The sequence below is a fragment of the Sceloporus undulatus genome, chromosome 2, assembly GCF_019175285.1.
Source record: "Sceloporus undulatus isolate JIND9_A2432 ecotype Alabama chromosome 2, SceUnd_v1.1, whole genome shotgun sequence".
In the NCBI taxonomy this organism is placed as follows: Eukaryota; Metazoa; Chordata; class Lepidosauria; order Squamata; family Phrynosomatidae; genus Sceloporus; species Sceloporus undulatus.
The window spans coordinates 83347788-83419453 of NC_056523.1; the positions used below are offsets into that span (position 1 = coordinate 83347788).

Consider the following 71666-nt stretch of genomic DNA (forward strand, 5'->3'; position numbering starts at 1 on the left):
TTTTGAAAAAAAAAAACATTTTGGAGGATTTTCACCACATATATCCCTGGTGTAAATGTTTCCTGATTTCACAAGGCCAGGCAAGCTTGTAAGGAGCCTAACAAAGACATTGTTTCTGTTTGGTTTAGAAGAAACATTAAATATTCATTTGGTTCAAATGCACAATACTTTCCACAATCCATTTCTACAACTCTTTTGGTACCTTAAATGTACAAAATGTAAATAATCTTCCCTGTTTCTCCTTGTGTGTGCTATAGATGTTGCTGCTCAACATGGGAGAGAGGTTAGTGCAGTTGTTTCTATTTACTCCTGACAAACTGTTGGCAAAAGTTGCACTGGTCAGCAAGCTAGTTCTACTGAAAAGTCATTTTGAAGAGGGTGGGTGGAGTATCTGGTTGCCTTCCCCCCTGGAAAGAATTTTTGTCTGTGATTACGGCAATGAATTGTTAAATGTAGAGGCTTGGTTGGCAATAGCCATGAGTAAGATGGTTGCAATGCAATTAAATTAATTCATGATGTTTGCATAAAGCCAAATGCTTTCAAATACCATTTGCTGTAATGCAAAGGTGAGGAACATGTGGCCTTCCAGAAGTTGTAGGATTCCCACTCACATCATTCACTGTAGAGTGTGATGTCTTGGGATCATGGTGTTTGTGGGGATAGATTTAGGTTCCTGATCTATTTGAGGGACATGAAAGAGGAGGTTGGAGCCTCCTGTAGCCCAGAGGACACACATTACCTATCTCTGGACTAATTCAGCATTGATTTTCTTATACAAAGTCCCAGTTCTCATTCAGGTGGTTAAATTGTTACATTAGTAACCTACCTTTCAATTGCCCAATTTGGCAAGGATAGACTGAAATCATCCTGTTATCCCACTTGTTTAGCTGTTTGTAAAATGTCCAAATTTCTCCCTCCTCCTCCTGGTTTCCCCCTTTATTTTAGGATTATTTCCATTGATGCAAACTAACTGAAAAGTACAAAAGTAGTTTGCACTCACTTAATGCAGCAAGAGGGAGGGAAGACAAGACGGATTCCTTTCAAACTGCTGCAGCTCCCAGTTTGCGTGTTCTTCCTCACTAATAAATTTTGCCATTTTGACATATTCTGCTGTTGCTTGTTGACACATGACCTGGTTTTCATCTGTGAAATGTTGGAGAGTATGGTATGTGCACATGTACACACACACACACACACACACAAAATCAGTGGCCACCTTGCTCAGCAGATTCTGAAAGGTGTAACCCCTAAAAACTAACTTTTCCAGTCTCTGGCCCAGACAGATATTTCTTCAGTACGAACCAGACAATAATTGCAATGGTGTGCAGAATGTCCAGTGTTTCCACTGTTAATGAAAAATGGAAGGGCTAACAGAACTATTCTGTAGTAGAGAGCTATAAAGAAAAGTGTGTCTTCAAATTTATTTTTTATTTATTTTAGTCCACTTACTGCAGTGAGTACCTGAACAACGCAGTATACTGCACCAGGGAATCTGCCCCTCACTGTGGTACAAATGGACATACTTATGGAAACAAATGTGCCTTTTGCATGGCAGTTGGGTAAGTATACAGTCTCCTATGGAGGGAAAAGCGATAAAAATATAATTGCTGTATAGTTTTCTGGTCAGGTAGATAGATGTATTTCTTGGTTTTTCACATCTTCCCACTCCCTCCAGGAATCTGTTTCAGTCAAAACTGGGCAGGGCTGTTTTCCCAGTAAAAAGTACTCACTTGAAAAAGGGTTGAACTACAGATTCATTTTGAATTCTTTCCACATTGTTGCTGCCAGGTTTCCCTAAGATTATGAAACATCCAGAGCTACATCTTGGATCTGATGTAAATTTCTGGCCCTTGAATGGAGAGCCAATACTGAGAGGAACTGGAAGGGGTTGTGGGTTCAAAAAGCATTCTAGTCACTATGGGAATAGGAATTATTGCTTCCCTGAAGAACTCTTTGTGGACACCAGGATTGGTAGAGGAGAAAAATAAATACTAAATTAACAAAGAATACACATTTCTAATGCAATAAGCATTCCTGTGAGTTGGAGAGTAACTGAGTGTATTTTAGACAGAAAATATGCATAGTTTTGGTATAGAATATACATGTGAAAGAAGCACCTTTCATGTTGTTGGGTTGCTTCATCTGTGTTCCTCAAAATGTTGCTGCCTTTAACTATTGCTTGGACTGCTTGCACCAATGGGCCTAGGCTCCCTTATTGGTAGTTAAGGGAATCTGCTACTTCAGCTAGTAAGACTGTATTTCTATATGCCTTCCACTTTGACTGCATAGTTGCAGGGGCTGGTATTTCAGATTTTTAGCCAGAGAGTATTAGTGCCTCACCAAACTACAAATCTCATTATATTAGTATTAGTATTAGTATTAGTATTAGTATTTATTTATTTATTTATTTGTATTCTGCCCTTTCCCCAAAACTGGGACTCAGAGCAACTTACAAGATTAAAAAAAGTACAATTAAAAATACTAGGATTCCAGAATGATGGTGCTATAACTGTGCATCATGAAAGGGTCCTAAACCACATTTAATGCAGTGAGGCTTATTTTTCAGTAGACATGTATAGGATTGTCCTGTCACTTTTGCCCACTGCTGTTCCCCATTGGACTTACAAATGAAAGATAACAAAGCTGTTCACATCCTAACAGCCCAAACAGATAAAAGGGGAAAAATCATACAAGTGGATAATTTTCCCATTAAAATATCTGAAATTGGCCTTATTTAAGAAGATTAGTGTGTCATTATTCAGCAGTTCCTGGTATATGCACATGTATGTAATCCTACTTCCACAATTCAAGCACGAATAGTTTTAATTAGGCATGCAAACTCCTCTTTTTTTCCTAGGAGAAGTAATCGGAGACTTGGTCTTCAACACATTGGGAGATGCTGATGAAGTCTCTGCAGCTGAAACTGAGAGCTACATTTCTTTGTTCCGTTCCCATGGAAAGCTTGGCAATTCCCAGTGTTAAGATGAAACCTATGACCAATGTTTGTTTCCTTTCCACTGTCATGGTCTCCTGGTGGTACTACAGTCTCCACTGTATATCTTCAATAAAGTAGAACTGACTTCTGTTTGCTCAGTGTCAGTCTTCTAAATGCAGCAGATATACATTACCCTTAAGATGTGCTAGGCCGGTCCATTGTCTTCCTTCTGTGGGTGATGTTGTTGCCGGCTGGAGATTCCCATGCTTTCCTATCATTTCTCATCAATAACATGTTGCTTGTTATAAAACAATAAGGCAAAGGCTTTCCTTTGGAACAAAAAACTTTTCAAAAGACTATTTTTGTATGCAAATAGTCAGTTTAATGATACAATTAAGATTTGCAACATATATATATGCGCCTATACACACATACACTGCAAATCATATGTATATGTATATTAAATCTCTTATAAATCTCTCAGAGATTCTGTCCTGAAAAAGCAATCCCTTGCTCAGAAGTATGGAGGTTAAGTAGGAATGATGCTTGTTGTCCTTGCTTCCTGTCAGCTCCAACAAACTTCAAATCCCAGGATTCTATAGGATAGATCCATAACAGTTAAAGCAGTGTCAAACTGCATTAATTCTGTAGCGTAGCAGCAGTCCAGATCAGGGCTGTTGACCAATTTTGCCTGAAGTAGAATGACAAATGGTACTGTATCACCATTTCTACCACCAACTAGGATGGAATTGATTTTAAAGGAAGCCACATCAGATTAATAATCAGAGGAAACACATTCCACTGTGCCACATTCCTCATCTTCCCATAAAGCCAAAAATATAGATTCCCCACAACCTAAAGTACCATGTTGGGATCAAGGATAATATTTCCTATAAAGTCTCCTTTATTATAAATTCTGAAATCCAAAACCATCTGTTGAGATAGGCCCAGAAGAGATGATCCAGAAGGAGTACCCTGAGGCCACTGCAGTCCCAGGCCAGTGCCACCAGGAGTTGAAATTAATCTACTCCTTTTTATCGGGTCTGAAGGACCAGATAGCAATGCTGGGGTGGTGTCTGACCACTTTGGGGGCATGTGTTGTTTGAACACCACATCTCCAAAGCAGCCAGAAGCCGCCTTATTTAGCCTGTGCATTTCGGGCCATAGTGACACATTTGCTTTCTGATAATTCAGAGAGCACAAACTTTGTTTCAGGCACAAAATTAATAAAAAATATTGTATATAAAATTATCTTCAGGGTATATCTATAAAATGTATATGAAGCAAAAATGAATTTCATGTTTAGATTTGAGTACCATCTCCAAGATATCTCATTATATATATACAATTATTAAAAAGTAAAAAAACCAGCAAAATCCAAAATACCTCTGGCCCCAAGCATTTCAGATAAGGGGAACACAGCCTGCACCATCTATCCCAAAATCCATTGCTTGATGTAGGGCCAATCTTGGACAAGAGCAAAGGTCTCACTGACAAAACTAAACACTGCGGTATTTTGCTTCGTATTGGTCACACTGAAAGTGAAGTCTAATATTCCACCTAATGTTCAGATAAAAAGAAAGTTCACCACAAGGTTAGGTATTTGAAGTTCAGGTCCCAGGAAGACAGCAAAAATGACTAAAACACAATAGCCCCTTCTCTGACTTCCCCTTGTTTCACTGCTCTAGACAGCTCTCTTGTTTGTCATTTTTCCTTGCCAGCTTCAGGCAATGCTGGTGACATTATTGGAATTACAAGGGCTTTCAAAAGACAGTTTGGTGCTATATAGGGCATACTATTCACTAATTCTTCTTGCTCTTCTGGTAATGGAAGTAAAGTTAAAAGTTTTTTTAAAAAACATTTTAAGCAATGTGATTAAAACTTTTTTTGAAAAATATTTTCTCTTTAATACTGGGGTCACAGTGGTGTAATAGAACTGAATCACAGCATGCCTAATGTGATCAGTTTTTTAAAAAAAAACAACAAACAAAAACAATGTGGATTTAGATGTACAAGAATGGAAAGACAGAGAGAATGTTCATTTTAGTTTTAAACCTATTTGTAAATGTTATTGTACACAGTGTATAACATTGTTAAGTGTTGTTTTCCTAGGGCAAGAATGGGCTCTTGGGATGTGGTTGCACTCAGAGGAAATAAAGAGGCAGACACCAGTGGATGAGGTGAAACACAGCATTTTTGTAATAATGAGTTTTAAAATGCTATCCAAATGCTACCCTAAGGTGTGATGGTGAATTCTGCCACATTTTCAGGGAGAGAGATGGGTTGTCTTAGGCACAGGAGAAGCCTCTGTTAAACAGGAAATGATATGAAACTTGACTTTGGGGACCACTTTTCCATTTAAAAAAGCCTAGGCTGAAAAAGTGGTGAAAATGCCCTCCACGCCATTAGGGAACATGAGAGGTATTTAGGCCTAAAAACTATTGTAAACATTTTTCAAGAAGGGCAGCAGTTAGGTAATTCTCTGGGGTAGACCAATGTGGCCCCTCATCTCCTGTCATTTTCTCATCCCTTTATTAGAGGGACATGAGATAACAAGTTATCTGTTAAGACCACTGCAAACAGACTCCTTGGAGACATCTGGCTACAGTTGACATTTGTCCTGGAAAACCTGGAAAATCCCTGATTGAAGAGATTAAAAAATGTCCCAGCTGGCTGGGTGAGTTGAATAATAATAATAATAATAATAATAATAATTTTTATTTATATCCCGCCTTTCCTTATGGATCAAGGCAGGTTACAAAAAGTGAATCACATATTTCTCCTTTGTCACAGTGCAATGGGTAGGTCAAAATGTGACTAGTGGTGATGAAGTAGGAAGCCATGCAAGAAGTCTGTTACTGGTGGGAGTCTCACCCTGCCCTGCAGGCTATGGTTGCTAATGCATAGGTGTAACATTATCAACTTATTCTTCCATCCCCTCCCCTCTTCCTCCAACAGTTCGGGAAGGCAGGAAAGGAAAAGAGGCAAGCAGAAATGACCTTGTGTTGTGTGGTGATTGTGTCAGTGGTTTGAGCCTAGGGCTAGCCAGCACGGTAGAACTTCACTTCCAAATAGCCTCAAGAGAGTTAATGAAGTCCCTTTACTCTCCGGGGCTGCTTGGAAGCCTCACTTTCTTCACACTAGCTAGGGGAAAAAAGAAGGAAAAAACAGCTCTTAACTGAGTACTGATACTGAGGTTGAAACATAATGGTAGAAAAAGTGCAACGATTAATGTGTCGAATTTGCATAACCAGAATGCAAATTAATAATATGCATAATTATAACAATCTGCTTAATACCCAAATTATATGCCTGGATTTGAGGGACTGGAATATGACAACCCTGTTACCTTTGTAGGACATCCAAAAATGGGGATACTCTCCTGAACTCAGTGATGGGGGAAAGGTACAAATCGTTTGCAGTGCTCAATCTTTATGTAAGTATAAAAACAACAAACAAGTAGCACAAAACAGTATAAGCCCACAGTGTCTCATTCCAAGAAATGGAAATCCTCACTGCACTGTTAGAATTCTCATCATCCATCACATGAATAATTATGGAGTGAAGGAGTAACATCACTTAAGGGAAGAAGCAATATAAAAACAACTTTGGGTGTGATGGAATGCACAGAGAAGCCTTTTCTTAAAGGAGATGATTCAGTGGAGACACTTGCTCTCTTGTTATTGGGAAAGCTGTCAGGTTTAATAGTGGGGTATTGAAATAGCTGTGTGTGTAGCCACTTATTGAACTGCAGATGGTTCTAATAAAAACTGTTCCCCAAAAGAAGAAGAAATCCATTCATCAAGGAGAAAAAGAAGGTGTGTTCTTCAGTTTAATGTTAATAATGAGTTCTAGTTCTCAAACACATTTTAAGAAATTAATTGTTGAGAATGAGTACTGAAGAATGTGACTATATAGTAAAAGATGAGGAAACAACCCTTAACACACTTATACTGCTTTCAAGCTACACAGTTATAGCAGTATGATCCCATTTTAACAGCATCTGATAAAATCCTGCAGTTTTTGAGCTATTTCAGATTCTCTGTCAGAGAACTGTAATATCTGACCAAACTAAAAATCCCAGGATTCAATCAGATGACGCTGTGGTAGTTAAAGTGGAACAGCAGTGCTATAGGCCCTTTACAGACCGCCTGAAAAGGGCGGTCTGTCGGCGCCTCCACTTGCTCTGCGAGATAGCCGCAGTTTCCATACTACGGGGCTCCCTTGCGAAGCAAAAAGAAGCCACTAAAAGCGGCTTCTTTTTGCACCACAGAAATGACGCTGCAAGGCACAAATGGTGCACTCACGGCGTCATTTCCGCCATGTGACGTGTGGACGCTAGGCATCCACGAAGTCAAAATGGCGGCGCCCGTGTTGCACGGGCGCCGCTATTTTGTATGCGCTCGGCGTGTACTAGGGTTAGGGGCGTCTGGAAAGGACGCCCCTTTCTAACCCTAGTATGTGCCAAGCATGTACTAGGGTGCCCGTCTGTAATGGGCCATAATTGAGAAAGTAAGCTTCAACTGACTTGTAAGTTAACATCATAGACCTGTGCTTCAGATGCTCAGAAAAGGCAAAACCCATGTAGAAATCTACCTCTACATTCACAGGTGATGTGATTTAACTCTTCCACACATAAGTATTTTGCCAGAGTTCTCCTTTCTGAAGTCATCCTTCAATGAGTATAAAGTATGAAGCCATTCATACTTTCAGTATGCCACTTTAATTTTGAACGCATACAGTAAAAGTTGTTTTGTGTGATTTTTGTTAGAATCATAGAGTTGGAAGAGACCACAAGGGCCCTCCAGTCCAACTCCCTGCCATGAAGGAAATCACAATCAAAGCATCACCAACAGATGGCCATCCAGCCTCTACTTAAAGACCTCCAAAGAAGGAGGCTCCATCACACTCTGAGGGAGTGCATTCCACTATCTAATGGTTCTTACTGTCAGGAAGTTCCTCCTAATGTTGAGGTTGAATCTCTTTTCCTGAAGCTTACATCCATTGTTCCGTGTTCTAGTTTCTGGAGCAGCAGAAAACAAGTTTGCTCCCTCCTCAATGTGACACCCCTTCAAATATTTAAACAGGGCTATCATATCACTTTTTAACCATCTCTTTTTCAGGCTAAACATACCCAGCTCCGTAAGTCTTTCCTCATAAGGCATGTTTTCCAGGCCCTTCACCATTTTGGTGACCCTCCTTTGGACATGCTCCAGCTTGTCAACCTCCTTTTTGAATTATTGTGCCCAGTACTGGACACAGTATTTCAGGTGTTGTTTGCAATCTCTGTCAGCCCCCTCCATTCGCTATGCTGGCTAGAATTGATGGGTTTTGCAATCAAATAACATCTGGATAGCCACAGGTGCCGTTAAACATGTAAAAGAACAATGGCCTTCTTCAAGCCCATTTGGTTTCATCTGAACAAAAGCCCAGCTCTTCATAACTTCCACAAGTCTCTTGCCTTCTTTGAGACTCTGGGTTGGATTCATTTAGAGTAGACCTATTGAAAACAGTAAGATTTAACCATAGATTTTTAAATGGATCTATGGCGCCAAGGTGGTCTTCCGGTGCCCATTTTTGTTCCTCAGGGATGGTGCAGCCCCCAAATGGTGCTCTGCCACTGCGGAGCAAGAAGAACCCAGAATTTCCGGGCTCTTTGTGTGATGTCACAGTGACATTGCGAGTGCGCCATTGGCGCACTCAAGATGTAAGTGATGGGCAGCGCCGTCTTACATCACAATGGCAGCCCCAGTGTACACGGGGTGCCGCCATTCTTACGCTGCCACCACGTAGTAGGGTTGCGGGGCTTGCAGTCACTCCGTCCCCAGGCAACCCTATTATGTGTCCAGACCTACCTCAGATGGCTTGCATGTCAGTGGGGAAGCAAAACTTTAAAAGAGCTGTCCAAGGTGCTGACTGTAGTTTGGGAATAGAGTTGAATGCCTTGGATAGTGCATTTAAGATCTGGACAAGCCAGGGAGAGTTCATCATTCTACTAGTATGGAATCTGTCATCTGCCATTGCAATACCATTGCATGTTCCTAAAAAAAGAAAGAAGAGGGCAGCTTTTTAAAACAAGCTTTAAGGTGTATGATCTTTAGCCAGATAAATTTCAACAAGGAGGACAGAGAACTTGAGATGAAGGAGGTATTCAGGTGAGATGAAATTATCTTGCCTTTGCATAACTACGAACTACTTCTTTTGCAGCCATCTCTCTTTCCTTGATTGCTTTCTGGCACAACATTTCTATGCAGTCATCCCCCCACAGATTCTTTTTCCATGGATTCAAGCATCCACAGCTTGAAAATATATTTTAAAAAATCAATTCCAAAAAGCAAACTCTGATTTCTCCATTTTATAGAAGGGACACAATTTAACTATGCCATTGAATTTAATGAGACTTGAGCATCCTTGGATTTTGGTATCCATTGGGGGGGGGGTGTTCCTGGAAACAAACCTCAGCAGATACCAAGGGCCCACTGTACACGTTTGTTTGCTTGGTTTTTTTTTTAAAATGAATAAATCTCAAAGCAGTTCACAATAAAAGCAAATATGATAGAACCTGGACCCACTGCAGGTATCCACACACACACTTTTATGAGGAATCGTAGACTCAGCCCAGTTGCTAGTCCCAAGTTGAGAGGATCTATTGAATCTGTGAGGGTGCAGCCACACTGCAGAATTATAGCAGTTTGACATCACTTTAATTGCCATGACTCTATCCTGTGAGATTTTGGTGAGGTATGCAGCCTGATCTAAACTGAGATCTCACCAAACTACAAATCCCAAGATTCGACATGATAGAGTCAAGGCAGTTAAACTGGTGTCAAACTGCTTTAATTTAATGGCTGTACACTTAGACTCAGTTCAGTCAAAACTGATATGTCTCAAGGAGGCAGTAGGTCTGCTCTTTTGGGAAGTAGCAATTGGATTTACCCAAGTCTCCTATCATCTAGTTTATAGGGATTCCCTGCTTTTGGAGAAAAATGGTTTAAATCTTGAACTCAGATTCTGGAAAACAGAGTTTGAATCCTAGTTCAGCCATGGAAACCCACTGGGTGACATTTAGCAAGTCATATTCTCTTGGCCTTAAAGGAAGGCAATGGCATACTTCCCCTGAATAAATCTTGTCACAAAAACCCTCTGATAGGGTCACCATAAGTTGACTTGAAGGCCCCTGACAACATTTGCCATAAAAGCACATACTCATATCTTTATGTATGCCTCAGGCTAGATGGACGTTCATGTTTCACCTTCCCCCATCACACATTCTCAAAGTGGTTACATATCTCCAAATGATTTTGTTGAACTGCTCAGTAACACTTAGAGAAAGCTGATTGCCTCTGACAGATTATTACAACATAATGACGTGCAAATTGAAATGGAGCAAACAAATACACACTATCTATCCTCTTCCTTATTACCCATCTGGGTAATGAGTTGAGGGCAGGCTCAATCCAACACAAAGTCAAGTGTCAAAATTGAGCCATAGTAGCTACTTCTGTCACTTCCGCAAATGAATGCAGTACCAGCTGTTAGGATTTGGCGTTCAGCTCTCAAGGCAGCAGGCTTCAGAGGTAGGTTATTAGATCACTGATCTTCATTTATGCATTGTCACTAGGGGGTAGCTATGACGCACATAGCCAAGTGGGTTTCCTCTGTATAGCTTTCAGTCTTAATCAGTGTATATGTTAGAATTCCTGCAGTCAAATGCTGTTTTGACAGACCACAGCCTAAATGCTGTAAGCACTGTTGGACTGTTGCTGTTGTGGGATGGGAGAGAAGAGTGAGGTCCTTCAAATCTCCTTGCTGCATGCCATGGGAAATGGCCAACTTATTTTAATTATACATTTTGAATGTTTACAAGACACAGAACAAAGCAAGGATATAATTGCCTCACTTGTTCCAGCAAATTAGTCTGAAGCAGGAACACCTCAAAGACCTTTTGGGTTCTATTGTTTGCTCCAAATTTGGGGGTGGGAGTGAGATTCCATCATTTCAAGAGTGTCCATGTGGGTGGGAGAAATAGGATTTCTTGGGTATATATACACCTAGATGTTGCTGCTGAGAAGTATCTAGAAGGTGGACATTCATAAACCAGCACCATCATACTCAAGGCATCATGAAGGCTGCATTTAGGTTCATCTTCATTCTGCTGGCTCTCTGGTGCTGCTTCTTTACCTCAGGTGGGTATATATTTCATTGAAGGACACAATAGCACTGCCTGAGCATGGGGGGGGGGGGGTGAGGACTACAGTTCCCAGGATTCCATAGCCAACACAGCCAGTAGCCGTTAGATTCTTGGAGTTGCAGTCAAAAAATCCATAAATTTCCAGGCCCTAGACTCAGTACCACTTTGACTCAGATGCATATAGCCCTTTGAATGCTGTGCATCTTGAAAGAGTGATTGATATCATTCTGGATATTTTAACATGTCACTAAAAAGGTAAAATTGACTAGTCATGAGGGAGGGAGGGATGATGACCATAGGAGTTTTGGGTCTGTGGTTTTTGTTTGTTTGTTTTTTGTTTTTGCCTGATAGTGACATATTTCTTACTGTGAATTATTCTGTATATTATTTTATTATTTATTTCTCCCAAAAAAGGGACCCAAGGTGGCTCACAAAATAAAAACACTTTAAAAACAAGTTTTTTTTAAAAAAAATTAACATAACCCAGTTAAAACAGTATAAAATTAGGATTAAAATATACAAAAGTTAAACACATAATCTAAGCATAGCATATGTAAGGCAAACATGTCAAAATATCTCTCATTGCAAGTGATATATCCTTGTTTCCCCAATTTTTTTAAAAAAAGTTAGTATATTTTGGCTATATCAGAGGAGGCTCAAAGAAGGGAGAGCTCCAGTGTCTGTACTTCCAACATGTCCAAAACCCTGCAGAACTTTCAGTAGAGCCAATTTTTTGCTTTGTTCCACTCCCATAGATCTTGTCTGTCCTCATTTTCTCAAATGGGAAACCTCCTGTTATAATAAATGGGTGGAACCTAAGTTAATTGCATTTTGAGATGCTTCTAACTCTTTGAATTGGATGTGTGATCAGGGGCTGTGAGGGCCCTTCATCCAGTGGGATCTGGGCCTGGTCCTTTTTCTTCCTCTAACACATCCATTTTTGCTCCATTCCAATGATGATCTGACTTGGAGGAAGAGCCACTCAGTTGGGGTCAGGAAGGGAGATCCAACTCTAAAACCCTCCTTCAAGGCTGGAGTTTCATCTGGTATCATTAGAAGCCTTGGAGGGGGAGATCCACTCTTTTTTGTTACCTCTGGGCCATATAGTAGCCTTTATTATATTCAGAATACATAGATAATTTCTCCTAAGCACTCCAAAGGCTAGCATTATGGTACCAACCCTTTCAGTGCTCAGTAAGGTAGGGCAGTCCCACATGGAAGCCATAAATTAAGTGCAGATGTGGAAAACAGCTTTGCTCACTGCATCCTCCACAGCTGTGGAATGCTGTTCACTTCTGGATCATTTGACTGTCGTTTCAGCACCAGATGAAAACCTAGGCCCCATTCCCACTGGGTAATAACGCAGATCAAGAATCGAATCAGGGGTGCATCATTCCCATTTCAGCGTGTGTTCGATCCTCATTGCACTGATTTCGTTCCCATTGGAATTCGGATCTGATCCTCATGTATTCGATTTTTCCTTGGTAAACCCGAATCAGTGGTAGATAAACTGGTTTAAAAAGAGTGCACATTTTTAGAGGTTTTTCCTGTGCCTCCTGAGTCTGATTCGGGGCAAATGAATGGGAACAAAAGCGTGTTTGATTCGGGAACTTGGGGATGGGAGTTGCAGTGCTCAAGGGGCTGGCCTGGGGGTGTCACCTACTTGTTCTCTTTCCTGCATTACTGGCGCCATTTCCCCCCGTTTGCATAGCCTTTCCCTCAGTGGAGTGAAAAGCAGGGTAAGGCGATCGCACTACATTGAGCTCCAAACGCAGTAAACACATTACTCCCCCTGCAACCTCCCCTCTGCTCCACATTCATAGACCAATGTGTGAGGAGACCCATTGAACACCATTTTATAACTATTTTTTTTTTTTTTGCCTCTGCCTGAACACCTGAGCAGCAGATCAGTTTTGGATTACATGCCTGTTTGATCAGCCCCCAGACAGCCCAGGGAGAAATGGGGGAGGGAAAGGGATTTGTGGGGAATAGAGGCTCCCTTTCCCCTTTCCCAGACGGACTATGGGAAGACACAGAAGAGCCTGGGATGCAGAGGGATTTGGCAACCCTAGATTTGGGGTGAGTAGAGGCTCCTTCTCTCTTTCCCAGAGGGCATCTGGGAAGACACAGAAGATCCTGGGATGCAGAGGGATTTGGCAACCCTAGATTTGGGGTGAATAGAGGCTCCTTCTCTCTTTCCCAGAGGGAGTCTGGGAAGACACAGAAGAGCCTGGGATGCAGAAGGATTTGGCAACCCTAGATTTGGGATGAACAGAGGCTCCTTCTCTCTTTCCCAGACAGACTATTCTTCCTTTCCCGGAGGGGAAAAGCGCCTAAGCGACTGATTGGCTGTGACGTCAAGTGCTTTGGCGCTTGATTGACAGCTTTTAAAAAAAGAGGTTCCGGAAGGGCAATGGGAACGGGGAGCAAAATAACCCGCTTCAAATTACCACGGGGAAAATACCAATGAGAACGAAAACAGGGGTAAAAAACCCCGGGTCTGTTTGCACCCGTTTTTAATGGGAACGATGGGTCAGATTCGATTACGTCTTGGAAAAAAAATCCAAGTCAGAATTGCAGCAATATACATCGCATTTATATGCCCAATGGGAATGGCCCTCTAGTTCTTCCTCAAAGACTTGGGGGCTGTGGATTTCTGTCAAGTTGTTTTAAATGGTTGTTTAGTGAAAGAATATACAGGGTGCAACTTGAAAGACTCTGTAGCTACAGCTCAGCAAAACCCAGGGAGAGGTGTGTGCCTGAGAGTCATATCAGTGTGTACAGACACTGTATGGTGTTCAAGTGTAGAATGCATGCAAGAGTTTGTTACAGATCACCAAAGGAGAAACAGATAATATTTTTCTCTTGCTTTTGAAATTTCTTTGCCACAGCCATATTGGCATCTTTTGATTTTCAAGGCATCCCCAGACCTGCCACTGTCCAGTCTGATTTTTAGGATCACACACGGCAGTTTCAGTTATGCAAAGGCTGACATGCCACACATTTTGTGCACACTGACACTGTGCATAGTGGCATTTCAAGCATTTACTACAGTGTGTTAGAGGTGCAGACAGGCTGAGCCCTGCAAAGATCATTGGGTTTCTGATTAGCATTTCTGGATACTATGGCACCAGCATCTGCCACCACTCCTAAAAAAAGTAATCAACTACCATTCCAGACAGGTCTGAGAAATCACCCTTGCTGTGAACTCTTCGTGTTTGTGTAAGGCAAAATAGGGCTCAGTTCATCATCCCAGCTTCTTGTTGTGGTGATGATGATGTTGATGATGTGACTTTTACACTATCATATAATAATATATAATTCAGTCTAAAATATTTTAATCATATTTATTTGTTCTCCCTTTTCTTGTAGGCATGTCTCATTCTCGTGAGCCACAGGTGAGTCCATCTATTGCCTCAATTGTCATTTCCTATTGATAATTTGGATAAGTGAGAGATTCACTTGTGAGTGCAATGTGTAATAAATAAACTGATGAAAAATCTCTGGTTATTGCTCCATGAGGAATTGAGTGCTTGAAACTAATGTGATCTCATTTTCATAAAATAAATGTATGTGATATGTTCCAGACATTTGACGTTTGGAAGTTAGAAACACTTGGTCTCATTGCATAGACAGGGTCAATTAGGACCCTTTAAGTATCACAGTTCTAAATTCCATAGTATCTGGTATCTGTAAAACTCTCCTCCAGCACTACATTTCAAACAAGTTCATTTCCTGTCTGTCATCTTTCTTCACAGTCCAGCTTTCACAACCATACATGTAGATAAAGAAGAAAGAAATGTTATTTCTACTACAACGTAATTCCAATACTTTCTAAAAAAAAACTATTAAGATTTAATAATTCACTATCATTCTGCATTTTACCATGTGCTGATGAGATTCTTGCTTTATTGTTTTCAGGTGATATATCTGATTGATTATAACAACAGTGATAAAGATAACAATCATTTATCCACAATTAAAAAGAAATGTAAATCCTGTACAAATATAAAATACAGAACTCTTTGCCCACAAGCTTATAATCTAAATATTTACTATAGATAGTTGCTTATATGAGACCCAAATTACTTTCCCACTAATTTGATTGTGCAAATTGGTTTTCATATTAGGGAAATATCTTAAGCATTGCTGGTTGTAAAATTTAATTCTGTGGGACTGAGCTAAGAAAGAACAGAAAAAATAATTTAGAAAATGAGGTTTCCAAAACATTGATAGAGAATCATTTAAGGAGTGACTAAAGGAAATATGTAGGAGTTACATTGTCTTAAGATGCAGTAATAGGAGCTAGCTTTGACCATTTTTAAAGGTCAAAGCTACATTTATATTGCAACATGTATATTTTGCATTTTGGATGGTCAATAAAGGTATCACTGTTTGGTGAATTTTTGTTTGAATTTGCTAAATGGCCAACACAGCTGCCCCTGGATATTTTTTAAGGGGTTAGACCAACTATTTTAATACTGGTATGCACAACACTGGCAATTATCTTTTTGTTCTATGATGGAAATGGGTGTTATAATTCTGTATGACTATGAAAAATTATTATTGCTATAATTTATCATGACCCTTTCTGCAGCTGAATGTTACTTTTTTGATATAAGATAAGCAAACATAGATCCAGGCGAAGGAACATTTCAGTTTTATGGATGTTTGTCATGCTGTCCAAAATGTCCCATCAGTTTAAATAGATTAAGCCAGTGATGCCCATCATCCCTGATCACTGATCACACTGGCTAGGGCTAATGTAAGCTGGAATCCAAAACATCAAGGGTGAAAGCAGTGGCATCACTAGGGTTGGTGTCACCCTGTGCGATAACTCATGGTGTCATCCCCCCCATTGATCTCCTTCCGTACAGCACCCATACAGAATCCTTAGAAATGTTTTTGTACTAATTTATTCATAAATCTTAATTCCCATATATCACTAAATCTAATGGTAATAGTTGTGACATAAACAACTGGCAAAATTAAAATGATCTTAAAATTATAATATATGCATAGAATAAATGTGTTTACATACACATAGTTTCATATGGTGCAAAACATGGCAGTCCAGCTGGTCACTGGCGTATCCAGGACCAGCCACATAACACCAGTACTGAAAGATCTCCATTGGCTGCCCATCCGCTTCCGGGCTCAATACAAGGCGTTGGTGATGACCTATAAAGCCCTAAATGGCTTGGGTCCAGGATACCTAAAGGACCGCCTCTCCCCGTATATTCCGCCTCGCACCCTCAGAACGTCTGGGCAGCAACTACTGAAGGTCCCTGGGGCTAGATTATCCTCCACCACACGGAGGACATTTTCCACTGCTGCCCCAGGCCTTTGGAATACGCTGCCCACCGAGCTCCGCTCGACTACCACCCTGGCCCAATTCAGGAAGGACCTGAAAACCTTCCTGTTCCAACAGGCATTTCCCGATTAAAATCCTATGGGCCTCCCTCCTCTTCCGTGGCCAAGAGGTTGGGCTTATGGGGCATTTTAGCTTGTTTTCTTATTGTATTAGTTGTTTAACCTGTACTGTATTTATTCTGTTTTAACCATTTGCTGTAAGCCGCCCTGATCTTGGGAAGGAGCGGGGTACAAATAAAAACTTTATTTATTTATTATTATTATATGATTAAAATGAAAATTTGGTAAAATGTGATGTTTTGAAATAATTTTTAATTTTTTTAAATTTTAAAATATTTAAAAAAATTAATAATAATAATAATAATAATAATAATAATTTGTATTTTCCTGCCTCTCCCTCCAGATTGAGGGGGTTTTACATCAATAAAATAACACAGTACAGATATAAAATACAATCAATAAAACACTGACATTATTATTGATTCAATAAAATACCTAAAACATCTAGAACAACATCTCAAAAACATACATCATAACCAGAAGTGAAGCATTTTATCTTAAAGCTCTCCTATAAGAGGTCGGATGGATAAGCCCCCCGAAAGAGATCTGTCTTAAGTGCATCTAAGGTGGTGATAAGACTGATCTCTTCTGGTAGGCTGTTCCATAGTTTGGGGGCTGCAGCTGTAAACAATCTATGGGAAGTTGACATTAACCTGGGTTTATGGTATTCTAATAAATTTTTCCCAGGTGTTCTGAGAGTGCGGGGTGGATTGTGTAGGGAGAGGCATTCCCTCAAGTAATTCAGACCCAAGCCATTCAAGGCTTTAAAGGAAACAACCAACACTTTGTACTGCGCCCAGAAGCTAATCAGCAGCCAGTGAAGAGTTTTTAACACAAGTGTTATATGGGCCAATCTGTGTGTTCCAGTGACCACTCTGGCTGCTGCATTTTGAACCAATTGAAGCTTCTGAAATTGGTACAGAGGTAGCTCCATGTATAGCGCATTACAGAAATCTAGACGAAAGATTTCCAGTGCAAGTACTACTGCTTCAAGGTCCTTTTTGTCCAGGTAGGGACACAGTTTGCACATCAACCAAAGTTGGTACCAAGCACTCCTGGCCATCACATCTATTTGAGATGACAGCTGTAGAGATGAATCCAGGAGTACTCCCAAACTGCTAACTTTGTCCTTTAGGGGAAATGTGACCCTGTCCAGGACTAGTTAACAAAACTCCTTCCCTGGACTTGGCGTGCCTATCGCAAGTACCTCCGTTTTCTCTGGATTCAGCTTGAGTTTGTTTTCCCTCATCCAGCCCATTACCGACCCAAAGCAGGCACCCAGAGAAGAGATGCTATCCTTAATTACTGCAGCAGTCAGAAACATAGAGAAATAAATTTGGGTGTCATCAGCGTACTGATAACAACACGCCCCATGTCTTCAGATGATCTCTCCCAGTAGCTTCATGTAAATGTTAAACAGCACTGGGGACAGAATCGCACCTTGAGCAATGCCCACTTTGAGCTCCCTCTTGGACAAATAACTGTCCCTAAGTGACACCGTCTGAAATCTGCCCGAGCAGTGCCCCCGATACTTAACTCTCAGGCATTCCAGAAGGATACCACAGTCAATTGTATCGAAGGCCGCTGAGATGTTCAAGAGCACCAACAGGGTCCCACTTCCCTTGTCGATGCCCAGAGGGAGATCATCGACTAAGGCGACGATGGCCGTCTCCACTCCATATCCTGCCCCGAAGCCGGTTTGAAATGGGTCCAGATAATTGGCTTCATCCAAGACAACCTGGAGCTGGAAGGCAACTGCCCTCTCGATCACTTTGCCCAGAAATGGTAATAAGGAGACCGGTCTATAATTGGCTCTCACCAGGGGGTCCAGGGAGGGTTTTTTAAAAGCAGTCTAACTAAATTTTACATTTTACTTCTTTTTTTAAAAAAAAAAAATCCTGGGGCCTTTCCTTTCTCCTCTCACTGACCTTCGCCCCACTCACACCATCTCTTTAGCATTTTAAAGAGATACAGCCAAATGCCAGACTGTTTCTGCCAAAATACAGATGTTTAAGGAGCAATGATGCTACACACACCCTTAGGGTGTCACCTGATGTGGTCCAAAACCCCTGCACTGAGTGGAGGCTATAGGCTCCCCACCCCTGGATTAAAATGTAACAGAGTATGCAGCCAACTGTATAAAACCAAATGAAGTGTTTATTTATTTTAAAAGACAAATCCATGTAGGTATAGGGGGCTAAATAAAGAAACCTCAATGGACCTAATTAAATGATTGAAACAATAAACATCCATGTTTATAATGCTGGTGAAAAATGTCAGTGCTAGGTCCTACCTATCATGCCCTGCACTGTGAATATTCCAGTTGTTATCTGACACCATTGGTTCCCAAACTTTGGTCTTCCAGGTATTTCGGACTTCAACTCCCAGAATTGTTGCCTGTTAGCCAAGCTGACTGGGGCTTCTGGGAGTAGAAGTCCAGAACAACTTAAGGACCAACGTTTGGGGATCACTAGACCCTTGAGATTGAGGTTCAATTCTCCACTCAGCCATGAAAACCAGCTGGGTGATCTTGGGTAAGCCACACCCTTTCAGCCCCTGAAAAACCCATGTCATCTAAGGGTACCAGAAGTCAGAAATTACTTGAAGGCACACAATAACAACAATGACAATGAGCAGTATTAGAAATCAAACACTAATCTAAATCATGGGTGAGAATTTTGTGACCCTCCAGATACTGTTGAACCACCATTCTCAGAAGTCCTGTCCAGTTAGTTCAGTGGTGAAGAACACTGAGAGTTGCAGTTCAGCTACATCTGGAGGACTGTTTGGCTCTTGTCATGCTGGCAGAAGAGAGTCTGGGAACTGTTGTCTGAAAAAGTACCATGCTCTGGAGTATAATGTATTAAACACAGGGGAAATTGTACTGTTAAGCTGATCCAGGGGCCTTCTCTAGCAAGAGAAAGTATCTTTTAAAATATTTCATTTTATATAATTTCCTCAGGCCTAAGATGAGAAAATATCATTTGCTATGATTCTTGGAACAACACAAATGTGATGCTATTTTAAAAGATATCATTTTTCCTTATGTAGGTTGACTGCAGTGGTTACAAGAAACCTTCTGATAGGACCAAACCCACAAGATGCACCCTGGAGTACTTCCCAATATGTGGCACCAATGCTCAAACATACACCAACAAATGCCTCTTCTGCAGCGCAGTGGTGTGAGTATAGAAGTATTACTTCTGAAAAAGAGAATCTGAGATAACCTGCCTTTTCTAAAGGACATCTTCCTTGTAAAATGTTAAATCATCCATAGTTGTGCTGCTGTGGTTGAACTATAACTCCCTTCCTCCCTGACTGATCATGTTGGCTGAACCTGATGGGAATTGGAATCCTACAACTCTTGGAATGCCACAGTTTAGACAGTTTGGACTAAAGATATAGGTTCAGATGCAGAAGTTTGAAGAGCAGCAGGAATGCCTAACTGATGTTTTTCTGTATGGCTGTCTAAGGCTATAAAGCAGGGATAGGCAACCTTTTTGAGCCGGGGGCCAGGTTGCTGTCCCTCAGACAACTGGAGGGGCCGAAGCCAAAAAAATAAATAATTAAATAATTTTGTAAAAAAATTAAATAAATAAATAAACCGGGACAAATGTAGGACAAAAATTTCAAATGGAGGACACTTTTTATTTTAAAAAAAATGGAGGGCACGCTAAAAAATTTGCTGATTTTTTAAAAAATGTTAATATAAATGCATGTTTCGGAGGCTTCTATAGACAATTGCCCTCCTTGCCCGCCGCTTGCCCCCCCTTGCCCGTCTCCTCCTGATAGGCCAAGGGCCCCATGCACTCACGCAACAGGCCAAAGGCTCAGGCGGCAATCGGCGGCAGGACCGGGCTGGGGCCGGTCCCAAGGCCTTGCTGGGCCGCATCCAGCCCGCGGGCCGCAGGTTGCCTACCCCGGCTATAAAGGTAGCATAGTCTAGTGGCTATAGATTGCATTCCTGCTCAGAAAGCCTTTAATTCTCCTGGGTTGTGAATTCACTAGATGGGCTTAAACAAGCCACTCTCTCACCCCCTCCTTGCTCACCTGGAAATAAGAAGGAAAATAGTACTGCTTTATCTTACAGGGTCATGGTAAGGATCACTAGTACAGAATCTGCACAAAACACCTGGAACATCTGCAAGCATGATGCAAACATTAAGTATTATCTTAATCTCATTTCCTTGTTTCTCCCTAGGGCAAGTCAAGGGAAGATCCATTTTAAGCATTATGGGAACTGCTGAATCATTGCCACTGATGACCAGTGGAAACATGCTTTATCCATCTGACATGGCAGCCTTGCTCATCTCACTCCACCCTGGTCCATTCTAATCCACTCAGACACTTCTTCTTTTCAATATGTTGGTTTAAAATAAAAACTCTTGCTAGTATGTGAAAAAGCTGTCTCTTTATCTCTTTAAAATATTGACAATACACAATAAGCCCAGACCTGTGTGTAAGGTTGATACTTTACAAAAGCACAGTTAGGTTATTTTATATTTGAACATCATAGGCTGCATTGACACTGCAGAATTAATGCAGTTTGACAGTGCTTTAACTGCCATGGCCGAATGGTATGGAATTATAAGATTTGTTGTTTTATGAGAGATTGAGCCTCCTCTTGTCAGAGAGCTCTGGTGCTACAACAAACTACAAATCCAAGGATGCCATAGGATGGAGCCATGACAGTTAAAGCAATGTCAAATTGTATTAATCCTGCAGTGTGCCAGCACTCCTAGTCTTACAGGATGAAATGGGAATGGAACTTGATATCCATGATAGCAGCCTTCAAAAATCACTAACCGCACTGAAATCACTTGTACTTTGTAACAAATAAAGTAGATCAAGGATCAACTATTCTCATTACATGACTAGATGCATTTCAACTCAGGAATTATCTCCAGCTGAATGGGTACTCCTAGTGTACTTTACCCAGAACTTGGAAAAATTTCTTTCCTATCGTTCCCAGAAACCTGCAACTAACATTGCCACAGGACATGTTGGCTGGAGAATTTTGATATCGGTAATCCAAAATCAGTCTCTGTTATTTTGCAAATTTTGTAAACTAATTCAACCTACTATAATGTAGAAGGGCTCAGTATCTCTGTTTCTATCATCTTTAGCTACAGATCTTTCACTTATTATTATTAAATTTATTTATACCCCATCTTCTCCCTAAAACTGAAACTCAGAGTGGTTATTTAGCTACAGTACGTTGTCCATAGTATGCTTTCAAACTAATAAAATGGAGTATTTACACAGCTTCTCTCTCTGTAATATTTATAGAGGAATTCTAATGAACTAAGGATAGCTTCACTCTTTTGAAACACAGGCAGATAAAATTAAAGCACTGAAGTTTTCAGCTCTTCATAGTAGCATTGGCTGGAATTGTCAGCATTAAGGCAGCAGATAACCAAGGAGCAACAAACTATTTAAATCAAAGTTTAAATCATGCCTAAATTGCTTGTAAGAATATACACCATATCCAATTTCACAGAGACATGTTTTAACGTAGGGGTCATTCACACATTGTGTTTTTATAGCATGACTGTGCAAATAATCTTACGCATTCCGAGGTTGTTGTTCACACTATGGAACTGCACTTATGTGCATTTTTGCAAGTTCAGTTGTTCAAACGTGTCAGCACTTGAATAAAGATGAAGTTCTGCACTTATTGGAAGCTTCTGAGTTCCTGCAGAGTCCATAGCAATAGCTTTATCATAGAATCATAGAGTTAGAAGAGATCACAAGGGCCATCCAGTCCAACCCCTGCCATGCAGGAACTCTCAACCAAAGCTTCCCTGACAGATGGTCATCCAGCCTTTGTTTAAAGACCTCCAAAGAAGGAGACTCCACTACACTCCTAGGGAGTGTGTTCCACTGTCAAACAGCCCTGTCAGGAAGTTCCTCCTAAAGTTGAGATGGAATTTCTTTTCCTGTAGCTTGCATCCATTGTTGCAGGTCCTAGTTTCTGGAGCAGCAGAAAAAAAGCTTGCTCCCTCCTCAATATGGCATCCCTTCAAATATTTAAACAGGGATATCATACCACCTCTTAACCTTTTCTTCTCCAGACTAAACATTCCAGCTCCCTAAGTTGTTCCTCATAGGGCATGGTTTCCAGACCCTTCACCATTTTAGTCGCCCTCGTTTGGACATGCTCCAGTTTCTCCACATCCTTTTTGAATTGTGGTGCCCAGAACTGGACACAATATTCCAGGTGAGGCTTGACCAAAGCAGAATAGAGTGGCACTGTTACTTCTCTTGATCTAGACACTATACTTTTATCATACAGCCTAAAATTGCATTGGCCTTTTTAGTTGCCGCATCGCACTGTTGATTCATGTTCAACTTGTAGTCTACTTGGACTCCTAGATCCCTTTCACATGTAGCCTCGTTCAGCCAGGTGTCCCCCATCCTATATCTGTACATTTCATTTCTCCGCCCTAAGTGCAGTACCTTACATTTATCAGTGTTGAAATTCATTTTGTTAGCTTTGGCCCAGCTTTCTAGTCTCTTCAGGTCATTTTGAATCTTGAGCCTGTCCTCTGGGGTATTAACTATTCCTCTTAATTTGGTGTCATCCGCAAATTTGATAAGTATGCCCCCAATTCTGTCATCCAAATCATTGATAAAGCTGTTGAATAGCACTGGGCCCAGGACAGAGCCCTGTGGGACCCCACTGGTCACTTCTCTCCAGGATGAAAAGGAGCCATTGTTGAGCACCCTTTGGGTTCAGCCAGTCAACCAATTACAAATCCACGTAAAAGTTATCTTGTCTAGCCCATATTTTACAATCTTGTTTGCAATAATGTAATGGGAAACTTTGTCAAAGGCCTTACTGAAATCAAGATATACTATATCCACAGCATTCCCTTCATCTAACAAGCTGGTAATTTTATCAAAAAAAAAAATTAGATTTGTCTGGCATGACTTCTTTCTCTGAAGCCCATGCTTTGTGATTATGGCATTGCCTTCTAGATGTTAACAGACTCTCTGTTTAATGATCTGCTCTAGAATCTTTCCTGGTATTGATGTCAGACTAACTGGATGATAATTTTCGGGATCCTCTTTTTTCCTATTTTTGAAGATGGGAATAACGCTTGCATCCTCCAGTCTGCTGGGACTTCTCTTGTTCTCCAGTTTTCAGATTGCCAAGGGATCTGATATTACATTTGCCAGTTCTTTTAATACTCCTGGATGTAGTTCATCACATCCTGGAGACTTATATTCATTTAGATCAACAAGGTATTCCTGTACTATCTCTTTATTTATTCTGTGCTGGATTTCCCCTATTCTGTCCTCTGCTCCATTGTCCTCAGGTTGAGCATCCTTTGACTTTTCTGAGAAGATTGAAGCAAAGAAGGTGTTGAGTAATTCTGCCTTTTCTCTATACTGTTAGCATTTTGCCATCTTCTTCTTCCTTTTGCTGCAGATATACCCCCCAAAAAATCCCCTTTTATTGTTCTTAACCTCTAGCAAGTCTGAGTTCATTCTGCGCTTTAGCTTTTCCAACTTTACCCCTACACATGCTCACTATTTGTTTGAATTCCTCTTTGGTGATTTCCCATTTTTTCATTTCTTATACATGTTCTGTTTAAAACTTAGCTCAATTGAAAGTTCTTTAGTCATCCATCCTGGTTTCTTGAGACACCTCCCATTTTTCTTCTTCATTGGAACTGTTTTAAATGCCTTCAGTATCTCCCTTTTGAGCAGCTCCCATCCATCTTGAACTCCCTTCTCTTTTAGTATTTATAACCACAGGATCATCCCCAATATTGCTCCAAGTTTACTAAAATCAGCTCTCCTAACATATAGAATACATGTCTGACTATGCCTGGCTTCTCCTTTCCACTGCGTTACAAATTCCAGGAGAGCATGATCACTCCCATCTAAGTATCCCACTACTTGCACCCCATTAACCAGGTCCTCCCTGTTGGTTAGGATCAGACCTAAAATAGCTAACCCCCTTGTTGCTTCTTCCACCTTTTGTACAATTAAACTGTCTTCGAGGTAAGATGGACAGATTTCAATAATCAGTATTTAGCTTTTAAATATAAAATAGAAATAGAAATGTAGAAAGCAGAGCCACATTAGATTTAAAGGTACTGGCAGAGCTTTGGCCTAACTGCATACTTGGGAAGAAATTTGAAATTAGGGCCCCAAGAAGGAATGCCAGATGAGGATCTGGAGCAAAAGTGTTTAGAGACCAGAATGGCCCTTTCAAGGATCCTTGGTAATATGGTGCTTGGCACTGCTCTAAAAGCCATAATAAATCAAAGATAAGAAAGCAGCATCCTTGGCAGAGGAAGGGGGCCCAGGATAACACATAGATGATAAGGAAGGATGGAATGTAGCCAGATGTATCTTAAGTATATGTTAATGTACTGTATATACTCATGTATAAGTCTAGAAATTTAGGTTAAAATATGGATCCAAAAAACTTGAGTCAACTTATCCATGGGTTGATGTAAATACCGTACTTTAACTCTTAATTAAAAGAAGGAACCATCCCCTGGTGAAAAGCAAGAGCATAATCTGTCCTGGAAGTACTGACCTCCTCTAGTCTCTCATCCATCCAGCCTTAAGACTGAGCACAAAGAGTTATGTCTGCTGGAATTTTGGAAGTTCTTTGACATTGTTTTGCTTTGTTTCATCCTTTAGATCCTTTGCTATATGCCCCTAAATTTTACCCTCGACTTATCCATGGGCCATAGCAAAATCCATAATTTTGGCCTCAAAACTTGCCTTCAACTTATACATGAGATCGACTTATAGTCGAGTATATACGGTATTCATATATCTTTGTTATTATTATTATTAACCTTTATTTATAAAGCGCTGTAAATTTACACAGCGCTGTACATAATTTTTTTAGTCAGACGGTTCCCTGCCCTCAGGCTTACAATCTAAAAGACACGACACAAAAGGAGAAGGGAGTGGTGGTGGGGAATAGGATCCAGTCGAGCAGATCTTCTCAACCTCCAAGGCCTGGACCAAGGCAGATGGACTGGAGGAAGGGCTTGGCTTCTTGATGGATGGTTAAAAGGAGGCTTCCTGGGTCAGAGAGGGGCTCACCTCTGGGAATGCTTCTCTAAACAATATAGTCTTTAATTCAGTTTGCTCTGATTGTAAGAAAGTTCTATGTGTTTAAATTTCCTGTGACCAATGAGATGTATTAGATGTATTAGAGGGTATAAAAGTGGCCATTTTCCTTTGGTCTGGGTCCCAGAAACTTTGGAATATTAATTCCTTTTGGGACTGCCAGCATAATAAAGGACTTTGTGTTTAAAACTGACTTTGGTCCCCGCTCATTCCTCTGCTCTGTCAAGCTGAAGGTTTGCTGTGGGCTGGTGAGAGAAGGTCACAGGTGGCTGTTTTCCAGAACAGAGGAAAGTGAGGAATTTGATAGACCTTGAGGATTTTGCTGAGTTTAAATTCCAGCAAATATCAGGATAATTGAAGTCACCCATCCTACTAGCCTTGAGAGATTTTTATTAAGAGTGTCATATACTACTACTGCTTAAAATCCTGTTCTCTTCTGTATCAGAGATTTAGTCTAGGACTGCAGTGAAACTGGAGAAAAAAGAACACATTTTTTAAGAAAAGGCATTATTATTATTATTATTATTATTATTATTATTATTATTATTATTAGTGCACCTGCTATAGCTCCATAAGAACAATATATGCTATCTTCATTTGAAAGAAGAATTCTGTTTTCAAATACATGAGCGGCATGAAGAGGGACTGTCGGCAATGCAAGACACTGTGCACATTACAACTCCATACTGGAGGTTGAAGCTGCACGTGTTAAGTGATACTTTAGAACAACGGTGACTGCTATCAAGAGAGCTTGTATCCTAACAAGACACAACTACTGCTCATGCAGTAAAGAGCTAGCCTTTGGCTCTCTTCTGATTCAACCTTTCCTATGGTTAGAAATATTTTTGTTAAGAAGAAAAGAAATGCTTTCCAACCAAGCATGAATGTTTTTTTTAAAAAAAAAACTTTTCCTGTCTTCTCATCACAGTTTTATCACTGAGTTCTACACATGAAAGCATCTTTGCCCTCTAGTGGTGCATTGCACCCTTAAAACTGTCTTGCACAAAAGAAACACTTGACAGACTAATACATAATTAGACAGTTTATACTTCATAGACTTAAATACCTTAACAGGGAAGGGAAACTGTTTTAATCACGGAAGATGCCAATACTGTCTCCACAATAAAACTTCTGGGTCTGAGCTGGGGTTTTTTTTGGTCTGAAACTATGCTTCTTCCCCTACTTCAAAGCAACATGGTCTTTATAATTTGGAGAATACTACAATAGCAGAACAAGTGGCATTGATTTAAATGGTAATACCAGAGATAAATGCAACCAGTTTTACTTTCTGTTGTTCGCAGTGACCTTCAGAAGACAGAGAGATATACATAGAGACCTATAGCAAACCAAAAGGAAGACCAGGTATAAGCAGTCATTCTGGTTGTTAAGTCAGTGTCCAGCACTACTTTATTCTAGCTTACACAGGAGGAAAGGTCAGAGGGTCTCTAAGTTCCATCTGGTTTCAGTGCCACAAATTAAAGCTACTGGCCTTGCTTCTTTGAAAGGTACCTAAAGAAAAAGACAAATATTGAACATTTATAATATGATCATATATATGCATAACCCGTGCACATGCTGTACATATTCAGGAATAATTTCATTTATTTATTTAAGTATTTCTAAGTTGCCCTGAGTGAGTATATCTGAGGGTGGAGCACAACCAACAATATGACAAGAAGATGATGTAAAACAGTTCAAGTATCTTAAAACAATTCAACAACTTAAATAAAACAAAATTTGCAAAACCACAACTGAAAACCAAGACTAGGCCCTGAATGCTCAGATGAACAACTTGGTTTTAACTTGACAGCAAAATATTGGCAATTTTGGCACCGGATGGACCTTCACAGGGAGGCCATTTCACAACTAGGACATATTTGAAAGTGCATTGCTAGGGCAAAGAGAAAAACCCCTACCACTGACAGATCTAACAGGGATCAAGCAGGGATACTTACGAAGAGGCACTCTCTTAAGGGTCGAGGTCCCAAACCATCTGAGGTTTTCATATTTGTAACCAACAACTTGAACTCTGTCCAGAAGTGCTTTAACAACCATTTGAAATTGGACAAAATACTATCAGGTCCAGAAAGATCTGTTTCTCGAAAGGGCAACCATTATCTCTTTTAAAACAGCAGGCCCACTCCTGACTCCCCTGGACCCACTCACCTAATCCATTTCTGTTGGAACATACCAACCATGATTGGCAAAAATTGAACTTACATGCAAGGGAGAAGACAGATTCAAGTGTTTTGTCCAAATCAACAGCCCAAAACAACTGAAATAATATGCACTTGCAACTCATACATGTATTACAACTATAGGACACTGATATTCTGGAAACACACATAGTGGTAAAACCCACAAAGAGCCATGTAGCATGTTAACTAACATATTTTAATGGCATAATTGTTAACATACCACAATACTCTTTACTGTTTGTGTTGCAACAATCTCTGGAAAATAAATACTGGTATTAAAAAGTTAGGGTTATTTGTTTTATTTTTCTGTCACTTTCACTGAAACAGTAGTAGTTTTGATGGGCAATTTCATTAGGAAATCTGATATCCAACTATAATAGAAAAAGTCTGATAAACCAACACTGTTCTAGCTCATGTAGCTGCAAAAGATAAGTTCTTATACTCCTGACAAGAAATGCAAACTTTGACGTCTGTTTCGTTCACAACAAATATTCATTTGTTTTAAGATCTAACTAATGAAACAAACACTTGTGCATAAAAAAAGAGAAACCTTGTTTTCAAGATATCAAAACATTCAAGATAGCAAACATATTCTATAGTTGGCAAGATCAGTTTTAAAATGCATTTTCAGTATGTAATTGATGCTCTCAAGAAGAGGGTAAATAACCAATTATCTGAACTGCTTACTTTCTAGGATCTTACATATGATTCTATTTTAACAAGTTATGATATAATGGGGAAAGACTGTAATGTTACCATGGATATTCACGCTCACTTCCTATGAAAATACTGAAATAAAGGTATATGCAGGGGAACGTGTAGCCTTCCGATATTGTTTTACGGCAATTCCCATCATCCCTTTACATTGGCTATGCTGGCTAAGACTGATAGGATATGAGGATATGATAGGATATGAGGATTTGCAACAATATCTTGTAAGTCTCTTATTTCCCACACTTTGATAGGTCAACTTCTTAAAAATAATACATTGATTTTAAAAATATTATGGCCACCAAGATCAGAAAAATATTGTTTTGCAAAGCTGTATTGACTCTCAAAACCATCAGCTGTTGATCCTGGTTGTACTTTTAATGCCTGCTAACTAGAAGTGGTGAGAGACACATTCCTGTCTCTCACCACCAAACAAGGCTAATATAGCATTTTTCAGAAGATGGCTGAGGACACCACGGACAGCCAAAAGTCAAACAAATGAACAGATCAAGCCTGAAATCTCCCCGGAAACCAAGATGATCAAACTGAGGCTGTCATACCATGGCCACATAATAAGAAGGCATGACTCTTTAGAAAACACAATTATGCAGGGAAAAGTGGAGGGAAGAAGATAGAGAGGAAGACGACATGCTAGATGGATAAACATAATTAGGGAGGTAACGGGTATGAATGTATAGGACCTAAGCAGAGCAATGGAGAACAGGGAATCTTGGAGATGTCTCATCCACAAGGTCTCCATGAGTCAGGGAATACTTGAAGGCAGTTAACAACAACAAACAAAATTCTGACTTAGGCATGGAACAGATGGGCCAAATAAAGAGGCTTCCAGCTGCTTTGGAGACATGGCATTTAAACAACACACATCCTCCAAAGCAGCCTGAAGCCACTCCAGAGCAAAAAGCTGTTGGGGTTGGGTACTCTGGCTGCGACCCACTTTGGGAGCAGAAGATGTGGTTGGTGGACTCAGGCCATTCTTTTGCACCCATCTGCTCTGGCCCTTAGTTCCAGTTTAGAACACAATAGGAGTGGAATAAAAAGCATGCATAAATCAGTAGGCCTGTAGGAATGAAATTATTCATCCCTTCGCTATCAACAGAGAGCTCTTTCAAACTACAGCATGATGCTTGTTGAAGCAGCACTAGTGAAGTAGCACTAGTGTTATCTTATATATGTCAGGCATATCTGCTATGAAATATGAAAGCTGTAAAATTTCAATAACAAGAAGTTTAATGTTCACAATGCAAGGTTTACAGGTAGAGAAAACTAGAGATAATTCATTAAGAAATCTTACTGCTGAATCCTTCCAAACCAGCAATTTTGAGGTGGTCCCAAGAGTAGAAACAGTTACCTAGACCATAAAGAGGAAAATAGGGACAATGGTCCAACTCTGTAAAAATGACCTTGAATGGTAGCCTCCTCCTTCGTAAGCTGAAATGTCAGGTATGAATTTTTGCTGAACTGCAATTAAATGCTAAACACCAAGACAAGACTGCCAAGCCACATATAATGCTTGCAATTAGGAGAATTCTGAGAAATACAGGTTTTGTTAGCCTACATTAGCATAAAATATATACACCGCTAAGGGTATTGGATTTTAACAAAGTCACTTGAACTACCCCTTTTATATGTGCAGAAGCCCTGGTAGCAGGAATGTTATTCAGTTTTGTAATAATCCCATTCTGTGATGGGATTAGTCCTTTGGAAGCGTGAAGGAAGTGGATCTGAGGAGGGGTTGTGGGTGGGGACATGTATGCTGGCCCTGCCCACTAACCCTATAACTATCCCATAAATGGTTATAAAAATAAATATACATTTATTTGAGTTATATCCCGCTAGGGGTCGAGCTAGAGTCAAAATGAGGACACTGCCTCCGAATAAAAAATATGCCCCACTGAAGAAATCTTCCTTCAATCCCAAATACTTAGTATGGCAGTAAATTAAAACCTCAGTTGCATCTCTAAAAATACAGTTCAAGCATCCAAAGAAAACGGGAAGGCACAATTATCTAGAGAATACGAACACAGCATTACAAATGTGAATGAATTGTAGTGTTTTACTGTCTGCAATGTTAGAAATCTGAGGGGCAAAGGAAAAGTACACGGGGGAGGGGGCAGAATTCTTATTTGGGAAGATAATTCCCTCAGTTTGCACCTCTCCCAATAATTACACAACTGGATCCTACCTCTCCCCCAAGACTGGGACTCATGATGGTTCACAAGATTAAAGTAAGTGCAGATAAAAACAAAGAAAAAAGTCTTTGCTTGCCAACAGTAGGACATCAAAGAGGGAACTAGCCTACCCTTCCATGACAATGAGTTTCAAAGCATAGAAGCTGCCAGGTATAAAGAGGAATCATATCTGTGTTTGGCTGTAAGTATTCACAGTCCCCTCCAAGAACAGGAACCCTCTTCAGACAGAGTTCACAATGGTAAGAGGGGTGCCATATAGCCAGACATGCCAACAATCCTTCTTCAGACCATGCTGATCCATGGAAAAAAACTTAGGGTAGGGAGAAAGGCCAGTGCACAAGCCCCTGCAATCCTGCCACAGACATGACTTTCAGTATGTCTGAATAAGTCTAAAGCTCTTTTTGCCTTTCAAAGCATTTGTATGCAAAAAAGCAAAACGCCAAGAAAATTGAACTGGCACTTTCAAGAAGATACTCAAGTGTATTGTTCCCTCAAGGCCAGAGATGCTAATCCTCTAACAACTTCAACAAGAGATGCAGATCTCCTGATCTCTGCTAACTGAGTTTTGATGCTGCCAAAAGGAAGGACAGTCTGATTGTCCTACGTAGGATACATTGAGCAAGAGCGATTCTAATTTAATCCTTACCTTTCCCAGTGTTTGTGGTTCAATTCCAAAAAGTCATCTAATTTTGCTATTTCCTTGAGATACTGAGTAAGTTTAAAAAGTTCCTTATCTTTATCTCTGTTTAAATGTGCTTTCATGAAGGGCTTTATCTGTTGATAAAGAAACCAGGTATAAACATGTTTAAAAGAGAGACTACAAACTTTAACATTTTAGCATTAACTGCATATGAAAAACTTTTACCTTTTCAGTACAGCAACCTGATCAATCTTACCAGCCCTTAGCTTTGTCCATTCAGTCTTCATTCCTCCCTTCCAAAAGAAGTCTGAACTGACCTCTAATATCAACTAGGGATTCTGTGGAAAGGGATTTTATCCTTCCACTGTGTATTACCTAGATTCATTTCACAACTCAAAGGATCAAGCTACTGGACCATGCATGCAGAATGAACCAGCAAAAGCCCTGTTTCCTTTGAAAAGTTTATCCTTTCCTGCACATGTCATGAGCTGCTCAGTACATTGGCAACTTATATGTTGTAAGCCTGCACTGCTGCCTCTTTGTATTAGGCAAAAATACCCCCATTTCTGCTTAAGAAACAGTAAGGCAATTTTTTGTGTACTATTACACACTGTCACCCGAATACAAACCCATTCTAGAAGCAAAGCAATTTATTTTAACAGCTGTCATTCTACTCCAACTTCTCCTTGGAACAGATACATCGGTATCCTCTCAGGCAGAAAAAGTATGAGGATGGTCAGTCCTTGTTCTGCTTCTCCAATTTCCCTTCTTTACCCCACTTGTGCCAGCACCTTCTTTCTCATTCCCCAGCATCCCACTTTTCTTGCTGCTCTTCCCATACTCATTCTCCCAGAAGAGAGGACCACATTCATTAGCACTGCACGGATTCTGCCAAGAAGTGCTGGCTACTTGTTCTCTGCCAGGAAGGGAGTCCCAGAGAACAAATTCCAGAACCAAGCCCTGTGTCTTAGAAGCCAGGCAAAGTTATCAGGTATTTTTCTTTCACGTGCTTAGCCTTAGTGAAAGGTTAACACCCAGTCTAAGACTTTAGCCACTTTGAACCCCATTTTGGGAGAAAGGCAGTATATAAATACAATAAACAAATCCAAGGTTAATTAGTGTCTATTATGGCTGCAGCAGTTTGCATAAGCCCAGAGAGTGGTGGTCTATCACAGCCCTGCCACTTCAGACCCTCCTGAATAAAAAACGGAATTGGAACTTTTCCTATTCAAAGTATGGACTCTGCTGCAATAATAGTGTTTGTTCCCAGACCCTGTTAATTTTATCTTTTTCATCCAAGACGAAATAAGAGCATCCATTGCACAATTCAATTGCTCCGTTGCAACACACCAAATCCAATGGGGATGCCACTGTCATGATTTTTGTCACGGTAGTCTCCAGTGGTGACTTGTGTTCTTCTGAAAGGCTTATAAAATTCATCCCATGAGCTACATGTCACATTAATCAAAGAGTTGCGGACAATATGTTAATCCTGTATGGAATGGCTGATTAAATTCTGTTGCCTCTGGTAGAACATCTGATCTCAATTCCTTCTACAGCAACATTTCTCATAGACGATCACCTCCAATTTGTCTGGCTGTCAATAAAACTTGAGCTTCAGCAGTATACCAGCTCTGTTTTCCCAAAAGAAGACAACCAAATCAGTCTGCCAGCATTGTGCTACATCAATCCTCCATCCAGCAGTTGAGCAGCACTTTTGAAGCAATTTGCATTTGTCTGTCAGCCATTTCTCAAAATGAGAGAGACTTTACAGAAGGCAATGCTGGCATCATAACAGCATGTTGTCTTTTCCAGGACAAAAACTTTCTAAAAGTACTGACATGTTTGGGAATTAAGTGACGATGAGAAAGATATTAACATGTAACTGTGTTGACAACCATTTCAGAATTGGTACATGCTGTACCTTAAGTTCATTCTGACTAAATTTTTCCTCAGCCCAAAATACATCTGACAGAAAACTCCTTTAGGTTCCTTCAGAAGGCTCCAACACTGACTTCTGACAGTGAAAGCATGGGAAAATGCTGTCACTTTTTAACTGGTCAGATGTCACAAACAGAAAATTCCCATTAGAAACACAATGGCCATCTCTCCACTAAACAAGAGTAGCTAAGGGTACAATCATTCAAGGACTTACTTCTGTGCAGATATGTGTAAGACTGTGCTGTAAAAACCTAGAATGTAAGCAGAAAGTTCCTGGTTCAATGCCTGCCCCAGCCATCAATTTATGAAAAATCCAAATCCTTATTTGTAGTATATGTACTAGTGTACAGACTAGCTTGATAAAGTGGTGAATGACACAGAGCCCTTCACACAAAGGCAACAGTATTTTTCACATTTCAACTCACTTGAATTCCCTTCTTTAGATAGTTACCATTTCTCCAAAAACACTTTAAAAATTTACCTTTAGTCCATTTTGTGGGTTCATCAGAAAATTCCGTCCAATGTCATCAAACATAATAGTATTTTTCTTGCTGTAAAACTCTGAAAATTTGCCCCATATGACCCCTAGAGGTTTCACCTGCAAAACAAAGCAGGAAAAATCCCAAATTAAAACGGCATTCTGGAAATAAAATCAATCAGCGTGAGCAACTTCCAGAAATATATGTCACTGACCTGGGTTCTGCACCACAACATCACCCTGACACTCTTCTACCTTTTTTAAAACTAGTAAAGACCTTTTGTCTCATCTATATGAGGTTTTACTTTGGCCCTTTCTTAAGCTCTTGTAAGCCTTGGAGACACTATTTTTGCAAACTGCAAGGGACATTATTGGCCATTTGGGGAACATGAAAAAAACTTTTGCAAATAATAATAATATAATAATAATAATAAATTGGGGGATGGAGTCACAAAAGGTCTTGGAAGCCACATCTGGCTCACACACCTCTCTTTGCTGAAGCAAATTTATTTTCTGATTTCACTGTTCAAAGTTGTTTATTATCCTACTTATCCAGGACTAGGAAAATCCTAGTAAGTTCAACACCATGGTTGCAACTGTATAAAGATTTAGCAGGGAGTATGCTCCACTTTATGCAATGGATCCCACCTCTCAGGTCCAATACACACTACAGAAATAATCTGGTTTGAGACTGCTTTAATTGCCCTGGCTCAGTGCTAGGAAATCCTGGGAACTGTAGTTTGCTGTGGCACCAGAGCTCTCTTAACAGAGGTTAAATAGCTCACAAACTATAGTTCCCAGAATTCCCTAGGAAGGGCAGTTAAATCAATCTGAAACTACATTATTTCTGCAGTGTGCTTTGGACCCCAGTTAAGTATAGCTGCACAAGAACATTCCAATTTTACAAACAAGAACCACTGGCTAAAACGTGGCAAGACATCACCTGAATGGATTTTTGAAGGAGCTGGGGAAAATCCAGGTCTCACATTTCTTTTGGGAGATGTTTGCTTCATTTGGCAACTTTAGGTTTTTCCCCCCCATAATTAATGTACATTATCAAATTAGATAAAATTATTAATTTCATTTATTACAGAAAAGTACAATAATGCTTTTAAATTATTTTTCACTTATGGAGACCCTATGCCAAACCATCATTGTTTTTTCTTGGCAAGATTTGTTCAGAGGGAGTTTGTCTTTTGAAGCTAAGTGCGTGATTTGTCCTGGTAATCCAATGGGTTCCACTAGCTGAATATGGGCTTGAACCCTGGTCTCCAGAGTCACAGTCCAATGTTCAAACTACAACACCATACTGGATCTCATTTTTTCATGAAATTTCAGTTCATTTACTGAAAGAAAATTAATTAATCTTCTGAAGAGCCAGTATGGTGTACTGGTCTGACTACAACTCTGGAGACCAGGATTTAAATCAGGGGTAGGCAACCTGCGGCCTGCGGGCCGGATGCGGCCCGGCGAGGCCTTGGGACCGGCCCCAGCCCAGTCTTGCTGCCGATTGCCGCAGGGGCAAGGGAGGCAATTGTTTATAGACGCCTCAGAAACATGCATTTATATTAACATTTTTTTAAAAAAATCAGCAAATTTTTTGTGTGTGTCCTCCACTTTTTTTTTAAAAAAAAGTGTCCACCATTTGAAAATGTCCTACATTTGTCCTGGTTTATTTATAAATTATTTAATTATTTATTTTTGGGCTTCGGACCCCCAGTTGTCTGAGGGACAGCAACCCGGCCCCCGGCTAAAAAAGGTTGCCTACCCCTGATTTAAATCCTCATTCAGCCATGGAAACCCATTGGAATAACCACACATTTTCAGCTCCAGAAAACCCCATGAAAGGTTTACATTAAGGTTGCCATAGATCAGAAACGACTTGAATGTACACAACAACATCATTTTGGTCTATCCCAATGTTTCATAATAGAGTAATTTTTGGATACCACTATATCTCTAACTTGACAACCAGCATGGCATAGTAGCCTGAGTGTTGAACTACAACTCAGGAGATCAGAGTTCTATTCCCCCCTCAGTTATGAAACCCACTGGGTGACCTTGGGCAAGTTACCTGCTCCCAGTGTCAGGGGAAGGCAATGACAAACCTCCTCCAAACAAATCTTGCCAAGTAAGCCCCATGATAGGATTATTTTAGGATTGCTATACATCGAAAACTATTTGAAGGCACGCAACAACAATATCTCTAACATACCTATAAAGTATATGATATTGTGAATTGTCCTTTTGCACAAAATAGAAAAGATGAGTGGCAAAGGAAGACAGTTAAATGGCCATGTAGTAACTTCAACTAAATGGCTATTTTGTCACTAATTCTACATTCTAAATTAATGTTATTACTTGTAAAATAAAAAAGGCAATCCTTTCTAGAGAGAAAAATGTTCATACATCAATTAATCCTCTTCTTGGAGTGTGCACAGTTATCATGGCAGCACTATCCAACATGAAGGCAATCTTGTAGTTGGCATTGGTGCTCACTCCCAGCTCCTGTATTCCAAATAAAATAAAATAAAATAGTTAATGTCATTTTAGACTGGCTATTTGACTGCTGCATTTCCCAAATGTTGTACACTTCACTTGACAAGTGAGAGCTGTAAAGGGTGAAACGAAGGTATGCTAAAAATACATGTCTGCTCCATTCTCCAAGGGGATTTATTGTGATGAGGTGGAAACCACATTCCAAACTGCTACGTGCCAATGCTATCTGCAAGCATCAGAACAATTGTTTTTATGGAGTAGATGGATGGGTTTGGATCTGTTTCACCGCTTTGAGGCCTTGTTGTTCTCCTAGTAAGAAAATAATGGAGGCAAACTGTGATATTGTTGAATTCTCTACTTTTGTATTCTCATTTTTATTTTTATTTACCAGTTCATTTCATGTTACAGTCAAATTCTGCAAAAAAATTACTAAACAAATAGCACCACAATATCATGGTGGATTCCACCAAAAAGAGGTTTAGATTTTGATTTCTGAGTTCTTCGTATTTACATTAGCACATAGCATTGGAAAGTGATAGGATACTTTAATTCAGCATAATTCAGCTTTCTATGTCCTTTGCTGAAGAGCATGTTTTCATACATTTCACTTGTTGCGAGGAAAAATGTCACAGAAGCCAGTTTCCAGCATGGGGGAGATATACATTCCTAGCCCCTCTTGTGAAAGTGAAGTAAGTGGTTAAATTACATACAATGAAGATCAATCGTTTTCAGTGAAGGTGTCTTCATTTGAAATGATCAATCTGAAGTCAGCCCAGAATCATACTTTTGGCTTGCCATGTAATGGACAAGCCCACTAAGACAAGTATGCATTCATAATTTAAACAGCATACCTCCAAAGTGACCCAAAGCAGCTTTATTTTGGTCTGTCTGTATGGGGCCATAGTTTGTGAGCTATTTAACCTCTGTCTGGGAGCTCTGGTGCCACAGCAAACTACAGTTCCCAGGATTTCCTAGCATTGACAAGTATGCAGCAAGACAGTCTGAAGAAACAGAAGGTTTACTTAGCTTCCAGAGGCCTATTATATGTGGCAGACTGGGCTGTGATTCCCTTGGAATACCACAAGGAGTGGCAGGTCTGACAGAAAAGAAAATGATTTTGATTGCTCTTTATGGTCTAAATCCATGTTCAATTAGCATAACCTCTGGAACCTAACCCTCTGTCCATTGCAACCCAGTGTGTCTTTGAACAACCAGCCTCGAAGGGTTTTCCAATCTTCAAGAGCCCATGTTAGGGGCACATGGGGATTCGGTACAGATGTGAAGGGGAACTGCCCTCTTCTGTTTCTGTTGGATTCTATCATTCCAGCAGTGGGAATACACCACTGCATTCAGTCATTGAAAATCAGGTATAGATTAGACACGCTGCTATCTTGCCATAGCTTTTCAGTTTAAACACAGGCCAGCATGTTTTAGGCAAATTTGATATTCACATACTGTATAGAGATACTTCAACAGTGAACAAAAAAAGTTCAACTGCATTCCCAAGAAGAATGTCATAAAGCTGTTTTAACTGATCTGAATTCTGAGTTGTCTTTCTACAAATGAGAGAGCTCTTTCTATTTAAAGAAGGAACAGTGGACAAAAATGGCTCCTCTGGGTGGTAGCAGAGGTTGTCAATTTGTGTCTATGTTTCCCCCAGGCAGCCCTCAGAACTACCTCCCATGAAATTTCAACAACCTTCAATCCGATTTTGAGACAGCAAATGGAAACTGCCAAATAATTTGATGCAATAAGGGGTAACAAGTGTTCTATATCTCATGGCCTGGATTTGGACCCAGAGCCCCATAAAGGGGAGTAAGGGAGACAGGAAAAACTGCCTAACCTATGACCTGCACTTCTGTGAGTAGGAGCAACCCAAGAGTGCAGCTATTCTTAAGGTCCAAGCCAATGCATTCAATTATGTCAGTTTAACACTTAACAAACCTTTCTGCTTTACGATTAAAACAGAGGTGGCCCCTATGACCATTTTTGTGGCCCCTGGGGGTAAACCTCCTAGAGAATTAGACACCCCTAGAGAATTATCTCTAGGGGTGTCAAGGACATTTCCATCATGTTTACAGCACCCCTGGAACACCCAGGAGTCAAAATAATTTTTTGCAAAATAATATACAGTGCACCCACCCCATCTGCGGGCTTGCTATCCGTGGATGGAAGCTCACGCAGACAGCAAGCCCTGGGCATTAAAGAGGTCTGTGCGCCTATGATATGTGGACACTACCACACACAGGAGCGCAGGCCATAGTGAACAATAGGGCTTAAGGTCTCGCTTTTTCCCCATATGCAGGTGAGTCCAGAACGGATCCCCTGTATATACAAAAGGTCTACTGTAATTTTTTACCTCAAAATTCCCTTTAGGAGTCCAGGAAGGCCCCCAAACATGTCCCCTAAAAGAATTTGGGAAGAAAAATGTGTGAGTAGGTGAACTGGGTGAGTGCAGCCTTCCAAAGTATCCTGGAAGACTAATGTGGCCCTGGTCTTCCAGTTCCCCCACCCCCGATTTCAAAGATGATTCATAAATTTATGAGGCATGGCATTTGACGAAAATTCTAAAATTCTAGAAAACTGAAATCACAAACAAGGTTGCACACAAAGCCACATAGCTTACTTTCATTTTAGCTTCAATCCACTTCATGTTAGTAGCAGCTGAAAGAAAAAACAGATGTTTAAAGTGATCACAGATGAATAGCTAAACTATTATTAAAATCTGTTTTACTTATTTAATCATTACAATCTGGATAGAACTTTATTATTCATGAATTATAGATGCCAAAATATAGATGTAAGTTCTCTCTCATCTCAACTAATTTTTAGTTTTGACTCAGCTCTCTCTCCCTCTCTCCATATTCATGGCATTCAGGCCATCTAATGCATTCAAGAATAACAGTTGTGTGAATTGCCCATTAGCTTCCATTCCAGCTCTACCCTATGTCCCTGTAGCTCTTTGAATTCTAATTTCTCTGAGCTTCTGAACTATTTTAAAATGTGAGTTACAGTAAATATTACATGAACATAAGGCACATACTACCCATTTTATTAACAAGAAAAAGTAAAATATATGACACATATGAATTAGAGTTGTTTAACAAGTAAGTATGACACAAGTATGAGCAAGCACTCACTTTTCTCCAGTGCCAAATATGCATTACTTTAGTAGCCCTCTCCTCTCACCTTAAATTCAGCAAGACAAACCTTGTTTGAAAAATGAGGTGAAAATTTGTTAAGCAGCTTGCAATATGGCGCAGAGATCTGCTGTTTAGAAAAAATGGTCAAAAGGTCCACCATGAGCTACCCAAAAGGTTCACTCATGGGCTATCTGAAGTAGCTCTTTGATTCCCCTTTTATGTTTACTGCCAGCAGAGTGTCATATCCTATTTTATGGATCAGAGTCTTTGCTCCAGACAGCACTGTGTTTTATCACAGCTGGTATGAAGGCTGCTTTTAATTAGGTATTTATTTTCATTGGAACAGGGTTTCAGTGCTGCCTCCCCATAAGAAAAAAAGGCTTCTATTTCTCACAATTGCCAAAAGACAAAATGTCATTACAGATTTACCAGAAGAGAAAAGCTCAGTACCAAAAAAGATGCAAATCTAGTCTGACATCTCTAGTAGATCTTCTAGTAGATCTTGCAAATTATAACAGTAACACAATAGAAAGCATTGCACTTTGGGGAAAACTTACACCAGATCACAATATCATAGTCTTCATATGCAGATGTCAGGAACTCGTGAAGGTATGGCCTCATCAGCTCAATCCCAGTTTCTGCACATGACCTGTGATCTGGAAAGAAAGCCAACTACTGTAGTTCATTTTGGTAACTTAACATTCTCCTGCAAAGCATACCGTAGCATCTTTGAAACTGAGAGAAAGATGTCTGTAGCATAAGATATCATAGACTGAGTTGTTTTCAACAGTTGCATAGGTAAATGGATTAATTTGTCCTTATAATTCATATGAGTCCCTCACTGGTGTCATAGGATGTCAAATTTTTGTCTTTGGTTGTTTCAACTGTTAATTACCAGCTTTATTTTAATATTTTTATTATTTAATATTTTGTATTATTACTTGTAAGCAGCCTTTTGAGGATTAGAATGAAAAAGGATGGCTATAAATATATTAAACAAACAAATAAATTGGGTATAAAGCAAACTGAGTAATGATTCAAACATAAGACACGTGTCACTTACCAAACAGTGTGTAATCAACATCTAGGACCAACAATTTCTTCCCTTCCCGTGGAGGATTCAATATTTCCACTTTGTACTCCTTAACTCTGCGGGAGATTTTTAACAGATTCTCTTCCCTGTGCACAAAATGAATAAATAACATGTGATTGTTGCATCTTCATTAGCCATTCAGTTATTTCTCCATGCAGCAACAACTCACCTGTTTTCTACCTCAACAACCTCCTCTTCAATATCAAAATCATTAACTACATCTTCATTATCAGGGGGTGGCCCAAGGACATCTTCCTATAACAAAAATGAGTTTAAAGATTGGCAAGTTTTCTCCTTAGAAACTGGCTGTGCAAAGAAAGTCATGGCCACATTTTTCCAGAATCTTCACTTGCCAAACAGAGTGCTAGTGCATGTGTCCAGTGAATGCTTGCTCCAACGAGTTCAATTTGTTAAATTAACCAGAAATGGTTTACTTAACACTGTCAACAGGGACAGGCATGCAGCCTTAAAACCAACCAGGATACGTAGTCAACAATAAACCCTGGTTAATAAACCTGGCAAATAAATAGCACAAGCCAGGATAATCTTTTCAGTATGCTTAGCTTCTGATGTTAGTGAGAGAAGCTAAGAGGGAATTAACAGGAAGTGAGCATCAGCACATAGTTTGAACATGAGAAAGCCAAGATGTGCCAGAATTCTGGCTTGCCATTTTAGATGAATACTGCCAGTAATTAATATTTCTGCTCTACTAACCTCCTCACTCCAAATGGTACTCACACCTTGAGGAACAGCAGTCATATTTGAAAATATATTACATTGAGAAGTATATAAATGCAATAAATTAATTAATAAGTCAATAGCCAGCATAAATGCAGAGATTAGTAAAATTATTTAAGCAAAGGAATCAGTAGAATAAATTAGGGTAGAGGAACATATGAGATATTTTAAACAACCCACATGTTATAGCTATTTTGGAGGAGTGTTGTTCGGCAAATGGCAGTGGGAAGGAACTCATCACTTCTGAGGTTGTCTAGATAATAGAACAGAGGAACTAGGATGAAGGGTACAGAGAAATTTAACTAGAGTTAAGGGGAAAGGGAATTCCATTAATGAAAAGGTAGGAAAAGGGCACTTGCTTGTAATTCTGATTGTCTACAATATTTTGAGTTGAGTCTTTTATTGTAAAGTATTTTAATCTTAAGAGAATGAGAAATGAATTGGGAGATGGACTTGCTGCATTTAAAACAGAAGCTGCTTCTTCAAAAATATATACATGCTCCTACTTTTCAAAGCAATATATAAACAAAAACACAATTTAAAAATGATAGTGCAACATAACACATGAAAAACTGCATAAAATAGAGAATGCAATAATGTCAGCCTGAGAGGACATATTTCTTGTCCATTTTTAAAGGCTAGGAAACATAACAAATAAAAATTAAAATAAAGAGTTTGAAAAACAAAATACTCTATAAATTCACAACACTTATAACTAGAATAAGGTCTTCTCTGTTAAATTCTAATGTGTAAACATATACCAGTAAGTTCTCATTTATACATAAAAGCAAGCTCTGAGGTCATTTCTGCATAACTCTACCTTATTGTAATCATATTTTTATCATCTTTAAGTGCGTGTATGCATTTAGTAGTAGGGGAAAAAAATTACCAAGCTTTCCTCACGAGTCCCCATCATCATGATTTTAGTATTAGGTTTCAGTTTTAATGAACCAAGCTTGACGTCATTTTCTGCTGGTTTGCCTAAAATTTAAACACATTACAGTTTTCTCAGTGAAGATATGCAGTTTCCTGTGAACATGTTCTTCCATCTTCTTTCACATATACAGTATAGATTTTTTTTTTAAAAAAATAAACATATATTGGAGATTCAGAATTTTTCATAATTCAGGCTTGTTGTTGGGATAGAATATAGCCTCTGTTTTTTAAAATGACCCTCATTTTATAAGCAATGTGCTAAGTGACATTCATTAAAATATGTCTAGATCTGAAATCCTAGGGAATCAGAGAGTTATAGAGTTGGAAGAGACCAGAAGGGCCATCCAGTCCAACCCCATTCTGCCATGCAGGAAATCCAAATCAAAGCATCCCTGACAGATGGACATCCAGCCTCTGTTTAAAGACCTCCAAGGAAGGAGACTCCACTACACACCAAGGGAGTTTGTTCCACTGTCGAACAGCCCTTACTGTCAGGAAGTTCCTCCTAATGTTGGAGTGGAATCTCTTTTCCTGTAGAGTATCTTTGATGGACACAATCAAGTTGGGGACCATCTTTCCCCATGAAGTTTGTATAATTCCCAAATTTAACCTTCTTACACTGGACTCTTTTGTTTTAGCAGACAATTACTTGCCCTGCCATACAGCTAAAAAGTTTTTTTTATAAAAAATCTGTTCTATATGTCCTTGCTGTATTTTGTTGATATCAATATTTGGTGCAAATATCAAAAAGTTAATTGATGTAAACTCACTAGATCCTGAGTGACTCACTAGAAAAGACACTAATGCTTGGAAAGGTGGAAGGCCACAAGAGAAGACGAAGACTATAATCCAGAGGGATAGACTCAATCAAGGAAGCCACAGCCCTGAGTCTGCAAGATCTGACTAAAGCTGTTGATGATAGGGTGACTTGGAGGTCTCTTGTTTATAAGGCCATCATAAGTTAAAGTCAACTTGATGGCACTTAGTAACAACAATCCTGAGTGATTGATATTAAAACATTTCTTATGGGTCTTCTGGCAGGTGTAGGTATCTAGCATTCTTACAATAGATAACGGACAACAGAAAATCTGAGGAGATCAAGTGAGACAAATATATAATTAGTTTACACATAAGACTACAACACAAAGTAGTGTTAGATCTTCCTTCTTGCTCTTCATGTGTGTGTTAATGCACCACTGGGCTATTTCAATAGGAAGAAAGATATATATTACATAACATTTCTATATTATGGGATCGTACAGACAGGTCAAAATAAAGCTGCTTCGGGTCTCTTTGGAGGTATGCTGTTTAAATGACACACACATCGTAAGAGGCTAGAAGCTGCACCAAAGCTGCACTCCAGTCCTTTGGACTGTAGAGTGGCTATGGCATGGCTTCTGGCCTCTTAGGACGCCTGCATCATTTAAATAGCATTCCTCCAAAGAGACCCGGAGCAGCTTTATTTTGATCTGTCTGTATGTGCCCTATGTTTAGTCAATTTAACAACCAGCTCTAGCTAAGCAACCTCACTTCCCAATGAAAGACGCATAAAAAATAAAGATTACCTTTCACTTTAAGCCCAAGAAGCTTTTGGCGCTCGGGTAACACTCCCGTAAGTCCTTTGAGAGACTGCTTGAGATCCAGTACTGTGTCTTCTTCTGACAAGGTGGTTATCAAAAATTCCTGCCCACCCCATTTTATAATAAGAGACACAGCCATATTTGTAACATATGTTCAAAATAAACCTATGGGGAAACAGGAAACAGCCGTCAGATAACTCCAAAGTCTTACATTCTTTCCTATTTTCGTAGCAGCAGTAGTCTAAATGCATACACTTAGGCTGCACTCCTATATCACTCACCTGGGAAGAAATGATAAGCAACTCAGTAGGGTTTACTTCCTAATGGAAGTGCGCTATCAAGTACCAGTAGACCATATCTCTGATAGCAATAGCAATAACAAGAACATTTCTATACCGCTTCTCAGTGCATGTAAGCACTCCCTAAGCAGTTTACAATGTATAAGCTAATGCCAGGCTGAGTCGACCCTGGAGCCTCTGGCTCATATTGAACTCACAGCCTTGCAACTGTGAGCAAGTGGCTGCAGCATTGGCATTTAACCTCTGCACCACCGGGACTCTGATATCCTATATATACGTTTGGAAAATGTTTTACTGCATGACCCTGTACACATCTCTCCCAGGAAATACATTTCACTGAATTCAAGAAGACTCATCACTCCAGGTTACGTGTGCATAGTTAGGGTTTTAGGGACTAAATGGTAAAGGGATGTGACCAGAGTAAGCAATGGCATCCTACATTTAATCAAAGCACAGTTCCCATGACACATCTGCTCTTGTGTCATCGCAATCCTCCCAAACAATACGGTGCCTCGACTGAGCAAGAAGCTGGAGCCAGAGCTCATGTGCAAAATGATGTGTAATATCAAGCAGAAGGATCCTTTTTAATGTCAACTCTGAGGAAATATAAGCAGTGCTTTTAACAGCAGAGAATCTCCTCATACATTCCAACTCCAAGACGTACATTACTCTAAAAGCAACAACCCATCTGAATCTATTTGAAAAGTCTAATTAAACCTTTTGGCAATATGGCTGCCAAGGAGCAGCTTAACGCTGAGTGTGCAGAGATGCGAAACACGGCCTGTCTGCACTTCTGACCGCACCAGGAAAATGCTTTAGTCAATAACAGTGTTTGATTGTCTGAAACACTAATAAGAGTTTGCTTCTGGTCAATGAAGACGGTTGGATGAAGGCCTCCCACAGAAGAAACGAAGCGCCTGCCTTTATCTGTGCCCTCGCCTCCAGAAAGCAGGGCACTCTCAACTCTGCACACAGCTCCCACGGGATTAAAGTACTCTGAGTACCTTCAACTTCTGGATGTAGACAGCAAGCGTTCAGCCTTGGGTCCTGCGTAAGGAGAAGGGAGAGATGCAAATTCAAAGTAAGTGCATAAAATAAAGTGGGCGTAACTTCTATCAGCTCATGAAAGGCTCCAGAGAGAAACCGTGTCCCAAGGCAAGGACGGGTCTTAGAACCCTTGCATTAAAGCTGCCCTTTGCCTTCAAGGATGTTGGCAAAGCCCTGACTGGGGCAGGGGCCCTGTGCCTTTTGGATCTACACAAAGCAGCACTCCGAGCCTAGTTTCTTCTCCAAGAAGAGCCCAGGACTCCGAGGCAAAGCACCAACCGCAGCCACAATGCCCCAGACTCAGTGTGTGGCCCCTCTGGGCACAGATGGGAAGGGCTCCTTTCCTAAGCTGTCAGGCATCGTACATAAAAGGATCTTGCAGCACGCTCCGCTCTGGGCCCCACAACAGACTCCAGCTCCCAGAATTCCACAGCCTTGAGCCACAGAAAGAGCTAAAGCAGAAGGAGGCTCCCGCTCTCACCCTCTCAGCGACCGTTCGCGGGAACAAGCCGACAGTCAAAAGCTAGGGCCCCGCGCGACACCGGAAGCACTTTTTCAACCAACCGGAAGTGAGGTCACGGCCGGTGGGAACATAGAGATAAGAAATAAGAGAGCCGAGTTTGGGGGGGCGAACCTGCAGTTTCCGAGTTCGTTCGCATCTCATTAGAAAGTATTTGTCCTTCCCTCGCTGCTGGGAGAAAGCCAGTGCTCTTCCTGCTGTTGTGGGTCTTCAAGTCCTTTCTGACTTATGGTGAAGCTCTGGTGGGTTTTTCGGGGCAAGGTGTGGAGGGGGGTTGTCACTGAGGCTGAGAGAGTGTGACTTGCCCCCAAGGGATCCAGTCCAACCCCCTGCCATGCAGGAAATCTGAATCGAAGCATCCCCTTTTGTTAGGCTTCTGTGCTTGCAGGGTGACCAGGTGGGTCCTCACCGCAAAATGTAAGGACGCTGAAGAAAAATGTAGGGATAAGCTTTAAAAATGCTTACTATCCATGCAAATCCATGCTGCTTTGAGGATGCCCAGTCATAACCACCAAGGAGGTCAAGGCACTGAGGAATGTAGGGCCTTCAAGAAAAACATGTAGGGCTTTCTCAAACAAATACAGTGATGCTCCAAATGGAGGACGCTTTGGAATTCATCCCAGACAGGGGTGAAAAAGGAGGACATGTCTGGTCACCTGTGTGTTTGTGTGCCTTTAGTTCACCTGTGGACCAACGGCAACCCCATGAATCTCACAGGGCTCAAGGTGAAGTAGAAGGCTTTCATGGCCGGCACCCACAGTTTTTTATGGGATTTTTGGGCTATGTGGCTGGCAACTTCAGGGAATGCTGGCATGGAAGAGAGTGGGGTATGTTATGTACAGCATACTTATATATACAGTACAGTAAATGAAAACCACCCAGGGTGAGGGGCGTTTCAATCTCAGCAGACAATGGATCAATCATTAAATAGACCCCCTGAGGCTTTGCCATCCAACAACAGACCAACACAGAGATAGGCATGTAAATCACTTCCCCTCAAGCAACAATATATATACCCCACTCTCTTCCAGGCAAGCCTTCTCCAAAGATGCCAGCCACAGATGCTGGCGAAACGTCAGGAAGAAACTCTTCTAGAGCATGGCCACATAGCCCTCAAAACACACAAAAAAACTCACAGGGTTCTCTTAGGCAATGAGTCCTGGGGAGTGGTTTTGCCAGTTCCTTCCTCCGAAATGGGTGCCTTGATAGGTGTTAAGTACTGTGCGAATTCCACTGACCCATTGCCCTTCCCTGGCAGTTTGGGTCCCTTAGGCTGAGAGAGAGACACAAAAGCGCTGCAAAAGGTCATCTAGAATGTAGTTTAGGATGATAGGTCAGGCTGCCAGTGGCTCACAACAGCAAACTTGTAGTGTAGTCCCATGCGAGTAGAGCAGTTTGGGCAGACATACTAAAACAAATGACAGTATTTGACTATAGGGAAACCACACTTGCTCATAGAGAACCATTGGAGAATACTTGCCCATAGGGAAACAATGGAGAATACTTGCCCATAGGGAAATGTAGGGAATACTTGCCAATAAAGAATAATTGGAGAACACTTGCCCATATTGCCCATAAATAATCCCCATGATTCTCTATGGGCAAGGATTTCCCTGTAGAAAAGTACTGTCATTTGTTTTAGTACGTCGCCGTTTTGGGGACCTGAATCCAGCTAAAAGATGGTTTCCTACAGCCACTGCATGGAGGCTGCCCACCTGAGTTCCAGATTGATATACCTCTGGGAAGTGAGTCAATTCATTTTTGTTGTTGCTGTTGTTGTTACTTTGTGCCTCCAAGCCATTTTTGACACTAAGGCAAACATATCATAGGATTTCCTGGCAGGTTTCTTCAGAGTGGGGTTCCCTTCTCCTGAGGCCAAGAGAGTGTGACTTAGCCATTGTTACACAGGCTGCATCAGCACCGTGGAAATTATCCAGGTTGACACTACTTTAGCTCCCCTGGCTCCATCCTATGGGATTCTAGGAACTGTAGTTTGTTGTGGTACCAGAGCTCTCTGGCAGAGAAGACTAAATGTCTTGCAAAACTACAGTTCCCAGAATTCCCTAGCACTGAGCCACCACAGTTAAAAGTGGTGTCAAACTGGATTACAGCGGTCCCTCCACATTCACTGGGGTTAGGGGGTGAAGGACCCTCCTTGAATGTGGGAAAATCACAAATAAAAAAACTATTCTTTTTATCTAAGATAATACATCTCTAGAAATCTCCAGGTCCTCCAATGCAACTCTATGGCCAACATCTGCCTGACGTTGATCATAGAATCATGCATGAGGGCCTACAAATGCCTAGAGAAGTGTTTTCTCTAGAACCTCTAGGCTCTCCAGCACAACTCTATGGTCATCTTCTGGCAGAATTGCGCTGGAGGACATAGAGATTCCTAGAGATAACATATTAATCGAAACTGCAAATAATCTAATCCACAAAAATCAAAGCTGCAAATGTGGAGATCCAACTGTATTTCTGTAGTGCAGATGCAGCTCTAGGAATCGAAGGCTGATCTCCAGAGTCAGTGCAATGCTCAAACCACTACACCACACTGGCTCTCATTTCATTCAGTCACTGGGTAGGCGAACTGAGGCATACCATTTATGTTAGAACCACAAGATATAATATGCGTCTTCCAAAGGAAGCCTTCTCTGATTCAAAGGCATCCATCCAGTGGTGGCATGCAAATGTGGAAGGCCATATCACTGCCCTAGATGTATTCTAAAATGAATGCATTTGTTGCTAGTGCAGCGGAAATAGCCATATGATAATATATAATTTTCTCTCTCAACAAATTATACTTACGCTGTACAACAGTCTCCCAATGAAGAAATCATAAGCCATGCTGGAACTGTTCCAACCATCTGCATGTATGAAGTCACACCCTTCGATAAATATTTTAGATAAGAATGTTGTACCCAACGGCCTCTTTTTTTACTCTCTCTGTCAGGAAAGGTACTGTTGGTTGACGAACCAATTCACATGGGTGTAAGCCCATTGAGCTCAATGAAATTTACTTCTGAGTAAATATTTATATAATTGTAATTTTAATTGTTAGCATGTTAATTCTCTCTGTATCATTAAAAACCCATTGGAAATGCTTGTTGAGGTTCTTGTTGATACGTGCCTTTAACTTTGCTCCAACTTTTGGTGAAAATCATAAGATTTTCTTGGCAAGATTTATTCAGAAGAAGTGTGTCATTGACTTCTTCTAAGGCTAAGAGAGTACTGTATTTGACTTGATCAAAGTCACCTCCTGAGTTTCCATGAACAGGATGGCGTACTGTAGTTAGTAGTTTGAATGCTAACCTAGGACTGCAGAAGACCAGGAGTGCATCTAGAAATGTAGAAATAATGTTGAAATCATGCAGTTGAACACCATTTTATTTGCCATGTGGCCAATCTTGGGATTTGTAGTTTTGTGACACACCAGCACTCTTTGGCAGAGAAGGCTAAAGACTTTGTGAAACCACAAATTCCAAGGTTCCATAGGAATTGCATTATTTCTATATTGTAGATGCATCCTTACAGATTTGAAATCCCTGGTCAGGATGATCTACAATTGTTTATTGTATTTTGTTGTTATACAACAAAATACAATAAAACAATTTCAAAATTTTAAATTAGAACCAAAAATGCCAATTTAAATTTAAAAATATTTATCCCTGACGCTAAAAGTTGCAATATTGCCATCAGGCAAGCCTCTTTGGGTAACCAGCATAGCACAGGGAGACCTAGTGTAGTGTTGGACTGGGACCTGCAAAAACTGGGGACTTGTTTCTACAGACAGTAACTTTGTGCCCTCACTGTGTAGCCCTAGGCCAGTCAACTTCTTTCTCAGCCTGACCTACCTCAGAGGGTTGTTGTGATGATACAGTAGGGAGAAGGAAAGACATGTTGCTGTTGTTGTATGCTTTCAAGTCATTTCTTAAGGCGAATTTATCACAGGTTTTCTTGGCAGGTTTCTTCAGAGGCGGTTTACCTTCGCCATCCTCTGACGCTAAGAGAATGTGACTTGCTCCTCTGGGTTTCCTTGGCCAAGCTGGGATTTGAATCCTGGTCTCGAGTCATAGTCCAATGCTCAAACCACTACACCATGCTGGCTCATTAAAGCCATGTTAAGTGGCAATCAGATATATTTTTGGTTATTCAGAAGCAGTGATACTGTGACTGGAGAGAAAATAAAGATTAGTGCAGCTCTAGAGCATTTTTTCAGAGCAGGAACAAGTGTTTAACAGAGTGCAGGGTTGGTCAGTACCCTGCATATAACAACAAATATATGTCTGCTTCATCAGAGTGTTAACTCCTGAAAATATAAATAATAGCAAGACAGGAAAACACAGATTTCTAGCCACTGGGCTGTGGTACAAAACAGACTTTCCTTCCCTCTGTCTTGCCACCCCCTCCAATTAAGCTTGAAGCAGCAGCACAGGCCAGCACTTGTCCTCCTCTACCATTTAGTGAAGCCATCCTCCCATAACTGTAAAATTAAATAAAAACAACAGTTACACCACAAAAGAAGTGGTGTTATTCCTGTCAAGGTAGAGACATAATGTAATATTGTTCTACTTTGATTATTGGGAGAGCCATTAATTACAAGCTACTGTAGTATGAAACTGCTTTCACGCTCTGTACCTTGGAGTTCAAGAGTGCAGTGATAGCAAAGGAAGGCATGTAATATCCGCTTTGAGACAGACGATTATTTTAGTGCCTTATTTCCTTCCTGTATCTAAATCTGTTTTCTTATGCTGATATAGGTGCAAAACACCCTGCAAAAATAATCCACTTTGGGATTGCTTTAACTGCCCTGGCTCAGTGCTATCCTGGGAATTGTAGTTTATTGTGACACCAGAGAAGGCTGAATGTCTCACAAAACTACAGTTCCCAGAATTCCCTAGCACTGAGCCAAAGCAGTTAAAGTGGTTTCAAACTGGATTATTTCTGCAGTGTGTTTTGGACCAGTTACACTAGAATACACTAGAATACTGCATCAACAGGAGTCCTAGTGTTGGCTCTGTAGAACAGGCTAAATGTTCTCTCACACTAGACAGTTAAAGCACTATGATTCCACTCCCTTGGCTTCATGGGGGGATAATGGAATCCTAAGGTTTGTAGTTTGGTGAGGCACTACAGCTCACTTGCTTAAAATTATAAGCACTTCTCTCTAGATTACAAATTATAGGATTCCAGAGAATGGAGCTATGGCCACTAAAGTGAAATCTTCATGCTGTAACTGTAGTATGTGTTGTGAAAGAGCCCTGAGCCTGGATGCCTGAAATAGCATACATTCAGGTTCCAGTCCGTTTTAAGTGCCTGCTTTTACCTTAAAGCACTTAACTGTTTAAATATTTCATCTCACAACAGCTGAATAGAGATCCCCTCTAGTCAGTTTTAGGATATGTTGCGTTTCCCTCTCATGACATTGTTTGCTTCAAAGGAATTTCCCTTCGGACTAATTTAAGGTGATGGCTTTTGTCCAGCTGCTGTCATCAGGCCCTCGCATTATCTCTCAGTTCTGAGAAAACCTTTTGAAAGTTTGAATGAGATTCCTCTGTGTCCTGGGAGCTTTTATTCTTCCGACTTCAACAGAGCTTTTCTTTCTGAGATCAGAGTGACTCTTTCTCAGTTGATGGCTGAAAGTTGAGAAATGTAATTTATATAAAGCTCAGTTAATAATAGGGTAAATTATAACTTTGGGCATTGTGGCAACAACATATGAGACTTACAGGAGGGCTTTGAAAAGACTGACCAAAAATGATTCCCCTTAGAACATTGCAAATCTCTCCATCTGGTTTCTGCATTGGAGGGTTTCTGTTTTGGGATGAAAATGTTTTCCAGAAAGAAATTCTGTCAAATGTATCTGAGGTCAGGGAGCATTAATTTGTCTCCTTGCCAAAACTGGAAAGATGATTTGTTATAACAACTTGGAAAACCACACAAATACTGGGTAGAGGGCATGGGAATCAGGGAGGTGCAAGAATGCCACAATCAGCTCTGCGTTTGCACTTTGAACTCAATTTGCAGCAACTGAAGTAAGCTGAGGACAAAAGGATGAAAGTGGGAGGAGGAGAGAGAAACTGAGACATTTTAAAAGCAACTGAAAAAGTGGGACAGCAGAGGAGTCATCAGGATTGTCTCTGCAAAAGCAGGATGGTAGGAAGGTATGGGCATTTGTGAAGTGGAAACTGGACTACTTATCTGTAGTAGGATTGAGCAGTACTCTATTTAGATACATAACTGTGTTAGCCTCCCCCCCTCCAGTGTTCTTCCTTCTGAACAGAGATGATGTAGGGTGATAAAATGAGTCCTTGCTTGACCCCGTTGCCAGTTCCAATTGGGAACCAACCTGTTTCTCCATATTCTGTTGTAAGTGTTGCCTCTTGCCCTAAGTAAACATTCTTCATCAGGACTATCAGATGTCTGGCACTCCTATGTCCTTAAGAGCCGTCCATAGCTTTTTGTGCTCTATGCAGTCAAAGGCTTTGCTATAGTCTATAAAACACATGCTGGTTTTCTAGAATCCCTTGGTGCCTTCCATTATTTGCAATGTGATCCTCTTCCATTTCTGAACCCTGCCTGCACCTCTGGGATGTCTCTCTCCATATTATGGTTGGATTCTGTGCTGCAGAATTTTGAGCATGATTTTGCTTGCATGGGAAACTATTGCTATGGTCCTGTACTTACTGCAGTCTTTTGTGTCTCCTTTCTTTTTGTGTATGGATGGGATGTATATTTCCCAATGGCCACCACTTTGCTTTTCGTATTTGTTGGCATATATTTGTTATCACTAGAGTTGCTTTGGAGTCAGCATGGTGTAAAGTGGCTTGGGTATTGGACTATGACTATGGAGACCAAGGTTTGAATCCCAGCTAGGCTATGAAAACCCACTAGGTGGCTTTGGGCAAGTCTCACTCTCACAGCCTCAGGGGAAGGCAATGGCAAACTCCCCTCTGAACAAACCTTGCCAAGAAAACCCCATGATAGGGCAGCCATCAATGGGAGATGACTTGAAGGTATGCAACAACAAAGAGTTGTTTGTGTCTATGTGGATTGTAGATGTTCAACTGGGATACCACCTGTTTCCTGGTGGTTTATTCTTCCCAGTAATTTCTCTTAGGTCCAAAACCCACTGCAGAAATACAGTGGGTCCTTGTTATTTGCTGGGGTTTGGTTCTAGGACTCCCTGTGGATACCAAAATCCATGGATGCTCAGAATTCCCACTAAACTTTTAGATTGTAAGCCTGAGGCAGGGAACCGTCTGACTAAAAAATTTATGTACAGCGCTGTGTAAATTTACAGAGCTTTATAAATAAAGGTTAATAATAATAATAATAATAATAATAATAATAATAATAATAATAAACACAGTGGCATAGCAAAATGGTGTCCCTTGTATAAAATGGCAAAATCAAGGTTTGCTATTTGGAATTTATACTTTTAAGAAATATTTACAAGCCATGGATGCTTGAATCCATGGGATAAAAATCAGTGGATAAGGAGGGCCGACTGTGATCCAGTTTGAGGCTGCTTTAACTGCTCTGGCATTCTGCGGGTGGAAGTTTTGTGAGACACCCAGCCTTTTCTGTCAGAGAGAGCTCTGGTGCCACAACAAACTACAGTCCCCAGGGCCCCATAGCACTGAGCCATGGCAGTTAAAGCGGTGTCAAACTGGGTTATTTCTGCAGTGCGGATGCAGCCGTTTCTAGAATGTGGGGTTCTCCTTCAGCCATAGGGTCCCTCCTTCCAGGGGTCAATCATCCCCCCTTCTCTTTCATGATACACACACAGACACTTGGGTTGGGGACACAAGACCCCGGTGAATATAGAAAAGCCCCAGGTAGCAAAAGCCCCATGTTTTTCCCTGAGAGGACACTCTCTCGGTCCTCCAGGGCAACTCTGAGGGACACTGACCATGGGCCTTCCCCGGAGGGGCTCCAAAGGCCTAGTGGAGCGTCCTCTCTAGGATCCTCTAGTTAAAGGTGCAATCTAGGAGGGCCTAGAGATTCCTAGAGAACATATTAACCAAATCCGTAATCAGATCTGCAGATATGGAGGGAGGAGTGTGTGTGTGTTTCTCTCTCTCTCTGGGGTCCTCTCCAGGAGATGGCGCTTCCGGGCCCATCTCTCTCTCTCTCTCTCTCTCTCTCTCTCTCTCTCTTCCAGGCCCAGCGGCCCCTTCGTTGCCGAGGCGTCGTCGTCGTCGTCGGGGGCGCATGCGCCGTGTCCGGTGGCGGCCTCCTGCTCGTCCTGCTGCTGGCTGGGCGTCGGGGCCATGGCTGCCCGTTAATGGCGGAGGGGGAGCTGTGCGGGCGCCCTCGGGGGACGAGGAGGAAGAAGACGGCCATGCTGCCTGCCGAGGCCCACCCGTTGCCGCTCCTCCGCCCGCCCAGGCCAGGCAGCAGGGGGCCCCGGAGGCTGCTCTGAGCGAGGAACCCGCCAGCCAGGAGGAGGAACCAGGCAGCCAGCCGCCAAGCAGGGAGAGAAGGAGGCAGCCAGGCAGCCCCGGCTGGGGAGGAGAGGGAGCGCAGGTAAGCAGCGAGAGGGAGCCCGCCCTTCCCTCCTTCCTGGAGCCCCGCTGTGCCCCTTGCGCCTCCCTCCACGCCTGGCTTGGCCTCCTCCGCCTCTCCCCACTCCAGTCCCAGGCCTCCCCCCGAGTGACGCCCCCCTCCAATGCCCTCCTCCTCCTCCTTCTCCAGTTCCCCCACTTCATCCTCCATCCCCCCCTCGCCCACTCTCCCCAGATCCTCCAGTCCCCCACTTTGCCCTCGCCCCAAGCGGCCCTCCTGCCCCCCCTCCCCGCGAGCCATGCCCCCCGCGCCCCTTCCCCGTGCCGCCCTCCCCTTCGAAGGCGCTGGGAAGCCGTTTGGGGCGCCTCCTCCTCCGGCCCTGGACCTTGTGGGACCTTCGCCGGGGTTACTGGAGTTCAAGAGCTGCAGCACTCCCCCAGAGATGGTTTTTGTCCTGCAGCAAAGGGGGGGGGATGGGGGGGTCTTGAAGTGGTTTGAGATCAGGGTTCGAATCCTGGGCAAGTCTCTCTCTCTCTCTCTCTCTCAGCCTCAGAGGAAGGCAAGGGCAGGCCCTCTCTGAAGAAGCTTGCCAAGGAAGACCCTGCGCTCCAGGGCCTTTGTGGCTGTTTTGTGCCTTCAAGTGACGACCCTAAACATGGGCTTTTCTTGGCAAGGTTTGTTCAGAGGGGGTTTGCATTGCCTTCCTCTGAGGCTGAGAGAGTGTGACTTGCCCAAGGTCACCCAGTGGGTTTCCACGGCCAAGCCAGGATTCAAACGCTGGTCTCCAGAGTCCTAGTCCAACACTCAGACCACTACACCATACTTAGGGGCGCCATAAACTGCAAAGGACTTGAAGGCACACAACAACAATAACTTGGATCACAACCTGTACAGGCAGAAGGGAAATGAGAAGAAGGGAGTAATCCCTGATGTCATAAAGAAGGAAGGAAGGGGGTGGCTGGTTTGTTTTGGGGGTGGCCTAGTTTCCAAAGCAAGTGGGGGGACTCTTGTGGCAGGGACTTGCCTGATCCAGGGAAGCCTAAATCCAGCCAGGAGGGGTGTGTGTGTGTGGCTTGTTGACCCTGGTCCTGTGTGGCATCCTTGGGCTTGTGGTTTCCTCCTGGCTTTTTTTCTCATGGTTTCACTTTGTTTACATTCTGGTCTTGGCCAGAGTCAGAGAGATGTGTGAACCAGCAGCATGACTCCAGATCCCAAGGATTGCGGAGGGAAGGGTGTGTGGCCAAAATCAAAAGAGGGGCTTTGCCACAGGAGTCAGCTTTGAGAGCTCTTCCTTGTTTGGTTATTCATCCTAAACAAGAAACAGTTCAGAATCTCCCTCCTGCAAAGCCTTCCCAGTTTGCTTTATGGAAACCCCCTCCGAGAGAGACTCAATTGGACCTTAAGCCAATGCTTATGTAAGGCTTATTCCTCTTTTCTCAGTCCAGTGAGCAGTGTGTTGTGCCTGTGCATCTCTCCTGTGCCACCACTTTTCATTCTTTTAGATACCTTCCCTTCCCAGTGCATGGGAGGCAATGGCAAGCCCCCTCTGAACAAATTTTGCCTGAAAAACCCTGTGATAGGCAACTTAGGGTTGCCATACCCTAATTATTGCCCATACCCTCAGGGTTGCCATAAGGCAGAAACAACTTGAAGGCACACAACAACAACAGCAAGTCCTTAGGTGGAAAATTCCTTTTGGGACTGCAGTTTTGTGGCATTTTCTTAAGTGCATTTTGACACAAAGGTGGATTTTTGAAAACTATCTCTGTATAAGGTGTTACTTTGCCCTCTGGCAAGTTATAGAGAGGCATGTGTGCTAAAGAGACAGGCTGGTTCAGAGGAAAATGTGACTTTAAAGATAAGCTTTAACAGGCTTCTGCATTTAAAAAAAAGAATACTGGTAGCCTTTTCCTTATGTTCTGATGCACATTTGCTCTCACTAATGTAGATTTCTCTCTCTCTCTCTCATTATATATATATATATATAATTTATTTTTTAAAAACAGAACTAAGTTTAACATTTAAATCTCACTGTTGAATGAAGCAGAGGCAAAGCAATTGTTTTACTATATTAACATCTAAAATAATTCAGTTACTTTATAATGCTGAATACTGTACTGCAGCACTACACATTGTTCTTTCTTCCAGAACTTAGTACAAGCAGGAGCATGTTTTCCTATAAGCTATTGATATTGGGCCTGAACAGACAGGCCAAAATAAAGCTACATCGTGTCACTTTGGAGGTATGCTGTTTAAATGATGAATGCGTCCTAAGAGGCCGGAAGCCATGCCAAAGCCATGCTCCAATCCTAAGGACTGGAGTGCAGCTTTAGTGCAGGTTCTGCCCTCTTAAGATACGTGTGTCATATACGTGTGTCATTTAAACAGCTTACCTCCAAAGTGACCAGAAGCAGTTTTATTTGGCCTGTCTGTTTGGGCCCATTGTTATCCTAATCCTTGCCAAGGCACTATATGAGGCAGTCTAGCAAATAGTCTTGCCAAATAGCATGAATTGCAATTGTGTTATAAAAGGTTACTACTAGATGTTAGGGTACTCTGCTAACCACCTGGGTATAAATATTTTTATTGCCTAAGAGAGCTTACTCAAATGTTATTCCAGTCATAAACCTAGCATCTTTTACTTCTACATGGTGCATCTGTTTTACATTGCTTCTGTGTCTCACAGTAATGGATGTTGCTCATCTGGCTATTCTTTCTGATAGGCATGGAATTAAAGGGTGCCTATACACACTGTAGAAATAATGGAGTGTAACACCACTTTTACTGTCATGGCTCTGCCCTACAAAATCTTGGGATGTGTAGTTTTGTGAGGCACCAACATTCTCTGGCTGAACGGGACAAAGACCTTGTAAAACTACAGATCCCAGGATGCCATAGGATACAGCTACAGGACTTAAAGTGGTGTCAAACTGCATTATTTTTTCAGTGTAGATGCACCCAAAGATTTTGAAATTTATTTTGAGTTATGATTTCCCTAAGGTCTTTAGCTTTCTCTGCCAAAGAGTGCTGGTGCCTCACAAAACTACAAATTCCAAAATTCTATAGAATGTCAAGCTGCATTATTTCTACAGTGTAGATGCATCCTAAAATATGGATGCTACAGGTCATCCCAAAAACTTGTTTACTGCTACAGAACCATTAGGATTTTAGATGAGTAGCTTTTAGTCTCTACTGTAGGAAAAACTTAAGATACTGAAATGGTTGGGAGTTGTTGTTTGATAGCCTGTCGTGCATACTATTAAAAATGTTTAATGCCAGTTAGTACATTATAATGACAGACAATGTGGGGTGCTTGGGTTGTGTTCTGTGTACAGTACATTGTAGCAAATCACGATGCACAAATGAGAAAAATCTAGTCATTTCTCTGTAATAGGAAAATTACACAGGAATAAACAAAGCACTGGAACTTTAAACATGATTGTTCTGATCTTACAGACAAGTGCCTACAGTAAGGCAGGTGTAGGAATCATTTGTTGTGTGCCTTGAAGTTGTTTCCAGCTTAAGGCGACCCTATCATGGTCTGGGGGAGGGGATTGAGAGTGTGTGACTCACCCAGGTTACTCAGTGGGTTTCCATGGCTGAGCAAGGAATTGAGCAGTGGCCTCCAGGGTAATAGCCTCACGCTGAGACCTACTACACCATGCTGGTTCTGTAGGAATCATACACCAACTTACACTAGTCAGCATAGCCAATGATGAAGAATGCTGGGAATTGCAATTCAGCATCCAGAGAGCCACATGATTCCCACTCCACTATAAGCCCTGTGTATGATTTCATCAATATTAGTGGGTATATGCCTCATCATACAGATCTTCCAAGTAGAAGATGATAGGTAACTAGTGATGTGAAAGACCTCATGTTGAGTGCTGCTACTAGTCAGTACAGATAGTGCTGGGCTAGATAGGAAAATAGTCTCACCTGATACAAGGTAGCCTCCTGTGTAGTCCATTGGCATTAAATATGTATTGTATAGCAATTTGTGTAAAAAAAATATGTATTACATTATGGTCTTTGCAGAGTAGAAAACCTGCCCTGCCTCCCTAAAGTGAAATATATGCTTGGAAAAGAAAGTTTATTCCTAGTTATTCATACTTTCAAGCTTGCATTCAGAACATTATTCATACACACTGGAATTTATGTAAAAGGCACATACATGCTTGTAGTGGGTGTGCATTTAGAATGGGCTGGTTCACATGAAAGCCAGCTTATTGCCTGGCTGTCCTTGAACCTGTTTACTTCTCCTGGTTCAGGCAAAATGTAGTTGCTGCTAACGTCCACATCTGAAACATACATTTAGTGCCTTTCTTCCAAGCAGCCCTGAAAACCAGTTTTGTCACTTTACAATTCAAGTGTTATATCTTACTTCTGTAGAGCATTGCCATGGATTGAATATTTTATTACTACTTTCATCTGCATAAGGAACTCTATGTTGGGGCCTAAAATATTTAGACTGTGGCAGATCTGAATACCATTTAGAGAAAATAATATTGTTAGGTAAATTAGACGGAGAGATGGCAATTTGTTGAAGAACTAGTCTATGAACCATAATGTTTTAATGGGCATCTAATCTGAGTTGCCATATCCCAGTCTATTACAGATTGGACATTGTCCAAACTGCTTGGGACCATAAGTGTTTCAGATTTTTTGTGGATTTTGGAATATTTGCATATACATAATTAGATGGCTCGGAGATGGAACCTAAGTTTGGTGTACAAAATAAGTACACTAGGTTGCAATACAAGTACGTACGTGAAGGAAAGTCTTCCTTATTCAAAGCATTTTGTATAAAAACAAATGTTTGAAGTATTCTTACTCTTTGATTTGGCTGGAAAATATATGCTTGATTCTGTCAGCGTTCAGAAACCATAGATCTACAACAGAGTACATAGATGGAAATAAAGTAGGTTCCAGGTTCAGTTCTTGGAACTGCCAGGTTTTTTTAAAGACCAGGGGCCATTTCACACTACAGTATTATAGCACTATGATTCTATTTTAATTGATATTTTCCCATCCTTTGGAATCCTGGGATTTGCAGTTTATTGTTAATTGTTGTCAAATCAACTGGGACTTACAGCAACCCAATGAAGGAGAGACCTCTAAGTCACCTTCTCATCAATAGCTCTGCCCAGGTCTTGCAGACTCAGGGCCGTGGATTCTCCTTGATTGGAATGTGGTTTCCTTCTTTTCCTGCTGCTTTCAAACTTACCAAGCATTATTGTCTTTGTCAGGATATAGTAGAGTATCTGACGTATCTTGGATGCTTGTTCTCAGGTCTGACAGCCAAGGTAACAGCGGATGGCTGTCTTCCAGAAATGATGGATGCAGGTCACCGGGAACTGTCCAGCTTCTCACCAGCCTTCTGAATGGAAGAGGCTGGGTTTTAGGACTGCATGGCATTGTGTCTATATAAACCCAGAGGCTTCCGGTAATTGTTGTTGGGTTTTGTGAGAGGAGTGGATTGTGAGTTCTGTATAGTAAAAGTCACGTTGGATAATTGGTTTGCACTTGTAAATAAAGATAAGCACTTTTGGGAGTTTGGCTTGTCTGTCATTAATCATCAGAAGCCTGGTGCGAAGCTGGACAGTTCCCGGTGACCTGCATCCATCATTTCTGGAAGACAGCCATCCGCTGTTACCTTGGCTGCCAGACCTGAGAAAAAGCTACCAAGATACATCAGATACTCTGCTATATCCTGACAGTCTTTTCTACGAAGTCATGTCTTCTCATGGTATGGTTAAAGTAATAACAGTCTCATCAGGAGAATTCATGCTTGATTTGCTCTAGGACCCGTTTATTTGTGTTTTTAGCAGTCCATGGCATCTATAGAACTCTTTTCCAGCACCATATTTCAAATGAGTTGGTTTTCTTCCTTTCAGCTTTCTTCACTGCCCAGCTTTCACCACCATAGATAGAAATGGTACCGTAATTTAGACGGAATGGACAATCCCAACTTTAATATTCAATGCTATATTTTTACACTGCAGGATCTTTCTTTGTTCCATCATAGCTGTCATTCCAAGTCCTAATCTTCTTCTGATTTCTTAGTATCATAGACTTGGAAGAGACCACAAGGGCCATCCAGCCCACTCCCTGCCAGTCTCCATTTTGGTTAATGACTGAGACAAGGTGTGGAAAATATTTCTATGTCTTTAATGTCTACTTTAAAGTTATGTGAATCATTTGTAGTCATTGTTTTGGGTTTTTTTTTTATGTTCAGAGGTCTTTTCACTTTCTTCCTTAACTTTCTTCAGTCATTGTCCCAAGTCTTTGCTGTTTTCTGCTAATAGTACAGTGGTACCTCGGGTTACGAAATTAATTCGTTCCGCGGCTAATTTCGTAACCCGAAAAACGTTCGTAACCCGAATTGCCATAGGCGCTAATGGGGAAAAAAGCCGCGGCTCCGCCGTGGCTCCATTTAAACAGCGCCGGAGTTTTTTCGTAACCCGAAAAAACTTTCGTAACCCGAAACAATAAATCCCTATGGGATTTTTTCGTATCCCGAAAAATTCGTAACCTTAGTGTTTTCTGCACATCTTAAATTGTTGATATTCCTTCGTCCAGTTTTCACACCTCTTTCCTGCAAGTCTAATCCTGCTTTACCTATGATATGTTCAGCCTACAATTGAAATAGGTAAGTGGATAAAACGCAACCTTGTGTGGCCACCTTGCTAATTAGAAACCATTTAGTTTATCCATATTCTGCCCTAACGGTAGCATCTTGTCCTGAGTACAGGTTATACTGGACTCCAGCATTAATTCTCTCAATTTCTTCTTCTTCTACCTCTGTGGTTGGAGCATATAAACTTGGATTAAGATTATATTGGTGGGTTTTCTCTGAAGCCTTACTGACACTATATCCTTTTACTGCTTTTGCTACATCAATCCTCACTGTAAATGCTACCCAATTTCTTCTTAGAATTTCATTTCCTGAATAAAATACCTATGTAATTATCTGACTCAAAATGTGCACCCCAGGTATTGCAATGTGTACACATTCCATTTCCAGGTATTGCAATGTGTACACATTCCATTATTATTATTATTATTATTATTATTATTATTATTATTATATACCCCGCCTTTCCATAGGTATGATCAAGGCGGCTTACAGAGGATTAAAACAGTAAAATACAGAGTTAAAAACATTACAGTATAAGATTAAAAGCATCACTACATGGGAATAAACAATACAAATTACATATATCAGACGCAAGAAATGGAAAAGTCAAATTACAACAGTCCGAGGTCAGACGGAAAAACAAGGGGCAGAGAAAAGAATAAATTATCTAAGGTGGGAATGCTAACTGAAATAAATGCATTTTAAAGTTCTTTTTAAAAGAAACTAACGATGCGGAGGAGCGGAGCTCTACGGGGAGCCTGTTCCAGAGGGAGGGGGTGACGATGGTAAAAGCCCTCTGTGAGGTCCTCACAAAATGTGACTGAGGGACCTTTAACAGATTTGTCCCAGATGTTCTGAGTTTGCGGGGTGGATTATATGGGGAGAGGTGGTCCTCCAAGTACCCTGGGCCCAAGCCATTTACTATGTCTAGCTTCCCCTGATTCATGCTTCTCACATTTCATGTTCCTATAATATGTGTTGTGTAGCATCAGACATTTCTTTCCTCTCTGAGCATATCGGCCTGAGTCTAATTGCATAATTAGCCACAGTGCTACTTGTAGTTGTCCTCTGCCTTACCCCAATAGCTCACTGAGTGTCATTCAGCCTGAGAGCCTCATCTTCTGGCACTTTCTGTGTATTAATTTTGGACTGTCCCATCATAAGTAAAAGGTTTTCAAAAGGAGGTTTACCATGCCGCCCTCTGCTTGAGTACTAACAAACATTAACTATGGTGCCACTGCCATTGTCTCTGAGAGATCCTCCACCAATATTATCTTCCACTACTGCTGCTTCCAAGTAGCTGTTTGGCTCCTCAGCAAAAGCATGTTTGAACTGGGAGACCCTACCAACAGCACTGCTGCCATCAACATACCCTCTTACATCCTTTTGCCTCACAGGAGCACGCAATCCCACCACCATAAAAAGGTAGTGCCATAGGTGGGATTTGCATTTTTGAGAGGGATGTTTAAAATTCTCAGCCAGAGAGCTCCTTTGGTGCTTAATGAAACAACAGGCCCCAGGATTCCATAGGATGCAACCAAGGTTGTTAAAGTGGAATCATAGTGCAATAATTGTGCGAAATGACCCAACGTTGAAGCGGATTCGTATGAGACAAGAGCTCTCTGGAACGTCAGTTGGAGAAGGGAACCCTGGACTGCATGACCAAATAGCCTGAGCAAGTAAAAGTCAGATTCCTGTGTTCCGCTGGTAGTCTCCTTGATGAACATTTTCAAAGATAACTGAGACAGTATCACCCAATGAAAGGTAAAGAGCTCCCCTGGCCTTCTGTCAATGTTTACTGTTATTTTGGCTTTATATACCCTGGTGTTCATCCTGAAAGGAAAACAAATGAACTATGAGGAGGTTTACCTGTGGTTTCAGTAACTGAAAAACAATACACAGGTATGTAGCATTGGTTGTCCATGAACTACCAGTGCCCTTGGACCTTCCCCACCCAGTTTCTGGCTTTCTTCCTTAATCCTCACACAGTATTTAGATACCCTGAACATCTACCATTGCTACCAGTGTGAAACACACTGCACTGTCTAATGCTGTTGACCAATTAAGATTGCAAACCTAAATACATTTCAAAGGAGAGTATGTTTTGGATTATAATTAAAGAGAAGGGTGGTATAAGAAGAAGTTCACAGTTTCTCATGCATCTCTTTTTAGTAATAGCAGTCTGGTCAATTAATCATTGCTCTATCCATGAGGAAGTACTACCAAGTCTTCCATGGAGGTGATAATGCTTTAACAACTGGCCTGGTGCTTTTTAGCATAATTGCATTTTCTAAAAAAAACAAAAAAAATTAAAAACATTTTCTTGTGCTTTGTTGCTTTGCTTTATTTTTTTTTAAATATCAGTAGACAATTTTTGTAGAAACTTTGTAGAAATGCTATAGAAACACTATAGAACACTGTAGAAACACTGTAAAATCTAGAAACTGCAGTAAAACCTTGTTTTGGTTTTTTAAAAGAGAAGTTAATACTGCTTTACTGGGACAGTTGACTGATTTGTTCCCAGTAACTAACATAAGTATCACACCCATTGAGCAGGGCTCCAGATGAGGATCAAGTCCCAACAGCCTTATACAGCTGTTGGTGATAAATGCTGGAAGTTGCAATCCAGTGTTGTCTGGAAAACTGTGTGATTGTCACCCCCATCATTGATGGTGAAATACCTTTGATCTAAACAAGTTGATGTTTTTCAAGTGCCTGACTGTTTTTTGGTCATGTTTGTCTCATCAAAGAGCTGTCTCATACAAATGAGACCTTATGCAACGTCTTCCATGTGGAGAAGATGCAGCACAGCAATTTCTCACAAGACCAAGATTGGGGATCACAGGAGTAATCAGACATCACTTGTCTTATTCCTTTTCTAGAACTTTAACCTCTACACACTTTGTGTGTCTTCAGCAACTGTCAATCAACACATGTTTCTCCCACTGTACAGGTGGCTTTAATAGCAACTTTAGTGTGTTGTGAATCAGCCATCTTTTACTTTCATGGTAGAAGTCAATGTGTATGACTCTTCTCTGTAATTTTGGCTTTTTAAAAGTGGTAATTTAAAGTGTTTTAAAGTTTTTCAGTAATATTTTTTATTTGCAGAGCATCATCTTTGGAACCCTGTTGGCAAATTATACCTTTAATAAATAAATATGACATCACTAATGTGGCATATTACTAAAATGTGTCTTGGAATGGCTGTAATGGAATAATATGCTGATGTATAGATTTCCCTAGAATCAGTACTGCAGGTTGGAAGTGGTGTTTGGCATTTGGAACAGCATATATTACTAAGCTCTCCCTAGTCTATTTCTCCACACCCACCACAAATCAATGCTGTGATGTAAAAGGAAATCTGCTAGAAATGATTTTGCTAGCTTTCTGTTCTGTGGCATTCAATGCATGGGTGTAAAAGTTGCATCAGAGTGGATAAAACACTTATTTTTTTAATAATGTATGAATAACTTTATGCTAGAATGCTAGAATACCAGATGTCAAGATCCTCTTGCATGACAGCCTCTAAAAAGTAGTACTTCTCATAGTATTTTTACTGTCTGATTTGAAGTCTTATCATGCAGATCTGTATACCTCTACTCAGAAATAAGTCCATTGAATTAAGTTAGTGTTACTCTTAGATAACAGTATATATCACAATTTCAACAGGGATTAATATTCTGTGTTTGAGGGTCTTCAGGAGCCACACAGATTTCCAAAAGAAGAAAAACAGAACTGGCTGGGACTCTACTAAAAATAGGCATTTTGGGGTGTTAAAGACTGAACCCACCTTTAAGAAAATATTTGAAGGCATTGTCATCCCTGGAGGCTTCCAGTGTTGGGCATTCACTTTAATTTCTATTTTGGCCAGGTAAATGGTATCCAGGATAGGTCGACGGCTGCAAAAACAGCTGCAAGGCCCACACATTCCACCACTGCTATATAGTATCATAGCCTTATTAATAAAGAACATTATGTTTAGCACTAGAACTAAAAGTAGAACGTTCATGTCGAGGGTTAAGCGGACGTGCATTACCCAGGCGTTACTGAAGGATGTTCAGCTTTTGCCAAAGCTTGAGAGTGAAATGCCTGAGAATGTTTGCCTTGAGAGAAAGAACAGCAGTGGGGGAAACTGTGAGCTACTGTGTCAGCTACATAGTGTGGGCAGCTCTGTACAATTGGCTGTTGTACTGTTGTCTGTGACTGAAGGAATTTGTCTTAATCATCCTGTCATTTTTCATTCTCCAACAACTGGAACAACAATGTCTCTAGTTATGAATGAGAGTTTTGGGGGCTGCTTGCAATTGAAACTGTGGCAAAGTAGAAAATTGTTGAGAACTGTGAAAGTGTTCTGGAAATAGTTGGTACTCTTTAATGTAATTCAGTTTAAATAATTCTTTTAAATTTGAAGTGGGTAGCACAGACAGCGTCAAGAGCAGCCATGCAGTGAGGAAAGCGTTCTAACTTGTCCAGATCAAAAAGCTACAAAATATTGTAAAATAGTGCCTATGGTGTATCTTCTACCAGTATTCAGTTTTGTAGTGGCTGTACTTCACTGTCCTGTATCTTTGCTTGTTAAAGCACTTCATTGCAACAGATTTGTAGTTTAGTGAGATATCTAAAAAAGCTGTGCTAGAAAGCTTTACTCTCCTAAACTACAGCAATAGAGCACTATAACAGAAAATTGGGAGTACCATGCCAAATAGAAAAGCCCAGAATTTCATAGAATGAAGGTCTAAGTGATAAAGATGGTATCAAACTATTTAAGGTACATATACTCTTTTAACTAAATCTGGCTGGGAGTTGTGAGGCCCCTTAGCTGCATCTCCCACCATTTCTTACCATGGGCTACCCTGGTTAGGGCTAGTGGGAGCTGCAGTTGAATAACATCTAGAAGGTTTCATCATGACCCTGTTGAATCAATTGGATATAGAGAGAGTTAGACTTCTCATTCAGCATGTTATTCAGTGGGTTCATTCTCTAGGTCCTAGCAATTACAAATACAGGAAGCCCTTAGTATTTGCTGTGGTTTCATTCTAGGACCTTCCATGTATATCAAAATCCATGGATACTCAAGCCTGCTTAGACACAATGACATAATGAAGTGGTGTCCCTTAGGTAAAATAGCAAAATCGTGGTTTACTTCTTGGAATTTATATCTTTTTGGAATATTTTCAAAATGTGGATGGTTGAATCCATGGATTAAAAATCTGTGGATATGGAGGGCTGACTGTTGGCCTTTCCCTCTGCATTTCACAGAGGCCTGTTACAGACAGCCAAAATAAAACTGTTTCGAGTCACAGTGGAGGTATGGTGTTTCAGTGATGCATGCGTCCTAAGAGTCCAGAAGTCACACCAAAGCCAGACCTGAAAGTGGGACGCAGAGGAGTCATCAGGATTGTTGTCTGCAAAAGCGGATGGTAGGAAGGTACTGTAGGGCATTTGTGAAGTGGAAACTGGACTACTTAATCTGTAGTAGGATTGAGCAGTACTCTATTTAGATACTTAACTGTGTTAGCCTCCCCCACCTCCAGTGTTCTCCTTTGAACGAGATGATGGTAGGGTGATAAAATGAGTCCTTGCTTGCCCCGTTGCCAGTTCCATTGGGAACCAACTGTTTCTCCATATTTCTGTTGTAGTGTGCCCTTGCCCTAAGTAAACTTCTTCATCAGGACTATCAAATGTCTGGCACTCCTAGGTCCTTAAGAGCCGTCCATAGCTTTTTGTGCATATGCAGTCAAAGGCTTTGCTATAAGTCTATAAAACACATGTCTGGTTTCTAGAATCCCTTGGTGCTTCCATTAACCATTATTTTGCAATGTGAGCCTCTTCCATTTCTGAACCCTGCTGCCCCTCTGGGATGTCTCTCTCCATTTATGGTTGGATTCTGTGGCTGCAGAATTTTGAGGCATGATTTTGCTTGCATGGGAAACTATTGCTATGGTCCTGTACTTACTGCAGTCTTTGGCTCCTTTCTGTTTTGTGTATGGATGGGATGGTATATTTCATTTCCAATGTATTGGCCCAATGGCACCACTTTGCTTTTCGTTATTTGTTGGCTATATTCGTTATCACTAGGTTGCTTTGGAGTCAGCATGGTGTAAATTGGCTTGGGTATTGGACTATGACTATGGAGACCAAGGTTTGAATCCATCTAGGCTATGAAAACCCACTAGGTGGCTTTGGGCAAGTACTCACTCTCACAGCCTCAGGGGAAGGCAATGGCAAACTCCCCTCTGAACAAACCTTGCCAAGAAAACCCCATGATAGGGCAGCCATCAATTGGAGAGACTTGAAGGTATGCAACAACAAAGATTTGTTTGTGTCTATGTGATTGTAGATGTTCAACTGGGTACCACCTGTTTCCGGTGGTTTATTCTTCCCAGTATTTCTCTTAGGTCCAAAACCCACTGCAGAAATACAGTGGGTCCTTGTTATTTGCTGGGGTTTGGTTCTAGGACTTCCCTGTGGATACCAAAATCCATGGATGCTCGAATTCCCACTAAACTTTTAGATTGTAAGCCTGAGGCAGGGAACCTCTGACTAAAAAATTATGTACAGCGCTGTGTAAATTTACAAGAGCTTTATAAATAAGGTTAATAATATAATAATAATAATAATAAACACAGTGCAGAGCAAAATGGTGTCCCTTGTTATAAAAATGGCAAATCAAGGTTGCTATTTGGAATTATACTTTTTAAAATATTTACAAGCCATGGATGCTTGAATCCATGGGATAAAAATCAGTGGATAAGGAGGGCCGACTGTGATGCAGTTGAGGCTGCTTTAACTGCTCTGGGCATTCTGCGGGTGGAAGTTTTGTGAGACACCAGCCTTTTCTGTCAGAGAGAGCTCTGGTGCCACAACAACTACAGTCCCAGGGCCCCATAGCACTGAGCCATGGCAGTTAAAGCGGTGTCAAACTGGGTTTTATTTCTGCAGTGGCGGATGCAAGCCCGTTTCTAGAATGTTGGGGTCTCCTTCAGCCATAGGTCCCTCCTTCCAGGGTCAATCATCCCCCTTTCTTTCATGATACACACACAGACATTGTGCCTCCATATTCGCTCGGGTTGGGGAACAAGACCCGGTGAATATAGAAAGACCCATGTTTTCCCTGAGAGAGGACACTCTCTAGGTCCTCCAGGGCCACTCTGAGGGACACTGACCATGGGCCTTCCCCGGAGGGGCTCCAAAGGCTAGTGGAGCGTCCTTCTAGGATCCTCTAGTTAAAGGTGCAATCTAGGAGGGCCTAGAGATTCCTGACAACATATTAACCAAATCCGTAATCAGATCTGCAGATATGATGGAGGAGGATTTTGTGTGTTTCTCTACTCCTCTGGGTCCTCTCCAGGAGATGGCGCTTCCGGGCCATCTCTTCTCCTCTCTCTCTCTCTCTCTTCCAGGCCCAGCGGCCCTTCGTTGCCGAGGCGTCGTCGTCGTCGGGGGCGCATGCGCCGTGTCCGGTGGCGCCCTCCTGCTCGTCTGCTGCTGGCTGGGCGTCGGGGCATGGCTGCCCGTTAATGCGGAGGGGGAGCTGTGTGGGCGCCCTCGGGGGACGAGGAGGAAGAAGACGGCCACATGCTGCCTGCCGAGGGCCCACCCGTTGCCGCTCCTCCGCCCGCCCAGGCCAGGCAGCAGGGGGCCCCGGGGCTGCTCTGAGCGAGGAACCCGCCAGCCAGGAGGAGGAACCAGGCAGCCAGCCGCCAAGCAGGGAGAGAAGGAGGCAGCCAGGCAGCCCCGGCTGGGGAGAGAGGGGAGCGCAGGTAAGCAGCGAGAGGGAGCCCGCCCTTCCCTCCTTCCTGAGCCCCGCTGTGCCCTTGCGCCTCCCTCCACGCCTGGCTTGGCCTCCTCCGCCTCTCCCCACTCCCAGTCCCAGGCCTCCCCCCATGAGTGACGCCCCCCCTCCAATGCCCTCCTCCTCCTCCTTCTCCAGTTCCCCCACTTCATCCTCCATCCCCCCTCTCGCCCACTCTCCCCAGATCCTCCGTCCCCCACTTTGCCCCCGCCCCACGCGGCCCTCTGCCCCCCTCCCCGCAGCCATGCCCCGCGCCCCTTCCCGTGCCGCCCTCCCCTTCGAAGGCGCTGGGAAGCCGTTTGGGGCGCCTCCTCCTCCGGCCCTGGACCTTGTGGGACCTTCGCCGGGGTTACTGGAGTTCAAGAGCTGCAGCACTCCCCCAGAGATGGTTTTTTCTTGCAGCAAAGGGGGGAATGGGGGGGGTCTTGAAGTGGTTTGGATCAGGGTTCGAATCCTGGGCAAGTCTCTCTCTCTCTCTCTCTCTCTCAAGCCTCAGAGAAGGCAGGGCAGTCCCTCTGAGAAGCTTGCCAAAGGAAGACCTGCGCTCCAGGGCTCTTGTGGCTGTTGTTTTGGCCTTCAAGTGACGACCCTAAACATGGGTTTCTGGAAGGTTTGTTCAGAGGGGGTTTGCATTGCCTTCCTCTGAGGCTGAGAGAGTGTGACTTGGCCAAGGTCACCCATGGGTTTCCACGGCCAAGCCAGGATTCAAACGCTGGTCTCCAGAGCCCTAGTCCAAACACTCAGACCAAACACCATACTTATGGGCGCCATCAACTGCAAAGGACTTGAAGGCACACAACAACAATAATTGGATCACAACCTGTACAGGCAGAAGGGAAATGAGAAGAAGGGAAAATCCTTGATGTCATAAAGAAGGAAGGAAGGGGGTGGCTGGTTTGTTTTGGGTGGGCCTAGTTTCCAAAGCAAGTGGGGGAACTCTTGTGGCAGGGACTTGCCTGATCCAGGGAAGCCTAAATCCAGCCGGAGGGGGTGTGGTGTGTGTGGCTTGTTGTACCCTGGTCCTGTGTGGCATCCTTGGGCTTGTGGTTTCCTCCTGGCTTTTTTTCTCATGGTTTCACTTGTTTAATTCTGGTCTTGGCCAGAGTCAGAGAGATGTGTGAACCAGCAGCATGATCCAGATCCCAAGGATTGCGGAGGGAAGGTGGTTTGGCCAAAATCAAAAGAGGGGCTTTGCCACAGGAGTCAGCTTTGAGAGCTCTTCCTTGTTTGGTTATTCATCCTAAACAAAGAAACAGTTCAGAATCTCACCCTGACAAGACTCTTCCCAGTTTGCTTTAATGGAAACCCCCTCCGAGAGAGACTCAATTGGACTTAAGCCAATGCTTATGTTAAGGCTTATTCCTCTTTTCTCAGTCCAGTGAGCAGGCTTGTGTTGTGCTGTGCATACTCTCCTGTGCCAACCACTTTTATTCTTTTTAGATACCTTTCCTTCCCAGTGCATGGGAGGCATGGCAGAACCCTCTGAACAAATTTTGCCTGAAAAAACCCTGTGATAGCAACTTAGGGTTGCCATACCTCATTATTGCCCATACCTTCAGGGTTGCCATAAGGCAGAAACAACTTGAAGGCACACACAACAACAACAACAACAACAAGTCCTATGTGGAAAATTTCCTTTTGGGACTGCAGTTTTGTGGCATTTTCTTAAGTGCATTTGACACAAAGTGGATATTTTGAAAACTATCTCCTGTATAAGTTGTTACTTTGCCCCTCGGCAAGTTATAGAGGGCATGTGTGCTAAAGAGACAGGCTGGTTCAGAGGAAAATGTGACTTTAAAGATAAGCTTTTAACAGGCTTCTGCATTTAAAAAAAAGAATACTGGTAGCCTTTTCCTTATGTTCTGATTGCACATTGCTCTCACATGTAGATTTCTCTCTCTCTTCTCTCTCATTCTATATATATATAATTTATTATTTTAAAATAAACTAAGTTTAACATTTAAATCTCACTGTTGAATGAAGCAGAGGCAAAGCATTGTTTTACTATATTAACATCTAAAATAATTCAGTTACTTTATAATGCTGAATACTGTACTGCAGCACTACACATTGTTCTTTCTTCCAGAATTAGTACAAGAGGAGCTGTTTTCCTATAAGCTATTGATATTGGGCCTGAACAGACAGGCCAAAATAAAGCTACATCGTTTTACTTTGGAGGTATGCTGTTTAAATGATGAATGTCCTAAGAGGCCGGAAGCCATGCCAAAGCCATGCCCAATCCTAAGGACTGGAGTTCAGCTTTAGTGCAGGTTCTGCCCTCTTAAGATACGTGTTGCCATATACGTGTGTCATTTAAACAGCTTACCTCCAAAATGTGACCAGAAGCGTTTTATTTGGCCTGTTCTGTTTGGGCCATTGTTATCCTAATCCTTGCCAAGCCCTATATGAGGCAGTCTAGCAAATAGTCTTGCCAATAGCATGAATTGCATTGTGTTATAAAAGGTTACTACTAGATGTTAGGGTACTATGCTAACCACCTGGGTATAAATATTTTATTGCCTAAGAGAGCTTACTCAAATGTTATTCCAGTCATAAACCTAGCCATTTTACTTTACCATGGTGCATCTGTTTTACATGCTTCTGTGTTCACAGTAATGATGTTGCTCATCTGGCTTCTTTCTGATAGGCATGGAATTAAAGGGTGCCTATACACACTGTAGAAATAATGGAGTGTAACCCACTTTTATGTCGTGGCTCTGCCCTACAAAATCTTGGATGTGTAGTTTTGTGAGGCACCAACATTCTCTGGCTGAACGGGACAAAGACCTTGTAAAACTACAGATCAGGATCCCTAGGATACAGCTACAGGACTTAAATGGTGTCAAACTGCATTATTTTTTCAGTGTAGATGCCACAAGATTTGAAATTTATTTTGAGTTATGATTTCCCTAAGGTCTTTAGCTTTCTCTGCCAAAGAGTGCTGGTGCCTCACAAAACTACAAATTCCAAATTCTATAGAATGTCAAGCTGCATTATTTCTACAGTGTAGATGCATCCTAAAA

The 71666-nt window shown here is 41.5% G+C and overlaps 3 protein-coding genes across 6 annotated transcripts in view; 2 read left to right on the top strand and 1 right to left on the bottom strand.

Annotated features, from left to right (window-relative positions):
• The first annotated feature begins 11029 nt into the window (after positions 1 to 11029).
• On the top strand, positions 11030 to 20935 carry LOC121921143 (ovomucoid-like). Of its 2 annotated transcripts, none has more exons than XM_042448761.1 (4): positions 11030 to 11121; positions 14499 to 14524; positions 19611 to 19741; positions 20761 to 20935. In XM_042448761.1, exons 1-4 carry the CDS (start codon positions 11058 to 11060, stop codon positions 20804 to 20806), a joined length of 267 nt encoding a protein of 88 aa, XP_042304695.1. In that variant the 5' UTR covers positions 11030 to 11057; the 3' UTR covers positions 20807 to 20935. The 2 variants fall into 2 exon arrangements, with proteins under 2 accessions (XP_042304695.1, XP_042304694.1); XM_042448760.1 differs by lacking the exon at positions 11030 to 11121 and adding an exon at positions 13136 to 13205.
• A 5235-nt stretch (positions 20936 to 26170) lies between these two features.
• On the bottom strand, positions 26171 to 45746 carry UBLCP1 (ubiquitin like domain containing CTD phosphatase 1). 2 transcript variants are annotated; one of them, XR_006102305.1, is made up of 13 exons: positions 45659 to 45746; positions 45135 to 45177; positions 43817 to 43996; positions 42205 to 42296; positions 40747 to 40832; positions 40548 to 40663; positions 40042 to 40140; positions 38968 to 39005; positions 36252 to 36350; positions 33846 to 33962; positions 33579 to 33615; positions 31430 to 31557; positions 26171 to 27173 (listed from the first exon to the last, which is right to left on the bottom strand). XR_006102305.1 is itself a non-coding variant. In XM_042453185.1 (12 exons), exons 3-12 carry the CDS (start codon positions 43968 to 43970, stop codon positions 27146 to 27148), a joined length of 957 nt encoding a protein of 318 aa, XP_042309119.1. In that variant the 5' UTR covers positions 43971 to 43996; positions 45135 to 45177; positions 45659 to 45746; the 3' UTR covers positions 26171 to 27145. The 2 variants fall into 2 exon arrangements, 1 of the variants encoding a protein (XP_042309119.1); XM_042453185.1 differs by lacking the exon at positions 33579 to 33615.
• Positions 45747 to 53896: 8150 nt separating this feature from the next.
• The window catches only part of RNF145 (ring finger protein 145), a 90808-nt gene continuing 73038 nt past the window's right edge, over positions 53897 to 71666 (top strand). Inside the window, exon 1 of one of the 2 annotated variants that reach the window (XM_042453591.1) lies at positions 53897 to 54229. In XM_042453591.1, the coding sequence (XP_042309525.1) occupies positions 53915 to 54229 (315 nt within the window). In that variant the 5' untranslated portion in view covers positions 53897 to 53914. Of the gene's footprint in view, positions 54230 to 68463; positions 68612 to 71666 lie in introns of those variants that run through there. The other variant, XM_042453592.1, reaches the window with a different exon arrangement.

Coding starts and splice junctions, on each gene's coding strand:
- LOC121921143 (XM_042448760.1), top strand. CDS start 13,149: ATGGGAAGACACAGAAGAGCCTGGGATGCAGAGGGATTTGGCAACCCT. Junction 13,206..14,498: donor TTGGCAACCCTAGATTTGGG/GTGAGTAGAGGC, acceptor CTTTTCTTGTAG/GCATGTCTCATTCTCGTGAG. Junction 14,525..19,610: donor CTCATTCTCGTGAGCCACAG/GTGAGTCCATCT, acceptor TTCCTTATGTAG/GTTGACTGCAGTGGTTACAA.
- UBLCP1 (XM_042453185.1), bottom strand. CDS start 43,970: ATGGCTGTGTCTCTTATTATAAAATGGGGTGGGCAGGAATTTTTGATA. Junction 40,664..40,746: donor GTTGTTGAGGTAGAAAACAG/GTGAGTTGTTGC, acceptor TTTTGTGCACAG/GGAAGAGAATCTGTTAAAAA. Junction 39,006..40,041: donor CTATGATATTGTGATCTGGT/GTAAGTTTTCCC, acceptor TTTTTCTTTCAG/CTGCTACTAACATGAAGTGG.